Below are 72,089 nucleotides of genomic sequence, written 5' to 3'. Positions count from 1 at the left end.
AATGTAACTCCAGTACAACAATAATATGATAATAAAAAGTGTAAAAAACAGTTAAAAATAGCCAGGCACTGGTGGCTTACACCTGTAATCCCAATTCTTTGAGAGGCAGAGATCAGGAGGATTGTGGTTCGAGGTCAGCTGTACCAAATAGTTTGTGAGACCCTATCTCAAAAACACACAACACAAAAAAGGGCTTGGCGCAGTGGCTCAAGTATAAGAGCACCTGCTTCACAAGCACGAGGCCCTGAGTTCAAACTCTAGTATTGTCAAAAAAAACCCATTAAAAATAGAATTACTGTATAACTCAACAGTATACCCCCAGATGTACAACCAAAAGAATTGAAAGCAGGTATTCAAACAGAAATTTGCACATGAATGTTCATAGCAGCACTGCTCATAATAGCCAAAATGCGGAAAAAGTCAAATGTTCATCAATTTATGAGCAGACAAAAAACGTATTATATGATTCAATTTGTATTTATAAGAAATGACCAGAATAAGCAAATCTGTAGAGACAGAAAACAGATTAGAGTTTATCAGGGGCTGGAGTGGGAATGGGGGAATGAAGAGTGACTGCTTCATGAATATTTAGTTTCATGAATAGTGGTGATAGTGGTAAAACAAAAGTATATTGAAAGTCATTGAACTGTAAATTTTAAAATAGTTAAAAAGGTATATTTTGTGTTATTTGAGCTTTACCCCAATAAATATTCTATAATATATTGTTATGTCTGATTTGAATTAGTTATTAAAATAAGAAATAACCATTTCCCATGGTTATAGAAAATAATACTAGAAACCAATCCAATGCTTAGTTAATGGCTAAGAGATTCCTTTATTTCTTATTGAAAATGGAAATGAAGTTTGTTATTTGTAATTTATTGAATTTTTAGTAAAATTGAATGTGTAGAAACTTGTATATACTCTTTAACTTATAGTATAAATTGAGCCCTTTTCCTACTCTTCTGATTTCATTGACCAATTAAATTTAGTAAAGATGACATACAGTTACCAACTATTATTTTTCTAAGTACACAGTAAATTCAAAACTCTAGTCCACAATCACTATTTTATGTTTAAAATTATATTGTGGCTTTTATACTATCAGAATAAATGGACTATCTTTAAATGAAATTAATTTGTATGTGTGGAAAACTGACCACACTTTATCATTTTGATGTGGATAGCAGAGGTTATCATGAAAAGAATGGCTCCATGACCTTAACTTTGGAAGTATTTTGTTGTATTATATTAAAATATTTGCAATGACTACCTAATATTCCACTGTATGAATATAGCATAGTCACATAACTGATTATTCCTAAGACAAATTAATATAAGTGGACTTTCTAAGTTAAACATTATATAAAATGCTAAGATTTTAATATGCATTGACAATTGCTCTATAAAAATATTATCAATTTATATGTCTATTAGCAGTGTTCAAAATGCATAAGTCTTGGTATTCTAGCAAACAATATTTTCATAAGAATATAGTCAATTTGAAGGGAAAAAGTATTATTTTATGGCTTTTAAACTTACCCTTTGAGTGGGACACTGGTGATTCATGCCCATACTTGCAGGTACTTGGGAGACAGAGACCAAGAGGATTGTAGATCCAGGCCAGGCTGGGTAATATGTTCATGAGATCCTCATATCAATAGAAAAATCTAGGTATGATGGCTTGTGCTTGTCATCCCAGCTACAGTGGGAAGTGTAAATAGGAGGATCACAGTCCAGGCCAGCCTGGGCATAAATACAAGATCCTATCTCAAAAATAACCAGAGCAAAGAGGGCCTGCCCAGCAAGTGTGAGGCCTTGAGTCCAAACTTAGCCCCCTCTCCCAAAAAACCTCACCCAAACTGTTTAATTAAAATAATTCATGTACAATTTTCGACCATTAAATATTAAAAAGATAACAAAAACTCTAATAAAAGTATTTTTATTTTTCTAGGAAAACATATAATGTCAAACTTGTATAAACTTCTTGTTTTTAAATAATTACATATTCACAAGAAGTTGCAAAGATAGTTTAGGTAAGTTCTGTATATCTTTACCCCAGTTTTTCCTGATGGTTCCATCTTACCTAGTGATGATACAATATTGGATTAGGAAATTGACCCTGGCAAATGTTTTCTCCTTTATAATTTTCAAATTTTTGTAGTTTTATATTTTATATGTGAAGTTATGATGTTTTTTGAGTTAATTTTTGTAGCGTTCTGAGGCTCATTTTATGCCTGTGGATGTCTACTTTCTCTAGTACAATTTCTTGGGATGGAAACCTCCATTGTATTGCTTTCATACCTCTGTCAATAATCACTTGATTATATCTGTTCAGGCCTATTTCTGGGTTCTCTATAGCTTTTCATTGATCTCTGTATCTAACCTTGTGACACTTCGATACTGTCTTAGTTACTTGAGGTACATAATAAATATTGAAATCAGTACTCTGATTCCTCCAATTTCATTGTTCATTTTCAAAGTTGCTTAGCTATTGTATTTCTTTCATCTTTTGTGTAAATTTTAGAATCATTGTGGTCTGTCTACAAAAAAAAAGTTTGAAATATTTTTTGGTGATACTGAGGTATGAACTCAGGGCATCACATTTGCTAGGCAGGGGCTCCACTGCTTGAACCACTCCACCAGCCCTAACATTTGCATTTTGATAGGAATTTCATTACAGCTGTACGTATACTGTGGGAGAGCAGGAACTTTTATTATTTTGTCTTCTCTGAGAAAATATGTCTTTATATTGAGGCACTTTAAAAAGAAATGTTATCATTCGCTGGTAAATGGATAGAATTGGAGAACATCATTCTGAGTGAGGTTAGCCTGGCCCAAAAGACCAAAAATCATATGTTCTCCCTCATATGTGGACATTAGATCAAGGGCAAATACAACAATGGGATTGGACTTTGAGCACATGATAAAAGCGAGAGCACACAAGGAAGGGGTGATGATAGGTAAGACACCTAAAAAATTAGCTAGCATTTGTTGCCCTTAACGCAGAGAAACTAAAGCAGATACCTTAAAAGCAACTGAGGCCAATAGGAAAAGGGGACCAGGAACTAGAGAAAAGATTAGATCAAAAAGAATTAACCTAGAAGGTAACACACAAGCATAGGAAATTAATGTGAGTCAACTCCCTGTATAGCTATCCTTATCTCAACCAGCAAAAACCCTTGTTCCTTCCTATTATGGCTTATACTCTCTCTACAACAAAATTAGAGATAAGGGCAAAATAGTTTCTGCTGGGTATTGAGGGGGTAAGGGGGAGAGGGAGGGGGCGGAGTGGGTGGTAAGGGAGGGGGTGAGGGCAGGGGGGAGAAATGACCCAAGCCTTGTATGCACATATGAATAATAAAATAAAATAAAATAAAAGTTTTTCATTAACATTGATTAGTTTTCAGCATTGAGATTCAGTACAAACCTTGTAGATGTATTATTCTTAAGTATTTCTTTTGGGTGGTTACAAATGATATTGAATTTTTAAACTTGTTTCTATATGTTTATTACCATTGTGCAGAAGTCCAATTGATTTTTTATGTTGATCTTGTATCCAGTGAACTTGCTTAAATTAATTCTTAGAGGATTTTTGGCAGTAAATTCCTTGGGGGATTTTCTATGAAGATCATCATGCCATATACAATTAAGATATTACAGATATGCATGTCTTATATTTCTTTTTCTTACATCATCACACTGGCTACAACATCCACCACTATGTTAAAAATGTACAAAGGTGAAAAATGAGATCTAAAGTTCTTATCTTGTCCTCAAAAATTAGGTGGATAGCATTTAGCTTTTCACCATTACATATAGTGCTAAGTTTTTCATAAGCATTCTTTATCAAGTTGAGGAAATTCCACTCTGTGTTTAGTTTTCTAAGAAGTCAGGTTGTGAATAGATGTTTAATTTTGTGAAATATTCATTCTGTATCAGTTGATTTGATTATGCTATTCTTCTTTAGCTCATAATTTTAGATTACATGAAGAGTTTTGGATGTTAATTCAATATTACATTACTGGAAATAAAGCTACTTAGTAATGGCTTATACTTCTATTTATATATTGTCAAATTATATTGGCTAATATTTCAAGACTTTTAGAATCTACATTCACAGGGAATACTCATCTATAGTTTTCTTGTTTTGTACCATCTTTGTCTGGTTTTGGTATAAGAATAATAGTGACTTCATGAAATTAGTTGGGGATTATTTTCTTACCTGTTTTCTGAGACTGATTTTACAGGATTGATGTTGATTCTTTTTACTAGCATATATTCATTGTACAAAAGAGTTTCATTATGATATCTACACACATGGATATAATGTGCTTTGATCATGTTTGCCTCCTATCAATGTCTCCATTCTCCCTCCCCTCTCATAATCTCCCTCCCAAAACTGACCTCTTTTATAATTATGTCACATTATTCGTTGTAGGTCTAGATTTCACATACGAGAGAAAACATGTGACATTTTTCTTTGTAAGCTTGGCTTACCTCACTGAACATGATGATCTTCAATTCCATTCATTTTACTGCAAATGACACAATGGGCAAATAATACTCCACTGTGTATATGTCCCATACTTTCTTTATCCACTTATCAGTTATTGGGCACCTACCCTAATTCTATAGCTTTGCCTTGTGAACAGTGCTGTAGTAAACATGGGTGTGTAGGTGTCTCTATTGTATACTGACTACATTCGTTTGAATAGATGTCCAGGAGTGGTATAGCAGGATCATCTGGTTGTACTTTTAGTGTTTAGAGGAAATTCCATCCTAATTTTTATAGTGCCTGCAAAATTTTTTTCTTTCTTTCATTTTATCATTTTTACATTTATTTACATGTATATACATTATTTGGGTCACCTCCCCCTCCTTCTCCTCCTCCACCCCCCTCTCTGCTTCTGGGCAGAACCTGTTCCATCCTCTTGTTCTCCACTTTTGTTGAAGAGAAAGCATAAGAGATAATAAGAAAGACAGCTTTTTTGCTTGTTTGAGATAAAGATAGTTATACAGAGAGATTCCTAGCATTACTTCCATGCACATGTGTATTGCAACCCACATTGGTTCATCCCCTACCAGACCTCTTCAGTACTTCTTGGTCTCCTTCCCATAGTGGCCTCTGCCAGTTTAAGATTACTTCATTCACTCCTCTACAGTGAGCACATCAACCACATTCAAGGTTTAGGTTTCCTTCCCTATTCCTCCCATGTGCATTCTCCCCTTAGTGTGTGACCCATGTTCAATAATATTACTGCATTTGTTTTAGGTCTATAATCCACATATGAGGGAGAACATGCAATTTTTGGCCCTTCTGAGCCTGGCTAACTTCACTTAAGATGATGTTCTCCGGTTCCATCCATTTACTTGCAAATGAAAAAATTTCACTCATCTTTGTGGCTGAGTAAAATTCCATTGTGTACAAGTACCACATTTTCTTGATCCATTAGTCAGTTGTGGGGCATCTTGGCTGTTTCCATAACTTGGCTATTGTGAATAGTGCTGCAATAAACATGGGTGTGCAGGTGCCTTTGTAATAATTTGAGTCGCATTCCATCAGGTATATCCCTAGGAGTGGTATTGCAGGATCATATGGCAGATCAATGTTTAGTTTACTAAGAAGCCTCCATATTATTTTTTAAAGTGGTTGTACTAGCTTATATTCCCACCAGCAGTGTATGAGGCTCCCTTTTTCCCCATATCTTTGCCAACATTTGTTGTTGGTGGTGTTTTTGATGATAGCTATTCTGACAGGGGTGAGGTGGAATCTTAGTGTGGTTTTGATTTGCATTTCCTTTATGGCCAGGGATGGTGAGCATTTTTCATGTGTTTTTTGGCCATTTGGACTTCTTCCTTTGAATAAGTTCTGTTTAATTCAGTTGTCCACTTCTATAATGGTTCACTGATTTTGGCAGAGTTTAATTTTTTGAGCTCCCTGTATATTTTGGTTATCAGTCCTTTGCCTGTTGTATAGCTAGCAAATATTTTCTTCCACTCTGTGGGTGTGTCTGCAAAAATTTGTAAAAAATCTCCTATAAAACTATTTGGTCCCAAAGTTTTATTGAGTATATTTAAATAATTAATTCAATTTATTTCTTACTTACATGGCTATCAAAATTATTTTATCTCATTTTGGTTTAGCTGTGGTAATTTTAAATATTGTTCTATTTGTTCCAAGATACAAAATTCACACATGTAGAGGTGTCTGCAGTATTGGTTTATTTTTCTTATGATATCTGTATATCTGTTAGTGATATCCTCTATTTCATTTTAAATACTGATGATTAATGTCTTCTCTTTTTTAGTCTTTTTATAGTCTTCTTCAAGATCTGTCAATTGTATCAAATTCTGCAAAGAGCCAACTTTTTGCCTGATTTTTTCTACTGCTTTTTTTTTCTGCTTACTAGGGTTCATTTTGGTCTTATTTTCCTATTTCTTGAGGTGTCCCTGCAGATTTTTCTTTCTTTTTTTCTTTGAGACAGGGTCTCACTATGTAGTTGAGACTGGCCTTGAACTTGTGATCCTTCTGCTTCAGTTTCATGAGTGCTGGGATTACAGGCATGTACCACCACACCTAGGACTTGTAATTTTTTTTATGTTAGACTTTACCATTTGTGTAATATAAGGGTATTCTGCTATAGATGTCCATTTCTGCATGCTGTTATACAAAGTTCAATATATTTATTTAATTTTCATTCAGTTCAGCATATGTTTTGATTACTCCTTGAGAATTTTTCTTTCACCCAAAATTATTTGGAAGCATGTTATTTAGTTTCCAGGTGTTTAGAGATTTTCCTGATATTGTTCTGCTTTTGTTCTAATTTCACTCCATTGTTATCCAATAATACACCACATATGACTTCAAATATTTCATGCTTAATGAAGCTTGTTTTTGTTTAGCTCACAGTATGGTTTATCATGGAACAAATCCTTTGTGTACCAGAAGATAATGTGTATTCTACTATTGTTGGGGAGAGTAGTCTAATAATGTTAATTATAGCCTGTGAATGAGTGTAGTGTTTAGTGCTATAACTTTGCTGAAATTCTAATAACCAGTTATTTGCAGGGATATATAAGTATGCTACTATTTGAGATTGTTTCTGTTTCTTTTTCCACTCTATCAGTTATTGCTTCATGTAATTTTCAAATCAGCTGATTTAGTGCATATGCATTTACATTTATATAGTATATTGTATGTGGATTGGCTCCTTAACCACTGTATTATTACTTCTCTATCTCTAATTTCCTTTGCTCGGAAGTTTACTTTATTAAATATGCAAAGCCACTCCTTTCTTTTTTTATTTGCACAATTTATTGGTTTCTCCTTTGACCTATATCTCCCTGTTTTCCACCACTCACTCCCACCTAGTAACTACAGCTTTACTCTTTTTATCTATGAGTTCAACTTTTTATAATTCCATTTATAAGTGAGATTATGCACTATGTTTCTTTATGGGTCTGGCTTATTTCATTTAGCATGATGTCCTCTAGGTTCACTCATGTTGTTACAAAAGACATACTCTCCTTATAGGCTGAATAACACATAGACACGCACACATACATAATACAATTTCTTTATGCATTCATCAGCAATGCACATGTAAGGACTCAGATTTTTTCAATATCTTGACCACCATGCATAATGAACAGGGGAGTACAGATATCTCTATGAGATGCTAATTTCACTTCCTTTGAATCTATTCCTAGAAGAGGGATTGATATGGTAGTTTTACTTTTAACTTTTTAAGGCACTTCTGCATTGTTTTCCATAACAACTACATGAATATACATCCCCACAGTGTACAAAGATTCCCTTTTCTCCACATTCTCACAAACACTTATCTCTTGTATTTTTCATAATATTCATCATAACAGGTGTGAAGTGATACCTTATTGCAGTTTTAATTTGTATTTTCATGATTGTACATATTGACATTTTCCCATACTCCTGGTTGTTTCTATGTCTTCTTTATAAATATGTCTATTCAAGTCTTTTGCCTGTATTTAATTGCATTATTTGTGGCTTTGCTTTCAAATTGTATGAACTTGATATATTTTGGATATCAAACCATAATCAAATAAATGCTTCACAAATCTTCTCTATGCTGTATGCTGTCTCCTAACTCTGTTATTGCTTTCTTTATTGAGCAGAAACTTCTTAGTTTGATGTAATTCCATTTGTGTATTTTTAATTTTGTTGCCTGTGATTTTGGGGTCATGGACAGAAATCTTTGCCAAAAGCAATGTTAAGAAGTTTGCCATTTATTTTTTTCTAATACTTGTAAAGTTTCAGACTTTGCATTTAAATATTTAATCTATTCTAAGTTGATTTTTGTATAAGAGATGAGGTAAGAGTCTAATTTCATTCTTTTGGATGTGAGTGTAAATGTCTCAATATTTATTAAAGAGACTGCCCATTCCCCATTGTGTGTTCTTGGCACCTTTGTTGAATGTCAACAGACATTCAACAAAATTTATTTGGGGGTACTCTATTATACTCTATTGGTCCATATATATTATTTGTGCACTATCATGATGATTTGATTATATTATACCTTTGGAATAGACTTTGAGATAAAATACTGTGATTCCTTCAATTTTGTTATTGTTGCTTAAGATTGTTTTTGTGATTCCACATGAATTTTAGAATGCCTTTTCTATTTGTGTGAAAAAATGCAATTGAATTTTGATAAGTATTACATTAAATCTGCAGATCACTAAAAATATTGAAATTTTAGCAATATTAATCCATGCAACCATAAACATTATTTATCTTTCCATTCTCTTGAGTCTTCGAGATTTCTCATCAATGTTTCATAGTTTTCTGTATACAAATATTTTGCTGTTTTAGTTTAATCAATCCTTGATATGTTTCTTTCTCTCTTTTTTTTTGTTGGCAGTATTAGGGCTTGAACTCAGGGCCTCAGTCTTGCTAGGCAGATGTTCTACCACTTGAGTCACTTCACCAGCCCTTTTTTGTGTTAAGTATTTTTGAGATAGGGTCTTATGAACTATTTGCCTGGTTTGGTTTCCAGCCATGATCCTCCTGATCTCTGCCTCATGAGTAGGTAGGATTACAGGCATGAGCCACCAGCCCCCTGCCTCAGTATGTTTCTTTTCTTGCTCATGCAGATGGTATTGTTTTGATATTAGTATAGAGATATTAGCATAGAGATAATGTTGCTGGGTTTTGTGTGTTGATTTTGTATCCTGAAACTTTACAAAATTTATTAATTAGTTCTTAAAGTTTTTTGGTGTTTTATTCATGTCATCTGCAAACACAGATAATTTAACTTTCTATTTTCTAATTTCAATGTCTATACTTCTTTATGTTGCCTAATTTCCATGGCTTTCATCTTTGTCTGTTCCTGATACTAGTGGAAATACTTTCAAATTTTCACAATGTAGTACGATGTTAGCTGTGGCCTTGTGACATAACTTTTATTGTGTGGAGTATGTATCTTCTATACCTGATTTATGGTGAGAATTTTTAGTCATAAAAAGGATGATAAATTTTTTCAAATACTGTTTTCTAATCTGTTCAGATGAACATTTGGTTTTTATCTTTCTTTGTGTAAATGTAGTTTATTGATTTTTGTATGTTAAACCACTTTTGCATTCCAAAGTCTGACTTGATCATGTTACATGATCTGTTGAATTTGTTTTACTAGTAATTTGTTGACAACTTTTGCATCTATGTTCATTAGGAAAATTGGTCTGTATTCTCCTTTCTTATAGTGTCTTTATCTGGTTTTGGTATAGTCTTAAATGAATTAGGTACCATTCCCTCATCTTCACTTTTTTTGGGGATGAGTTTGAGAAGGAATTACAGCATTAATATTTTGAATACTTGGTAGAATTCAATAATGAAGCCATTCAGTCATGGGCTTTTCTTTCTTGGGAGGTTTTCAATTACTGAATCAATTTTATTACTCATTATTATTCTGTTCATATTTTCTAATTCATAATGATTTGACTTTGGCAAGGTATATATTTCGAGTATTTTATCCATTCCTTCTCAGTTACCTAATTTACTGTTTTTAATTGTTCAAAATAGTGTTCATGAGTCTTTGTATCAGTTATCTCCCCCCTTTCATTTTGGAGTCTTCTGTCTTTTTTTCTAGTGATTTGCCAATTTTGCCCTAACAGTCAGCTCTCTGTTTTATTGTTCTTTTCTATCATTTTCTACTCCTTTTTTTCACTCTTTTCTGTTCTAATACTTGTTATTTTATTCCTTCTCCTAATTTTTGGTTATGGCACTAGACACGGGCATGCTCATGCTGTGGGTGTTAGTGAGGATGGTTGAACACACGGGTATATGTGTGCACAGCTACAGGAACAGGAGATGTTAGGGTATATGTATGTGGCTGTAGGGGGGCAGATCCAGGGAAAAGAAGCATAGGAGTTGGGGGCAGCTGCTAGTGGCTTCATGAGCCCACCTCTAGCCATATGCCCTTGAACAACCCCAGAGCCTATCGTATGGGTCTAGAGACATTTGCATGCACACATGCCCTGGCTACACTAGATTCTTGTGCTGGGGAACCCATGGCAGTAATAGCCAGGGTGGTTCTGTAAAAAGAAGACAGAGGGGTGGTGACTCAGATGTAAAAATCTGTGGACCCCTCAAAAGTGAAATTTGCAGGGGATCTGCTCCAGTTGTTCTGGACATTGGTTTTCTCAGTAGTGAAAGCTACTCGTGTTCTTTGGAGAAGAACATTTTATAGTCTGTGTGGAAATTGCAAGTCCTCAGTGGGAAAGATTTCTGGATCCTGTGTAGATCAGGTCAATGAAAACCATAGTGGATCCCACTGCATGGCTTATTCTAGTAGTCCTCATCCTTCCTTATTTCCATATGTCTAAGCTATGCCAGTCTACCCAGCAATCTGGGTTGGATAAAACACAAGTAGGCTATTCTTGTGGTGTACAGTTTGGTTGTTCACTATGGTTTCCTTTTTGCCTGTGAGTTGGCCACATACCCCATGAAGTTCACTCTGTGCTGAACAGTGCTGTCTGTGGACTGAAATAATGCAAGCAAAATGGGATAGTGTTGTTATTTGTGGGTTTTTCTTCTATCATGTTGCTCTATTCTCTTAAGTAAATGCCTGAGATTTTCTAGAGTAATTTTCATTTGTGAATAGTTGTTAAATTTTGGTCATTATGAAGGGAATGAATCCTGGGAATTTCTACACCACCAGTTTGTTGATGTCGCCTCCTGATTTGGTGCTTTTCTCACTTAGCATAATGTTCTCTAGGTTTATTCATGCTATAGTATCTATCCGTATTTCATTCTTTTTCATTGCCTTATAGTATTCCTTTTTATGAGTATAACATATTCATGTATACATGCATCAGTTGATGAATGTTCAGATTATTCCAAATTTGGAATATTATGAGCTCTGTTGCTATAAATATTCATATAAAATAGTTCTCATATAGGTGTAGTTTTCATTATTCTTTAGTATATATTTAAGTTTTATTTGCTGGGTCCAATGGTAACTCTAGCTTTAATGGTTTTGAGGAACTGCCGGACTGTTATCCAAAGTAGCAGAACTATTTTATGTACTAATTAATAATCAGTGAGGGGTATAATTTCTCAAAAATCCTCATCATCACTTCTTATTGCTAGTGTTTTATTGTAGCCATTCTATAGTAGGTATAAAGTTGTATTGGGGGTTTGATTTACATTTCCTCAATTACTAGTCATGTTTACCATGTTCTAATTTCCTTATGGATCGTTTTTTGGCTTCCTTAGAGACATGTATGTACAAATTTTATGCCAATTCCTTTCACTATTGTGTTGTAAGTACTTTAAAAAACATTTTATGGATGCAAATCCCTTGTAAGATGAATGATATGGAAATATTTTTTCCCATTCTGAAGGTCATTTTTCATTTTCTTAGTGGTATCAGTTTAATATTGGTCTCCTTATAGAAAGACCTGGAAAATGTTGTCTTCAATTTTTTTTGAAAAGATTGTGAAAGATTTATGTTAATTCTTTAAAAACTTGGTAGATTATACAGGCAAAGATTGTATTTAATATTTTATTTATTTATTTACCTTTGGTGTTGAAGATTGAACCCAGGATCTAACATATACTAGGTAATTGGTCTACTGTTTGACTTCTGGCTTTCTAGGAAATTTTTCCTTTCATCTTTCAAATTTGTTGGCATAAAATTGATATTTTACTCCATTGTGATCCTTTTTATAAAAAAGTCTATAGTGATAACTGCTATTTCATTTATAATTTTAATAACTGAGTCTTCTTTTTTGTTCTTGATCAATCTAAAATTTTGTTCAAGTCTTTTCAATGAGCTGATTCTTGGTTTGGTTGTTTTACTGTTCTCTGCTTCATTTATTTCTGCTCCCATATTTATTCTTTACTTCATTGTGCTTAATTTGAATGTATTTGCTCTTCTTGATTTAGTTTCTTAAGGTAGAAAAGTTTATTGATTTCAAATTTTTCTTGTTTTTAATATAGGTGCCTATATCAATAAATTTCTCTCTAGGCAATAGTATATTGGTTACTTTTGTGTCACTATGACCAAAATACCTGAATGAACACCTTAAAGAAGGAAAGATCTGTTTAGCAACATGGTTTCAGAGACCTTACTACCCATGTGCTTGGACACAACCTTATGGCTGTGGTAGCTTGTAATGGAGGATCTTCTCACCTCACAGAAGAAAGGAAATAGAGAGAGGGATGCAGGAAGGGATCATGAACAAGAAACCCCAAAAGTCCTGCCCTCAATGACCTACTTCCTCCAGTTAGACCTTACTTCCTAAAGTTTCCAGAACCTCCCAAATAGTACCACCAACAAGGGTCTTAGGCTTTACCTCATGATCTTGTGGGGGACATTTCATATTCAAGCCATAAAAGCTAGCATATTCTGTCCAAAAAAGTTGCATATTGGGTTTCATTTTTATTCATCTGTATTTTTAATTTTTCTTGTAATTTATTCTTTAACTCATTAGTCATTCAGGAATGAGTTTTAAAATTTCCACATATTTTTAAATTTCTCAAATTTTGTACTTCCATTTTCTACCTTTATTAATCCATTTTGTTCTGAAGATGTTCCTTTTATGGTGTAAATCATCTGATATTTATCCAGGTTTATTCTTTGGTGTAACATGAGTTATATCTTGAAATATGCTTCATGTGAACTTGAGAAGAATGTGTATTCTGCTTTAGTTGTATGCAATGGTCTCACAAGACCTATAGATAAAGTCATTTTAATGTTGTTTAAATATTTTATATCCTTGATGCTCTTCTACCTTTATTGAAATTTGGGTATTGGCATGTTGACCTATTAACTTGGATTTTCCATTTGTTTGATTTTCCAAATTGTTTCATGCATGTCTGATACATGTATATCTGTTTACACGTATGTGAACAATTGTAATATATTTCTGATGGATTTTCTCATTTATCATTATGAGACATCTCTTTTATTTCAATTACTTCTTTCTATTTAAAGTCTATTTTCTGGGCTAGCTCAAGTGGTAGAGCACTTGTGTAGTAAGTGTGAGACCCTGTGTTTAACCCCCAGTATCACAAAAAAAAATAAAGTTTATTTTCTGATATCACTAGAATCAGTCTAGTTCTGTTATGTTTGCTATTTGGATTATTTATGTTTGATGGAATTATGAGATTTAGTACATCTTCCTGAGTGAATGTCTCCATTTCTGTATGTCTTAAGGCAATTTCCATATACTTTAAATGGTCATTTTAAAACATTTTTCTCAGTTAAATACTTGGGTTGTTTTGGGGGAGAAATTTCCACTGCACCTCTCACTCCACCATTCTATAAGATAGACCATCCTTCTTTATTTAACTTAATATTTACATGGTATATCTTTTTTTAATCCCTTAACTTCTAGTTGACCTATGTCATTACATTTGAAGAGATTTTCTTATAGATGGGATACAGTTGGACCATGTGCATTTAAAATTCCACTTTGTTAACCCCTGTGTTTTGAATTGGATAATTTAGGCCATTTTATATTATTCAATGGATTACTGATAGATCAGCACTTAGGTCTGCTGTCTTACTTTCCTATTGGTTCCCTCTGTTCCCTTTCTCTATTTTCTTTTCTCTGTCTCTCAGTGAGTTATTTCATCTCTTTTACAATTCCACTTTGATTTATCTATGGTGGTCTATGGGCATGAGTGTGAAATATTTTTCTAGTCTTATTGGTACCTGAGGAGCTGTTCATTTTTTTTCTGTTTTTCTTCTATTTGTATATTTTTTATTGTTCTATCTTTAGAATAACAAAAATCTTTCCTCTGCAACTCTCTTCTTCTGCTGAGGTCATCCATTGAGATTTGTATTTGTTTTAAATTTTCCTTTTTGATCTTTATTTAGTCTGTGTTTTCTGAGAATACTTTTTGCTGATAAAAGTATTAGTATTTATTTGTTTCAAGTATGCTTATAATTTCTCATTCAAATGTTTCATGATGGCCACTTTAAAATCATTGACACATAATGTTAACAATTATGTTCTCTTAGTATTGGTTTCTTTTTAGTCTTTTCTCATTCCTGCTGTAATTTTTCTAAATATTGATGACATTATTAGTTTTTATATTGAAATCTTGGCATTTTTAGCTAATATTTTATAAGAGGTTGAATCTCATTGAGAGCTTTTCTTTTTTATTTTTTATCTTTTTTTACTGTTGTACTGGGGCTACACTGTGACATTTACCAAAGTTCTTACAGCATATCACAGTTGAATTTACTCCCTCCATCATTCTCCTTTACCTTTCCTCACTCCATTCCTGGAACAGTTTCAACAGCCATCATCTTTCCATTTTCATGCATGAATACATAATATTTACACTATGTTCACCTTCCTACACCCTTTCCCTACATCCTCCCCCCTCCTACTTGTGCCAACCCCACAGGCAGGAGTTGTTTTGCTTCCTTTACTCCATTTTTGAAAAAGAAAGACATTTTTGTATGTTTAAGATAGCTATACAGGGGTTTTCATTGTGTGATATTTCCAGGTACATATGTATTATAACCTGAATTGGTCTATCCCCTCTATTCTTCTCTTTTCTACCTTAGTTCCCTTTCTTATGGTGATTTCAACAGGTTTGAAAATTCTATAGTCAGGGAGATCAAGCAAGATGGCAGATTGTTGACATCCCTAAACCCAAGCACTGACTAACTATCCTGAATAAGGAAGATCAGGGGATCCCAAAAGGCGTCCACAAGGTCCCATAACCAGGGAGAAGTAAAGCACTCTTTGAATCCACAAATAAAGAAGCAACAAACCATGGGAAGAATGACTTGCAGCTCAACACTCTTGATCCCCCTGCCCCTGAAGTCTCCACATGGCTCCATGATCCATTACTCAGCACTGGGCAGTAGGTCCTACTTCCTGACACACACAGGACCTCTGACCTTACACTCCCTCCTGCTACATGACCTGCTACTCTTCACCCTGAAATGCCTTGGAAACCTGGGACCCTGCATAAGCAGGACCCTGGGCTTGTACTGCTCCACAGGTAACAGAAAGTGCAAGCTAGCAGAAGGCTTTGTTCTCCTGTGATTGCAGCAGCTCTTGTGGTTCCTGGACACCGGGACCTGGTAAACAGGCCCCAGAACTCCTGCAGCCTGCAGGCTTGGATCCACCATGCCTGCAGCAACTGCCATGTTGTAACCTGCTACTCTGCAGGCAGCACCAGAAGGCCTGCTTCCCCAAGGTGCACAAAAACCCTGTACTTCACACTGTGCCTCCTTGCAAGAGAGTCCCATCTCTACTGTCTGAGAGTGGGAATCCCAGTTTCTTCACTAAGTGGCAATCTGCTACTCTGCAGGTGCTAGGAGTCTTGCTTCCCACAGTGCAGAGACCTAGAGCTCCCCATTGTGACTGTGGAAGAGTCCCCATGCCCCCAACAAAGACAAGGAACTCTAACTCCCAAGCTGTGGGGAGAAAAGATGTAATCTGCACCACAATCAAAACCCTGCAAGGGGTAACATTTCCAGCATACCCCTCTCTGAGGAAAACTGCTGGAGCTCCAGAAGAAAAAACTCAAAACCCCAACTACGGTGCACAAGGGATTAAAACCTTAACCAAAACCAATTCCAGATGCATAAATCTCAATGCAGAAGGAAACAGCAAGTTAACCAATCTCCCCAAAAAGCCAGTTCCATCACTAAGGATCCAAACACCTGTGCAGAAAAAGAAATATCAAATAATGAATTCCAGAAAACAATAGTAAAAATGATTAATGATCTCAAAGAAGAAACACAAAAGCTAATATTTGACGTCAAAGAGAATTTGAATAAACAATTAAATGAGTTCAAAGAGAACACAAACAGATGAATGAAATTAAGAAGACTATCCAAGATATGAACGAGGAAATCAATAAAGACAAAGAAAACCTGAAAAAATCTATCTGAAATAAACAACTAAATATCTCAAATAAAATTCTCAATTGAAAGCTTCATGAACAGAGTGGAGCAAGTTGAAAATAGTGTATCAGGAACAGAAGACAAAGTAGAACAATTAGACCAAACAGTAAAGATCATGAAAGAATGTGAAGAAAAAAACAAATTGAACATGCAAGATATGTGGGACATCATGAAAAGACCAAACCTATGAATCATGGGTGTAGAAGAAGGAGAGGAGATACAAACTAAAGGCATTCACAACCTATTCAATAGAATAATAGCTGAAAACTTCCTTAACCTTGAAAAAGAGAGAGTCACCCAGGTGCAGGAAGCTTACAGAACACCAAATAATCAAGACCAAAAAAGAAACACCCCCAGACACATCATAATGAAAACACTCAGCACACAGAACAAAGAAACAATTCTGAAATCTGCAAAAGAGAAAAGACAAGGTACTCATAAAGGCAAACCTATTAGAATAACAGCAGATTTCCCAACTTGAACACTAAATGCAAGAAAGTCATGGAAAGACATAATTCAGGCCCCCAAAGAAAGCAACTATCAAACCTAGACTAGTCTACACAGCAAAACTATCCTTCCTAATTGAAGGATAAATTAAAATCTTCCACAATAAGGAAAAGTTAAAGGAATCTGTGGCCACCAAGTCAGCACTACAGAAGATATTTAAAGGACATATCAAAGAAGAAACTAGAGTGAGACAGGAAGACTCAAGAAAGAATAAACCCTTTTGAACAAGCATACCAGTAAAAAGGAATAGGTAATACTAAACAACAGGGCAATAAAAATTACTGGACACAACGGGCACATCTCAATATTAACACTGAATATAAATGGCCTCAATGCAACAATCAAAAGACATAGAATAGCAAAGTGGGTTCAAAAAAAGACACAACCATATGTTGCTTATAAGAGACTCATCTCACTGAAAAAAATTAACACTGGCTAAGAGTCAAATGGTGGAAAAAAGTTTTCCAAGCAAACGAACCACATAAACAGGCAAGAGTAACAATATTCATATCTGACAATATAGATTTCAGACTAAAATCAATCAGAAGAGATATTGAAGGTCATTTCATATTAATTAAAGGAAAAATTCATCAAGAGGAAATATCAGTCCTTAATATATATCACCAAACAGAAGGGCACCCATCTACATTAAAAAAATACTCTAAGGGACCTAAGAGTATAGTTAGACCTTAACACAGTGATAGTGGGAGACCTGCATACCCCACTGTCACCAATAGTTAAGTCATTCAGACAAAAGATCAGCAAAGAAACTTCAGAGCTACTCCACACATTAGACCAAAGAGACATGGTTGATATCTATGGAGTAGATAAAAAATTGTGAAATACACAATTTTTTCTACTGCTCAAGATATCTATGGAGTATTTCATCCAACAACCCTGAAATACACAATTTTTTCTACAGCTCAAGATACATCATATTTGAGAACACAAAGCAAGTCTCAACAAATTCAAGAAACTTGAAATAACCCACTGCATCATATCAGATCAGAACAGAATAAAACTAAATCTCAACAACAAAAGAAATGTTCAAACATCTGGGAACTGAGCAACACACTGCTAAGAAAACAGTCGGTGACTGAAGAAATAAGGGAAAAAATGAAAAAGTGCTTAGAATCCAATGAAAATGAAAACACAACCTACCAGAATCTGTGGGAATCTAAGGGGAAATTTTATAGTTGTAAGTGCCTACATTAAAAAAAACCCTCTCAAATAAACAACCTAATGATACACATTAAGCTCCTAGAAAAACAAGAACAAACCAAACCCCAAACCAACAGATGGAGAGAAATAATAAAGATCAGGTCCAAGATTGGTGAGATTGATGCCAAAAAATACTATACAAAGAATCAATGAAATAAAAGGTTGGTTCTTTGGAAAGACTAAAAAAGACAGACAAACCACCCTTAGCTAACATGACAAAATGGAGGGGGTAAAAGACCCAAATTAATAAAATTGGAGATGAAAAAGGGAACATGACCACAAATACTAACAAACTTATCTTCAAGTAAACTGGAAAATGTAGAAGAAATGGATCAATTCCTAGATGCATATAACCACCAAAATTGAACCAAGAAGATGTTAAACACCTAAATAGTCCTATTACATGCAATGAAATTGAACCAGTAAGAGGTTCCCCACAAAAAGAGCCCAGGGCCGGGCACCAGCAGCTCATGCCTGTAATCCTAGCTACTCAGGAGGCAGGGATCAGGAGGATTGTGGTTCAATACCTGCCCAGGGAAATAGTTCATGAGACCCTATCCCAAAAATACCTAACACAAAAAGGGCTTGTAGAGTGGCTCAAACTGTAAACCCTGAGGTCAAGCACCAGTACCACAAAAAAAAAGAAAGAAAGAAAGGAAGAAAAGAGCCCAGGACCTTATGGATTCAAAACTGAGTTTTAACAAACCTTTAAAGAAGAACTAACACTAATACTCCTGAAACTTTTCCAGCAAATAGAAAGGGAAGGAACACTACCAAACTCAATCTATGAAGCCAGTATTACAATCATTCCAAAACCCAATAAAGACATAACCAGAAAAGAAACCAAAGAGACATGGTTGGTATCTATGGAGTAGATAAAAAATTGTGAAATACACAATTTTTTCTACAGCTCAACAAAATGCTGGTAAACAGAATTCAACAACACATCAAAAAGATCATACTCCATGACCAAGTCTGTTTCATTCCAGGGATGCAAGGATGGTTCAACATATGTAAATTCATAAATGTAATAAAGCATATAAGCAGAAGCAAAGACAAAAACCACATGATCCTCTCAATAGTGGCAGAAAAAGCCTTTGACAAAATCCAACACCCTTTCATGATAAAAGCTCTGAAGAAACTAAGAATAGAAGCAATGTTCCTCAGTATAATAAAGGCTATGTATGACAAACCTAGAGCCAACATCATACTAAATGGAGAACAACTGAAACTGTACCCATTAAAGTCAGGAATGAGACTGAGCTTTCTGCAGTTTTATTCAGTATAGATTTTGGAATTCTTAGCCAGAGCAGTAAGACAACAGCAAGAAATAAAAGAGATTCAAATAGGAAGAGAAGAAGTCAAATTACTCCTATGTGTAGATGGCATAATCCTATAGCTAAGAGACCCAAAGCACTCTATTAAAAAACTATTACAAATCATAAACTCTTTCAGAAAGTAGCAGGATATAAAATTAGCATACGGAAATCAGTAGCCTTCCTATATACCAACAATGCACAGACTGAGAAAGAAATCAGTGAAACAAGCCCACTTACAATAGCCTCAAAAACAATAAAGTAACTTGAAATAAATTTAATGAAAGAAACCAAAGACATTTTTAATGAAAACTATAAACCACTGAAGAGACAAATCAAAAAAGACATCAGAAGATGAAAAGACCTTTCATGCTTATGGACTGGTAGAATCAACATTGTGAAAGTGGTCATACTACCAAAAACAATCTACATGTTCAGCACCATCCTTATCAAAATTCCAATGACATTCTGTACAGAAATAGAAAGCCAATCATGAAATGCACATGGAAACACAAAAGACCTCGAATAGCCAAAGCAATTCTGAGCCAAAAGTCCAATGTGGGAGGCATCACAATACCCATCTACAAACTACACTATACAGCCATGACAATGAAAATAGTATGATACTGGCATAAACACAGACAGGAAGACCAATGGACCAGAATAGAAGATCCAGACACAAACCCACACATCTATAGCCAACTGATCTTCAACAAAGGAGCCCAAAACACACAATGGAGAAAAAACAGCCTTTTCAACAAATGCTGCTGGGGAAACTGGATATCCACATGTACAGGACTGAACTAAAATCAACTGTACCAAAATCAACTCAAAGCAGATCAAAGACTTTGATATAAAGTCTGAAACCCTGAAACAACTCAAAGAAGCAGTAGGAAATAACTTGGAACAGATAGGTATAGTGAATGACTTCTTATACAGAACACAAAATGCTCAGCATTTAAGAGAAACAATGAACAAACGTGACTGGATCAAATGAAAGAGCTTCTGGACAACAAAGAAAACAGTCACCAGACTCAAGAGACAGCTCACAGAATGGGAGAAAATCTTTGTCAACTATTAATATGATAAGGAACTTTTTTATATCCAGAATCTACAGGGAACTCAAAAAACTCAGTCCCCAAAGAATCAACACTCCAATGAAGAAATGGGCACATGAATTAAACAGGGAATTCTCAAAGGGAGAGGTACAAATGGCCAGTAAATACTTGAGGAAGTGTTCAACTTCCCTGTTTATTAAAAAGATGCAAATCAAAACAACACTTAGATTTCATTTCACCCCAGTTCGAATGGTCAGGATCAGGAATAATAATAACAATAATAAATGCTGGTGAAGATGTCGTGAAGCAGGAACCCTTACGCACTGTTGATGGGAATACAAATTAGTAGAACCACTAAGGAAAGCAGTGTGGAGATTCCTCAAAACTAAAAAATAGAACTGCCATATGATCCAGTGATACTGCTCCTGGGCATCACCCAAAAGAACATAAGACAGGATACAATAGAGACAACTGTACAGTGATGTTCATCGTGGCACTAGTCATAATAGCTAAGCTTTGGAAACAACCCAGGTGCTCTACAATGATGAATGGATCAAAAATTGTGGTACATAAACACAATGGAGTATTACTCAGTCATAAGGAATAATGACATGTGGTTTGAAGGTAAATGGATGCAATTGGAGGACATTATGTTAAGTGAAGTAAGCCAGGATCAGAAACACAAAAGCTGCATGTTTTTTTCATATATAGAAGATAGATCCAAAGATTAACATATAACAGAAACAAACATGGTCATATACAAACTCAGATATAGAACATGTTTGTAACAATGGAACTACTTTTAGGATCCCAGGGAAAGAGGGAAAGGAAAAGAAAACAATAGAGCATCAGTAATATCGCATAACATAATATGTGAAGGTAGAGAATATAAGGATGTGTATTGAAAGCTGTTGAAAAATGGGAGGTAGGAGGTAAATGGGTAATGAAGGGTGACTGAAGGGGTTGAACAGATCAAAGTAAAGTATACCCACAATGGGCATACATTGTGACAACCCTTTGAACATCAACTTAAATATTAATAACAAGAACCAGGACTGTAAAATAGGTACAGTGTGTGTGTTTGTTGGGGGTACTAGTGGGAGGGGGAGGGTGAAGGAAGGAGATTAAGGTGATGGTACATGGGAGATGGGCTTCATACACCTATATGAAACTGAACTAAGAAATCTCTTGCAATTGCTGTAAGTGGAGTAGGGAGGGGGTTAAGGGGGAGAGACCATGCATGAGGGCAATGTAAATAATGTACAATATAAGTTTAATTAGAATTGTCACTATGAATCCCCTCCTGGATAATGAATATATCCTAATAAAAATATCAAAAGATTCTAAATTCATTTTGTATAGAAAGTACATCAACCATATTCACCTTCTTAATTTTCTTATTTTACTGTCCCTCTCCCATTAGTGACTTCCACTTAGTGTGACCTGTTTTATTAAACATACAATGTAATTTTATTCACACACAAAGAAAGAATGAAATTTTGTCATTTGCAGGCAAATGGATGGAATTGGGAAACAACATCTTAAGTGAAGTTAGCCAAGTTCAGAAAGCCAAAGGCAGCATGTTTTCTTTCATATGTGAAATATAGGCCCAATAAAAATGCAAGCAATACTATGAAATTTCATTAAATATTCCTCATCTGACATCACTCCAGTGTTTGGATAAAGATGCTACATTATTACTGGTAGCTGCAATGGAGGTTTAGATTCCCCTCCTTTCACACTTGAGGATGATGTTAACCTTGTTTCTGCTTACATTTGACATCTATTGGCAATGTGAGAAGTGATGTCCTGTCCTCACTATCTTTGGCAAAAGTCTTAACTCTACTAATTCTTTTCTGATTCCACCATAGCCAAAAGGGTAAGTGTCCCTTGTTATTATTTGGTCCTGAGGGATAAGTCCAACTTCCACATGTAGTCTTCCCTGAAACTGAAGTTGAGTGGGAGATCATTACTGCCTAGTAGGGATAAAAGTCTTGACTTGTCTCTTCAGTGACATCACTCCACTGGTGTAGGGTGAAGGTGGGAGTCAAAGAAATTTCATGTGTTTCACCAGGACCAAGCCTGGTGAGGAAGAAAAACTAAGTTGTTTAATTCTGTTGAAAGAATTGGGGTTGGGAGTCATGTTTTTTTTTCTGCAACTTTTGTACTATATGTACAAATTTCTGCCTTGCTACGTGCCCCTTCCCTGGTCATTTTTTTTTGATAAAGGAGCGTTTTTTTTAAGGATTTTATATTAATATTTCCAGGTTGCTACTTTTCTAGCACCAAATCTGTAACATATGAACAAGATAAAAGGTCCAGAATATTCACTTCTTTATTATCATTATTATTCTTCAGGTCTTGGGGTCCTTACCAGTCTGTCTTCTTTACATTTTTTTCAGAAACTTCTCATGTTTTTTTAAATGCATAATGTCCAGGATTTTTTGTTTTAGTGAGCGGGAAGTAGAGGGAAAAACACTTCAACTTCATGGTTCCAGAAATATAAGTCACTCATCTAAATCTTTTAATTTTTGAGTACAAGGCAAACATTTTTTTCAAATGCCTGTCAACTATTATCATTTCCTCTCTCCTTTATTTCCTATGTATATTTTATATGTATTTTTCTCTTTAATAAAGATTTTAGATATAGAAAGATATTTTCACTCAGTTCAATAATTTATTGACATCAATTTTATACTTACTAGCTACATAAATATATATATATATATATGATTTTTTTTCAGTAGTAGGTTTTGAATTCTGGGCTTCCCGTTTGCTAAGCAGGTGCTCTACCCTTGAGCTACACCTACTGCACTAGTAATACATTTTTTTTATTGTGTTGGGGATTTATTCCAGGGGCTTTTACGTCCCAGACAAGCACTCTACTATTGGCTACATCCCCAGCCCTTATGTTTATTTTTCAATTAAAACTTTAAACTTTTTTATTAACTTAAAAGAATTTTTCATTAATGATACAACTCCAAAATTTATTGCAAATATCTTCCCCAGTGTTAGTCATTTTCTTATAATATTTTCTAATACACAGAAGTTTAAAACATTAAAAAAATTTTTATAAATACTTAATGTTTAATCTTTTTGTCCTTCATTGTTGTGCTGGGTAGGGGTATATTGTGGCACTTACAAGAGTTCTTATAATGTATTAAATATATCACACTTGAATTCACCCCTTCCACAGCTCCACAGCTCTCTCTTAACCACCCCCAATTCCTGGAATAATTTCAACAGATATCATTTTTGCATTTACATACATGTGTATATGTTTTTGCATCATATTCACCCTCCTATCCCCCTTTTCCTACAACCTCCGCACTCCCATTAATAACAACCCTACCCAGCAGTACCTGTTTGATCCTCCTGTTCTCCGATTTTGTGTAAGAAAAAAGAAGAAAGATAAATGAAAAACATGACATTTTAGCTTGTTTGAGATAAAGGTAGTTATACAAGGAGTTCTTTGTGGTATTTCCATGTATATATGTATTATAACCCCAATTGGTTCATCTCTAATTTTCTTCATTCTACATTAGTCTCTTTCTTATGGTGGATTCAGCTGACTTAAGATTTCTATTTTCATTCTTGTATAGAGGGTACATCAACCATATTCAACTTCTTAGTTTCCTTCTCTTACCCTAACCCTCCCATGCATGACCTTACCTTAATGTGACCAGTGTTTCACAATATTGCCGCATTTATAAGTATTCAACTCCATTAATCTTTTTTTATTTAAAGTTTCTGTGTTTCATGTCTTGCTCAATGAAGTTATGTTAATATCTACTTGATATTACTTCAACTGACATGAAACCTTAGCCTTAGGTAGTGCTAAATTATTTTTGTTTGTCACAAATAGCATTTTTCATAAACTGATGAATAGTACACAATGAATAAAATATACCTATTTTCAGTGTACAGTGCCATGAGTTAATGCTTAGTTTTTATACATCCTTTACTCTCTTCCTGTACTTCCTATCCTCCTCCCTTGATCTTGACTCATTTTCAAAATTGTTTGGAATAACAAAGGATCTCTTAAAATCTTGTACTGAGATTTTTCCTGCCCATATGCAGAGAAACTCAAAATACTTTTTAATGTTAACACCTGGTCATTAAGGCTCAGCAGGACCTTACCAGTTCATTAATTATAAGTGGCTCTGAGAGTTTCCAGGCTCAACACAGACTAGCATTCTTATTAGGAATTGGGGTTTGGTCCTTAACGTAGAAACATTCCTACCAAAACCAAGATCCTGACTAACAGTCATTTTCAATATCAGAATTGTACAGATATCAAAAACCAAGGTCTTGGAGAGGTCTGTAAAAAGTGCTGACATCTGTTTGGAAATTAAATGTGTGGAAACAGATCAAACCAAATTAAGTCCTGTCATAAGAACCCTAAATTATCACTTCCCTTCTGGACTTCCCCCTGGAGGAAACACTGACTAGATTTCTCTGAAAGACAAACAGTACGAACACATATCATCCTTTGCCCTCTTGTGAACAGATTCTGTGCTGAAGCCCTCATAAACTGTGGTCACAGGATTATAACCAATAGACTACATTTCAGGAACTTATTTTCTTTCTGCCATTTATTTTGGGGTACCCAGTGTCCCCTTTAGATTCCTGAAGCAATAGCCAGGTAGAAATGTGGAAATAGAAATGGTAAAATCATTTTTTTCTAATATAGAGTATGTTTCATTGTGGTCCATTGGTAGTCTTTCAGAGTGTATACTCCTTAGCAAAGAGTAAAAGATGTTCTCTCTTGGGTAGCTCAAGGCCACTGGGATACAGAGCATGGACTCTGACAAGGCCACAGAGAAAAATATTAACATGTTAGGGCAGATTAGCAGAGCTTAAAGAAGTCTTGAGATATTTTAGAAAACCCAAATTGAACTTGTGTCAAAATGCAAAAGAGGCTAATTTTGTCTTAACTTCCTCTCAGTATTAATTGTTAGCCACATTCTTCCTCAAGTGTGTTCATGTGCTATTTTTCCTCACATTTGAAACTTATCTTTTGTTTATGCAGAGGTATTAGTAACTTATTTATTCATTAATCATTAAGTGTTTACTTTGTACAAAGCACTGGGCTAGGTGCTAGGGATGCAGAGATGAATAAGGCAGATTCTCTACCCTCAAAGAACTCACAGATTACAACTCAAAATGTTACCCCAGGCAAAGTGAGTGGCATTTTAATTCAAATCAGTTTTCTGTTGAGGGGCTGTAATGTCAAACTTTTGTATTTTAGGCACTATGGGAAGTATGTGGAGTACCCTAAAATCAGTTTTCCAGATTTCAGCTAGCTTAAAAATAGGTTGTGTCAATGGCTTCTCCAGATCAGAAAGGTCACAGAACTTTAACAATACAATTAACTGGTAACAATACAATTAAATTATAAACTCTTTAATTCAGGGATTATATTTTATTCACTTTGAATACCCACCACCTACCAAAGTGATTAGGCTAAGGAAACACTGACTTTAGTAGTGGATAAATAGGATCCCTCAAACAAATATGCTTAAGGTTATTGAAAGACACCTGACAGTCTGCCCTCTGGAACAGTTTCCTTTCTCTTTTTTTATTGTTGTCCAGGCCTTAAATTTCACATTATTCTCTTCCCTATGTACAATGATATACAGTCTTTCACCAAGAAGCTAAAAGAGGCTGTGCAGCTAGTGTGTAACCAAATGGCTGGATGTGCCAAAGTGAATTTCTTTTTTTCATGTAGCTTATGAATATTAGTAAATTAGTTAACATGAAAATATTTCTCTATGCAAATTTCATGTTGATGATTATATAAGATATGAAAAATAAATAAAAGCTAAGTGTCCTTCCTGTGAGAGATGCAGAGTTACCTAGTGAAAAGCACAGAGACCCTGGTATGAAATCCTGCTTAAGTTACTTATGGTGTGTTACCTTGGACAAATTGTTTGAGGAAGTTTTTAAACCTTAGATTCCTCATCTGTAAAATGAAGATAATGATAATACTCATCTAAGTTTGATACATATACATAAAATTTTCATTTTTGAGTTAAATTTTAAGTATCATCAAAAACTCTGCAATTTTATTCTTTGCATTTATCCTCCACTTAAAAGTCTTTAGTACATAGTAGTTGTTCCATAAGTGTTTGTGGAATTAATTAAAAACTTTAAGTTCAGTGGTACTGGCACAAAAACAAACATGAAGACCAGTGGAACAGAATAGAGGACCAGGATATGAAGCCACACAACTATAACCAGCTTATCTTTGACAAAAGGGCTAAAAATATATGATGGAGAAAAGACAGCTTCTTCAACAAAAACTGCTGGGAAAACTGGTTATCAGTCTGTAAAAAACTGAAAGTAGATCCATGTTTATCACCCTATAACAATATTAACTCAAAATGGATCAAAGATCTTAATATCAGACCCCAAACTCTAAAGTTGGTACAGGAAAGAGTAGGAAATATTTTGGAACTAATAAGTACGGGCAAGGACTTTCTCAATGGAATCCCAGCAGCTAAGCAACTAAGAGATAGCATAGACAAATGGACTTCACAAAACTAAAAAGCTTTTGCTCAACAAAAGAAATGGTCTCTAAACTGAAGAGATCACCCACAGAGTGGGAGAAAATATTTGCCAGCTACACATCAGACAAAGGACTGATAACCAGAATATATAGGGAACTCAAAAAACTAAAGTCTCCCAAAATTAATGAACCAATAAAGAAATGGGCAAGTGAACTGAACAGAACTTTCTCAAAAGAAAAAATTCAAATGACCAAAAAACACATGAAAAAATGCTCACCATCTCTAGCAATTAAGGAAATGCAAATCAAAACCACACTAAGATTCCACTTCACCCCCATTAGAATAGTCATCATCAAAACCATCACTAACAACAGGTGTTGGCGAGGATGCGGGGAAAAAGGAACCCTCTTACACTGCTGGTGGGAATGCAAACTAGCAAAACCTCTCTGGAAAAAAACTTGGAGGCTTCTTAAAAATCTAAACATAGACCTGCTGTATGATCCAGCAACACCACTCTTGGGGATATATCCAAAGGAATGTGACACAGGTTACTCTGAAGGCACTCACACACCCATGTTTGTTGTAGCTCTTTTCACTATAGCCAAGTTATGGAAAGAGCCAAGATGCCCCACTATCAATTAATGGATTAAGAAAATGTGGTATTTATACACAATGGAATACTACTCAGCTATGAAGAAGAATGAAATCTTATAATTTGCAGGTAAATGGATGGAACTGGAGAACATCATCCTGAGCGAGGTTAGCTAGGCCCAGAAGACCAAAAATCATATGTTTTCCCTCATATGCAGACTTTAGCTCAAGGGCAAACACAACAAGGGGATTGGACTTTGATGACATGATGAGGTGAGAGCACACAAGGGAGGTATGAGGATAGGTAAGACACCCAAAAAACTAGGTAGCATTTGTTGCCATCAACACAGAGAAACTAAAGCAGATGCTTTAAATCGACTGAGGCCAATAGGAGAAGGGGACCAGGAACTAGAGAAAAGGTTAGTTCGGGAAGAATTAACTTAGAAGATAACACATGTATATAGGAAATCAATGCGAATCAACTCCCTGTATAGCTATCCTTATTTCAACTAGCAAAAACCCTTGTTCCTTCCTATTACTGCTTGTACTCTCTCTTCAACAAAATTAGTGATAAGGGCAAAATAGTTTCTGCCTGGTAGTGAGGTGTTGGGGGGGTAAGGGAAGGGGTGGGGGGAGTAAGGGAGGGGGTGGGGGGAAAGGGGGAGAAATGACCCAAACATTGTATGTACATATGAATATAATAAAAAAAGAAAAACAAAACAAAAACAACAACAACAACAAAAAACCTTTAAGTTCATTTGTTAAGAAATAAATTACTCTTGGACAATTTTCCAAGGAACAAAAAGAAAACAAATTAATAGTTTTTGCATTTTAATAAGAGTTACCACCCAGGCAATAATTAAATAAATTATCATTCTAAACTAAATTCTTAGGAGTCTAAATTAATTGTCTCTTACACATATGTTAAAGCTTCAGCATCTCATGGGATAATACAGTTTAGTTTTTAAAATGACTTTGAAGCAATTTAAAGATAAAATATTTTTTTTTCTGAGCCAATGCTATAAGTTTGAAAAACAAGTACAAGTGTCTTGAAGGCTCATCAGAAATTATAAAGAGTGTGAAAACAGGGTTCCCACAATTCAATTTCACAGAAATATGTGACAAGGTTTAAAGGAGATTAGCTTGTTCTGTTCTGGTTAAAACACCAAGAGATCTAGGTCAATTGTTTTTCATCAAACATTTCCATGAGTATAATGTAATGCCATAGATTTTTCTGCACAGTGACTCCCATTGTTTAATGGGAATCAATGTTATTTAAAGACAAATAAAAGAATTCCTAGTTACCTCTAAATAGGTGAACAATACTTAAAATTTTTAGACTATTTTACAGTGAGAGAAATTCACAAGGGCAGAGCAGCTTCAAATAAAGGTGTATCAAGGGACAATTCATACCTTAGAGAAAAGATGATCATTTTAGTAAGTCAGTTTGTGTGGCCCAATACATTCTTATGAACAAAGTAGCTTTAGGTTACTAAATAAATTATCCTTGAGCTCATTTTCCTTCTTTCTTCATTTAGTCTTTTTTTTTTTCTAATGATGTCTCTTATCATAGAAACAAAAATATGTTTAAAGGATCTTTGAGAACATACTGAGCCTCTGCTTGTAAGTACTGGCTGTTCAGTACTTGAATAAATAAATAATGCCCTGTTTCCTTTCATGATACCATCATCCAGCCAGTGACTAAGGCCCAAAATATAGAGTCTGTTGATTTGCTCTTCTCTCTCAGTCTCCCAAATAAGTTAGACACAAAATCCATTTGTTTTTTCCTTTGTAACATCTTTCACACCCATCCTTTCTTTTTGTACCCACTAATCCTATCTGATAGTCTGCAAAGACAAGATGGTGCTCTCTGGTTTTTATTCCCCTTTCATACACACAATGCCCAACTTAGTTTACTGTTAGCCAGTGGGTTATAGGAATTCAGGTATTCTGTCATCTCACAATGATAGCTTTTCTATGTCAAAAAATTACTTCTCTATGATGGGCTGTGAGACATTTTCAAAATTCAGTCAGTCTCATTCCATTCACCTTAAACTAAATTTCTGAGTATTGAGTTTTGGATAACTTGAAATTTTCTTTTAATTTGTTTAAAATGATGACTCTAGTTTGTTCCTTCTCTCTCATATGCTGTAAGGTTTATCTAACTGTCTAAGTATCTGTCTATCCATCTATCTATCATCTCTCTATCATCTAGCTAGCTACCTATCATTCCTATCATTTAGATATGCCTTCTAGTCTCTTCCTCATAAAGGAATTTGAGGGCAAAATAAGAGCTATACATTTAAAATATTAAGCAATAATAAAAAATTAACAATTTTCTTGTAATTTAAAGAGCTTTGTGAATTTAGTGAACCCATTCATGGAATCAAGATTAAGATCTCCTAATTGAGATGAAGAGAAGAAGATTTTGATAGGAACATAGAGCAAGAAATTTGAATCACTAAATTTAGCTCTGGTTATCCTAGAAACTAATGAGGGAAAAATATAAGCCTTGTTGGCTCCTTGGTCGCATTGTTAGGTATTGTATATGATCATCACACCTGTTTCCTAAAGCACCTAACTTTCTGACTACCTTCTTTTGATGGAATAACAAGTCAAATGTTTTTTAATAACCCAATTCACATCCTGATACTGAGTTGTTCTCAACCCCAATTTGCAGTTGCTCATGGCCTGCTTGTGACACTTCTCAAATTCTTATCAACTCATGCTTGCATTATTATAATACTCCTCACTATTTTCCTTGCCTTGGTGAGGCTCCCTACCTCACCTATCTAACTGTACACTATTTTCAGATTATTTGAAAAAATTATATATTTGATCAGAATGAGCTCTAGTTCACATGGCTCCTTCATAAAATTGGAAAAAAAAATGTTGTGTCTTCCAGTCTGACCTGGTCCTCTTGTTAAAAGATTTGTCTTTAGTGAATTAGAAAATTACACCTTGTACACAAGGTGAAACAGCACTGTGCTTGGCATTGCTTGGCTCAGATTTCAGATCCCATGCAGATTTCAGATGGTCAGTTTTGGATTGCATAACCATATATATGGCTCTGGCTTTTCTTACATTACTCTTCTAAATTAAACCTTTATTGGGTTCTCATGGCTTATAACAATATTGTGATTGCTTTCTTTTTCTTATATATTATAAAAAGACACAAAAGCTACATATCCAAAAGGAAAAAATCCAGAATAGAAGACATTCCCAGAGAGCCACTTAAAAATATTAGTTTCTATAACTATATTCAATAGTAAAGGTAATGTTTTGGGGAGAAATGTTTGGTTTCAAAGCTGTGCTTTTGTTGCATTTAATGATATTTTCAAACGAAAGTTTGCTACATGACTGTTAGTGAATCCTTCTAACGGGGACAATATCAACATCATGAAATCCTGAAAGTTTTTCTTTGGAATCATTACTACTCCTTCTGAGCAATTTTATCCATTTTCAGTCATTTAAATCATTTTTCACTATGTCTAAGGCCACACAAACAACATATTTCTAGCATGTTTTTAAGAGTTAAATATGTCAAAATTAGATAAGTATATGAAGAAACAACTCTTTACCTAAAAGAATGTCTTAAAGGGTACATTTAGTCATCTTTATGGAGACATTATTAAGCGCAGTCTTTTTGGTGACCTCAAATCATTCCAATTTGGTGACCCAATAAGTTTTTCCCTTTTCTCATGGAAGTTCCTATATCACTATCTTTTAATGCTTGAAACAGACAATATGGCAAAACATAGCAATGTGGCATAAACACTTCAATATGACCTGGAAATATTTACCTCACATAGACAAACTGAAAGTCATATTTGAGTCATACATATGCGTGCATATACATATAAAGAAAAAAAAGGAAGAAGAAAAATGATGATAAAGTAAGATGGGTGTGTACATACCAGGAAGCTCAGTGCATTTTTGACACATTCTCTTTCCAAGCACCATAGCAAGGACACATGACATTTTATGTCTTTAGATGGAAACTACAGTCATTTCATCCATGGGATCAGATGATATCTGGAAGTACAGTATCTTCTGAAAGTTTAACATACTGTGGAATATGTACCTGATAGCCTTCAGAGTACTACAAATGGATTTCCCTAAGAAGTAGATTCTTTGCACAGCAGCAACAGGAAGAAATCATGGTAAGGAACAAAATATGATGTATAGACAATGGGGAATCGATGTCTAAAGTGATGTTTATTGCTTTTTGTAAAAAATGATTAGGATTTTTAAACATATCACAATTCATTTATAAATGACACAGTAAAATTCTAACAGCTGGATTTTTGCACAGCCCACACTTTAAACTTTCAGAACAGACTGAGAAAACTATTATGGTAATATGTGGCAAATTAAAGTCAGATCCTCTGTTCCTAATTGAAGAAGTGTACAAATCATGGAAACTCTGAATTTATCAAAGCCAAAATGTGAATTTTCTTTGCCCACAATATCTTCTGAGGGGAATGCTTTCCTAAACAACTGAGTGATGCTGACGAACAGTTCCACCTCCCGTTAGAGGTAAACGATTTTGCTATTTTTCCTGTTTTGCTGAATAAACTACGTTACTTCCTCTTGTAGCTGTACAAGCCTGCAGTTCTCTACAGGATATCTGGGTAGAAAGGGTAAGGTTCTTGGCTTTCTCTTCATACATTCAAAAAGAGAAGAAAAAAGTCTGTGAAAAGAACAGGACGGTGTGAATTTCTGCTGCTTCCATTGAAAATGTAACTCTTGAGTCTGCTAATATCTTACTTTTGGGGGGGATATATTGTTATGGAGAATGGATATTGCAGTGAGATAATATCTATTTATAAGTTTAAGTTTAGTTCTCTGAAACTGCTGCATGCTTTCTGAAAGGAAATGTGGCTGTCAAGATAGAAAGCTCCTTTCTCTACAATTTAATATCATTGACAAAAACCATGGAGTCCAGACTTAACTTAAACACTGCTGTTAACAATTATATATTAAAATTAAGATTGTGGTTGATTAAATGCATTTCTGTTAGTGTGAGCCATAGGGAAAAATAAATTTACAACTTTAAATCCACGGTTTTTGTCAGCCAAATTTTAAGCAGCATTGAAATAGTAAATACATTTAAATGTCTAAATCTTTTCAAAAGATGAGACTCGACATGTTTTCTTGGACTGGAACATTTTCCACGCATGCATTCTCTGGTGGGACATGATGGTTTCAAATAGCACAAAAGGATTTTCATCAAGCCCTAGAAGCTAGCACAGCTGTTAAATCTCAATGGGACTGATTCTCAACTTACAATGAAAATTTCTTTGGATGTATTTTTAATTTGAGAACATGGGAAACATTTTAAGAAAGCGTTCCAAGTATTTTGCTGTCTTTTGTAGAAGGAATTTCTTTCATTTTCCTTATTTGAAGTAATAAAAGTAAGACTTTTTAAAGTCTGCTGATTTCATACTTGAAGTTTAACTCTTAAGTATGTAAGATTTTTTACAATATGTGAAATTATATATACATATATATAATTCTAGAAAGTTAGTGAAAGCCATACTAAGATGTCAATGAAGCCCATTCATACAACTGTCTTCTCATGATAGGTGAAAATCAGTGTATTTCATAAATACTGAATTCTCTCAATTGAAGTGTTGGAGATACTAAATTTCCTTTTAGTAAAAGATGCCTCAATGAAGTTTTTTTCTGTAAAATATTAGGGTAAAGACTCTTTTGTACTGCTAGGTTTTTTTTTCCAGAAACAAAATGAAACTAACAGCTGTAGACTGCATGAGCATGACTCACAGGATGGCACTATCTGCATATTACAGTTGCCAAGTGGCACCATAATGTTGGATATTGAAAGAAGCTCTGCTTAATCTCTCTAACCACAAGTATGGTTGGGGTTTTTCCTACATAGAAGTAGATCCAAAGCGACTGAGACTTGGGACTGTATATGAAACCCAGGCAGGCTAAGCAGCTGCGTTGCCCTGAGGACATCCAGAAGAACTGAGGTCAGCAGTACTCCTTGGACTGACCTGCCTCAGAAACTGAGTTTTGGTGGGGTTGTGAAAAACAGGACCTTTGAAGCAGACTTGAAAGCTCTGGATGGAGTTTTTCTTCCCAATCCTCTCTCCTTCCTCCACCCACCGGAGGGGTTACTGTGAAGGGTGGAGGTTTTTCAACCAGCTGCTGTAACTGGATGCAGGAAGGGGGAAATTAATCATCTATGTATTCCTAACAGCAAAATTTAGCCTAAAACTGGTGCTTAGTAAGAAATAGACTTTTGCTGAATTGTAGAGCCCTAGGGGGAGAGAGGGACTGCTGTTGGCTGACTGTGCTGATGTCTTGCTCTCTGCAGCTGTGAATGTGTGTGTCCTAGAAGGCTGAGAGATAATTCACTAGAGCATGAGATTTTTTTCCAGTTGGTCAAAATTACTGCTCAAGATTGGAAAAATAATTTGTAGGGGTATAAAATGATAACATACCACTAGAGTTAGATGTACAAATTGGCAGTTGCTTAAGCATATTATTTTGAGGTTAGGAAATGATCCCCTCAACCTGATGTATCTCCTGGTCCTGCCTGTGCTTCTGTCTCTTCCAAAAATGCCACTGTTAATCTATTCCTAGAGGGTACTTACAACTTTTGTAAATTCTTATTTCTTAAATGCAAATGTTCTTATTAGTGGTAAAAAGTTAAGATAGTGAAAATTTAGTGAATGAGTTTATGAACCAGATGTATCAACCAGCTGTTGGATTTTCACAAATGAGGAAAGTTCACATTTTGAAAGGTAGTAGATGACTGAAAAGATTATTGTTAGACTGAAAGAGGCACAGAATAGATAGGAAGGAGACAGCTCAAATGCAAGTACAGAGTTTATTCAGGAAGAAACCCTGCGGAGGGGAGTATCCAGCCACAGCCAGAACCCCACTGCCACTTACAGACTTGGAGTAGATACAGAGGAAGGGTTTGGAGGGGAAATTTTGCTAGGTGGGAACTTTTTCCAGAGTTACTGATTGCTAAGGGAAGCTAGAGGAAGTAAATGGTAATTAGGTAGATAGGTTGCTCAGCTCCAGACCCCATGAAGATGTGGCAGATTGTCATTTCCTTGAGGCTAGACATGGTCCTTCCAGTAGGTGGTGGGGTGTTTCCAGTAAACTGACTGCAAGGGATGAGGAGTCTGATCCTAACATGGCTTCTCTTTTGTTCATCCTAACAACTATAAGAGAGCAAAAAGGGAGGCTTTACAGAATGGTGTAAAGAGAAATTTTCTGACTTCACACATCCTCCCTACTTATTAACCAGGAGTGTATTTATAATGTATATGTTGAATATATCCAACCTATGAGCATATATATGAACAACTCAGTAAGTGAGCAATGCCAATCATGGGGTCAACTTTTTTTTTTTAATGTTTGGAGGAATTAATTTTACCTTCTCAACTTAATTTCAAATGTGTTGCATAATTTGCTATGGTAATTTCTATGGATTCATCTATTTTGTGATTTAATTATTTTATTCTTAAAATTTATTTTAATTTGACAAATAACTGTGCATATTTCTGGGACACAATTTGATATTTTTATCTATGTATAAATTATAGGAAGATTCAATAAGGCCAGTTAACATATCTATAACCTCATCAACTTATCTCTTTTGTGGTAAGAATATTAACAATCCATTCTTTGAACAATTTTTGGATATACATTTTCATTAATTATGGTTACCATGCAGTGAAACTGATCATTGAAATGTTTCCTCCAGTGTAACTTTGTACTCTTTGGTCAATATTTTCATTTTTTCCATATCCCCTACCTCTATTCTCTGCTTCTGCAAAGTTATTGTTTTTGATTCCACATATAACTGAGTTTATATATTATATAGCATTTGTTTTTCTGTACCTGGCTTAGTTCATTTAGCATAATGCCCTCAAGTTCCACCCATGTTGCTGTAAATGTCATAATTTGCTTCTTCTTAAATGTTATATAGTATTTCATTCTCTCCGTCCATCCATTGATGGGTACTTAGGTTGCTTCCATATCTTGATTACTATAAACCATCATGGAATGAACACAAGAGTGCAGATATCTTTTTACCTATTGATTTCAATTCCTTTGGACGTATACCCAGAATTGGAATTGCTGGATCATATGGTATTTATACTTTTAGTTTTTTGAGGAAATTTCATACTATTTTCCAAAATGGCTATACTAATTTGCATTCCCGACAATAATGTTCAAGAATTCTCTTATCTGGTTAGCCTGTCTTTGTTGGTTTTAGATTGAAGCTATGCTGATGCATTTCTATGGGTAAGTCAGAGAGCTCAGAGGTGGCCTGGACTTAAAGAACTTCTTGAATATCTCACTTGAGAGTTGGCTCTGATGGGAGATTCAGTTCAATGACTGCAAAATGACCACGGTTTTCCAGAAAGGCTTCTTAAGATTTTGTAATTGAACTTGCCAAAGCCAGAGAGTGATATTTATGCCAAAAAAAATCAGAAACTTATTTTTAAGTTGTGGATCACACTAATGACAATGAATAACACAGTAAGTCAGGATTTGTGAGGTCGAATAATGATTCTTACAAAGCATGCCACATATGAAAAACCTGAGATAATTTTGCTTTACTAGATCTCAGCAGAAAGTCTTTTTAAATAAAACCTTTTTTATTTATAAATATTTTTGGTCTCACAAGAAATTTCAAATCTACTATAGAATCCTCATGTACTCTTCACACAGTTTTCTCTTACAGATAAGATCTTACAAAACTGTAGTATGTTATCAAAATCAGGAAATTGAAATTGATATGATAGTATTAACTAGTCTACAGACCTTATTTAGATCTCTCCAGTTTTTACATGCATTCAAATGTGTGTATGCCTGAGCATATAGTTCAAAAAAATTTTATCACACTCATGTATTTGTGTAACAAACTCCACAATCAAGATTTGGGCCTTTTTCTTTACCACAAAAAATTCATTTGTGCTATACCTTTACCTCAGAACTTGCTCCCATCTCTAACACCTTTGACATGCTTTCCACTTCTGTAACTTTTTTCACTTTGAGTATGTTATAATATGAATCAAACAGTATACACCCTTTCAGATTGGCCTTTTTCCCTTAGTGTAATGTACTTGAGACCTATACATGTTGTTGCATATATCAATAGTTGGTTGATTTTTATTACTGAATATTATGCCAACATAAAGATGTACCACAGGTTGTTTATTTGTTTATCCACTGAAGGGGTTTAGGTTGTTTCCATTTTTTTCTGGCTATTACAAATAAAACTGTGATTAACACTTATGTACAAGTCTTTTTGTGGCAATATGTTTTTTATTTTTCTTTGTTTGTTATCCACCTGGAAGTGGAATATTTAGTCATTGTAGTAAATGCACTTTTACTTTTGTCAAAAGCTGCTGAACAGTTTTCCAGGGTAGTTTTATGATTACCATTCCTAACAGAAACAACAAATGAGAGATCCAAATGTTCTGACTCCTAGTCAGCATTTGTTGTTCTCAATATATATTTTTATTTTAGACATTCTAGTAAGTATGTCATAGTATCTCATTGTGGTTTTAATTTATATTTCTGAATGGTAACAATGTTGAATGTTTTTTATGGGTCATTTGCCTTTCACAGCTTCATTTTAGTGAAATATCTTTTCATATCCTTTGGTCATTTTCTATTTACCTTGTTTTTTTTAATGTTGAGCTTTAAGAGTTTTTTTTTTTGGACATACTTTAAGTTCAAATCCTTTGTGGATATCTGCTTATAAACATTTTCTCCAAGTCTATAGATTGTCTTTTAATTAAGCCTGTGGCCTTTCATACAGCAAAGTTTTGAATTTTTATGAACTTCAATTTATTCATTTTTTAATGGATGATTCTTTTGGTATCGTGTCTCAGAAAATTTACTAAATCCTAGATGTATTATACATTTTGACTTTAGTTTTAGGTAAGTTGTGAGGTCAAGGTCAACATTAGGGTATTTTTTGTTTTACTATGGCTGTACAATTATCAGGATATCATTTATTGAAAGACTAGCTTTTCTTCATTGAGTTTTGAACCATTGTAAAAAAATCAGTGCAGTGTTCTTGTATAGGTCTAATTCTTTATCCTATACTCAGATTCCTTAATATATTTATCTAATCTTCCTCTAATACCATACTACCTTGATTACTGTAGCCATATAAAAACTCATAATATTACACACAATGATTCGTATGACTGTGTTTTTGGTTTTCATAATTTTTAAAAACTATTTTAGTTCCTTGCTTCTCCACATAAATTTTCTTTTCTTTTTAATTTTTTATTCATTTTTTTCACATGTGCATACATTGTTTGGGCCATTTCTCCTCACTGCCCTCACTTCCAGGCAGAACCTGCTCTGCCCTTATCTCTAATTTTGTTGAAGAGAAGACATAAGCAGTAATAAGAAAGACAGTGTTTTTGCTAGTTGAGATAAGGACAGCTATACAAAGAGATTCCTAGCATTGCTTCCATGCACAAGTGTGTTACAACCCAAGTTGATTCATCTCTACCTGACCTTTTCATTAGCTCTTGATCCCCTTCCCATATTGACCTCTGTTGCTTTAAGGTTTCTGTATTAGCTCCTCTCAGTGGGGACATCAAACACTTTCATGTTTTGGGTTTTCTACCTATCCCCATTCCTCCCGTATGTGCTCTCCCCTTAACATATGACCCAAGTCCTACAACATTGCTGTATTTGCCCTAGATTTAAAGTCCTCATATGAGAAAAAACATATGATTTTTGGTCTTCTGAGCCTGACTAACCTCACTCAGAACGATTCACATAAATTTTCAAATAAACTTGTCTATATCCTACAAAAGATCTCCTGGGATTTTAAGAAGAATGGTACTAAACCTATTTATCAATTTTGGAAAAATTTACTTCTATACTTTGTTGAATTCCACAGTCAATTAACTCATTATGTCTAAGTTTTCAATTTCTCATCAACATTTTTATAGTTTTCAGCATACAATCCCTATACATGTTTGATACATTTATGTCCAAGGATTTATTGTTAACTATTGTAAATGGTATTGTGGTTTCAATTGTAGTTTCCACATGCTCCTTGTTATTAAGGAGAAATAAAATTGGGTTCTTTGTGTTGATGCTGCATTCTGCAGCCTTGCTAAACTCATTTATTATTTCTAAAAGATTTTTGGTAGATTCCTTGGCATTTTACATGTTTAGTTATTGTCTAGAAAGAGGAACAGTTAAAGTTTTCCCTTTTTGATTTACACTTTCTTTTCCTTGCCTTATTGTACTGGCAAGAACTTCCAGAAGTGTCTTGAATAAAACAGTGAGAGTGGACATCTTTAACTTGTTGCTGAATTTAGAGGGAAAGTCTTAGTCATTCACCATTATGTGAACTAAGTATACAATTTTAGGGACTGGGTGTGATGGTTCATCCATGTAATCCCAGCTACTTAGGAAGTAGAAATTGGGAGGATTGTAGTTTGAGGCCAGCCACGGAAAAAGTTAGTGAGAACCCCCTCCATCTTATTGCATAAGCCAGGAAAGGTGGTGTGCATCTTTTTTTTTTCCAACCACATTTACTAGTTCACATAAATACTTGAAAACAAATAAATCTGTTTTCCATTTATGTATCCTCAGCATAATTTATCATAGGTTTTAATAAACAAACTATTGTAAATATCTATAAGAGGAAAATAGATTTTAAAATATGAAAGAGGTTAATAAATAGTCAATTAGGTTAACCACTGGAAGGACCACCTATTTTCAAGATGAAGCCACTGATTTGCAAATTTTATTAAAATAAATTCCATCTACAAAACAAAATAATTTATAATTTGATTTCAACTTTTTTGACAGCAGCCCAGAAGTGGCATCTCTGGATCATATGGCAGTTTTATTTTGGATATTTAAAGAATCTCCATGTTTCCTTCCATAGTGGTTGTACTAACTTGCATTCCCACTGGCAGTGTATAAGAAGTATTCCTATTTTGCCACATCCCCGCCAGCAGTTGTTGCTGTTACTACCTTTGATTATGGCCATCTAAGTATTGGCATGATTTGCATCTCTTTTATAACCAGGGAAGTTGAACACTTCTTCATGTATTTACTCTCCATTGGCATCTCTTCCTTTGAGAATTCTCTGTTTAATTCATGTGCCCATTTCTTCATTGGGGTATTGATTCTTTGGGGGTTGAGTTTTTTGGGTTCCCTGTAGATTCTGGACATAAGTAACTTCCTTATCAGATGAATAGCTGGCAAAGACTTTCCTCCCGTTATGTGAGCTGTCTCTTGAGTCTGGTAACTGTTTCCTTTGCTGTGCAGAAGCTCTTTAGTTTTTTTTAATTTATTTTATTCATATGCACATACAATGTTTGGGTAATTTCTCCTCCTTTCCCCCGCCCCCTCCCTCTCCCCCTTACCCCCTCGCTACCAGGCAGAAATTATTTTGCCCTTATCTCTAATTTTGTTGAAGAGAGAGTATATGCAATAATAGGAAAGACCAAGGGTTTTTGCTAGTTGAGATAAGGATAGCTATACAGGGAGTTTACTCATATTGCTTTCCTGTACATATGTGTTACATTCTAAATTAATTCTTCTCGAACAAACCTTTTCTCTAGTTCCTGGTCCCCTTCTCCTATTAGCCTCTGTTGCTTTAAAGTTTCTGCATTAGTTCCTTTGCATTGAGGACATCAAATGTTATCTTGTTGGTTTTTATTGGGTTTCTTGCCTATCCTCATACCTACCTTGTGTGCTCTCACCTCATCATGTGATCAACGTCCATCCCCTTGTTGTGTTTTCCCTTGATCTAAAGTCTGCATATAATAAAAGTCTTCCATGATAAGCAGAAACTAAAACAATATGTGACCACAAAGCCACCATTACAAAAGATTCTGCAAGGGATCCTGCACACAGAAAGTGACACCCAACTTAACCATGAAAAGGCAGGCAGCACCAAACCACAGGATAAGAAAAAGCAAGACAGTAGAGAGTAACATCAAGTTAGGTACACACAATCAAACCTTCAAACAACTAAGATAACTAAATGGCAGGAATCACCACATACCTATCAGTACTAACACTTAATGTTAATGGACTTAATTCACCCATCAAAAGACACCGTTTGACAAAATGGATTAAAAAAGAAGATCCAACAATTTGTTGCTTACAGGAGACTCATCTCACTGACAGAAATAAGCATATGCTTAGGATGAAAGGCTGGAAGAAGATTTACCAAGCCAATGGCCCCCGAAAACAAGCAGGAGTAGCAATACTTATCTCTGACAAAGTAGACTTCAAACCTACATTGATCAAACGAGATAAAGAAGGACATTCCATACTAATAAAAGGGGAAATAGACCAAAAGGAAATAATAATCATCAATCTGTACGCACCCAATGTCAACGCACCCAATTTCATCAAACATACCCTGAAAGACCTAAAAGCATATATAAACGCCAACACAGTGTTTGTGGGAGACTTTAACACTCCATTATCATCAATAGATAGGTCATCCAAACAAAAATTCAATAAAGAAATCCAAGATCTAAAATATGCAATAGATCAAGTGGACCTAGTAGATGTCTACAGAACATTTCATCCAACCTCTACACAATATACATTCTTCTCAGCAGCCCATGGAACCTTCTCCAAAATAGATCATATCCTAGGGCACAAAGCAAGCCTCAGCAAATATAAGAAAATAGAAATAATACCATGCATACTATCTGACCACAATGCAGTAAAAGTAGAACTCAACAACAAAAGTAAAGACAAAAAACATGCAAACAGCTGGAAATTGAATAACTCATTACTTAATGAACAATGGATCATCGATGCAATAAAAGAGGAAATTAAAAAGTTCCTAGAAGTCAATGAAAATGAAAACACAACCTACCAGAACCTATGGGACACAGCTAAGGCAGTCTTGAGAGGAAAGTTTATAGCCATGAGTGCATATATTAAAAAGATTGAAAGATCCCAAATCAATGACCTAATGATACATCTCAAACTCCTAGAAAAACAAGAACAAGCAAATCCCAAAACAAATAGAAGGAGAGAAATAATAAAAATAAGAGCTGAAATCAACGAAATAGAAACCAAAAAAACCATACAAAGAATTAATGAAACAAAAAGTTGGTTCTTTGAAAAAATAAACAAGATTGATAGACCCCTGGCAAACCTGACTAAAATGAGGAGAGAAAAAACCCAAATTAGTAGAATCAGGAATGCAAAAGGGGAGATAACAACAAACACCATGGAAGTCCAGGAAATCATCAGAGACTACTTTGAGAACCTATATTCAAATAAATTTGAAAATCTAAAAGAAATGGACAGATTTCTAGATACATATGATCATCCAAAACTGAACCAAGAGGAAATTAATCACCTGAATAGACCTATAACACAAAATGAAATTGAAGCAGCAATCAAGAGTCTCCCCAAAAAGAAAAGTCCAGGACCTGATGGATTCTCTGCTGAATTCTATCAGACCTTTAAAGAAGAACTGATACCAACCCTCCTTAAACTGTTCCATGAAATAGAAAGGGAAGGAAAACTGCCAAACACATTTTATGAAGCCACTATTACACTTATCCCAAAACCAGGCAAAGACACCTCCAAAAAGGAGAACTATAGGCCAATCTCCTTAATGAACATTGATGCAAAAATCCTCAACAAAATAATGGCAAATCGAATTCAGCAACACATCAAAAAGATTATTCACCACGACCAGGTAGGCTTCATCCCAGGGATGCAGGGGTGGTTCAACATACGAAAATCAATAAACGTAATAAACCACATTAACAGAAGCAAAGACAAAAACCACTTGTTCATCTCAATAGATGCAGAAAAAGCCTTTGATAAGATCCAACATCATTTCATGATAAAAGCTCTAAGAAAACTAGGAATAGAAGGAAAGTTCCTCAACATTATAAAAGCTATATATGACAAACCTACAGCCAGCATTATACTTAACGGAGAAAAATTAAAACCATTCCCTCTAAAATCAGGAACCAGACAAGGATGCCCACTATCTCCACTCCTATTCAACATAGTACTGGAATTCCTAGCCAGAGCAATTAGGCAAGAAGAAGGAATAAAAGGAATACAAATAGGTAAAGAAACTGTCAAAATATCCCTATTTGCAGACGACATGATCCTATACCTTAAAGACCCAAAAAACTCTACTCAGAAGCTTCTAGACATCATCAATAGCTATAGCAAGGTAGCAGGATATAAAATCAACATAGAAAAATCATTAGCATTTCTATACACTAACAATGAGCAAACGGAAAAAGAATGTATGAAAACAATTCCATTTACAATAGCCTCAAAAAAAATCAAATACCTAGGTGTAAACCTAACAAAAGATGTGAAAGACCTCTACAAGGAAAACTATACACTTCTGAAGAAAGAGATTGAGGAAGACTATAGAAAGTGGAGAGATCTCCCATGCTCATGGATTGGTAGAATCAACATAGTAAAAATGTCTATACTCCCAAAAGTAATCTACATGTTTAATGCAATTCCCATCAAAATTCCAATGACATTCATCAAAGAGATTGAAAAATCTACTGTTAAATTTATATGGAAACACAAGAGGCCACGAATAGCCAAGGCAATACTCAGTCAAAAGAACAATGCAGGAGGTATCACAATACCTGACTTCAAACTATATTACAAAGCAATAATAATAAAAACAGCATGGTACTGGCACAAAAACAGACATGAAGACCAGTGGAACAGAATAGAGGATCCAGATATGAAGCCACACAACTATAAGCAACTTATCTTTGACAAAGGAGCTAAAAATATACGATGGAGAAATAGCAGCCTCTTCAACAAAAACTGCTGGGAAAACTGGTTAGCAGTCTGCAAAAAACTGAAACTAGATCCATGTATATCACCCTATACCAAGATTAACTCAAAATGGATCAAGGATCTGAATATCAGACCCCAAACTCTTAAGTTGATACAAGAAAGAGTAGAAAATACTCTGGAGTTAGTAGGTATAGGTAAGAACTTTCTCAATGAAACCCCAGCAGCACAGCAACTAAGAGATAGCATAGATAAATGGGACCTCATAAAACTAAAAAGCTTCTGTTCATCAAAAGAAATGGTCTCTAAACTGAAGAGAACACCCACAGAGTGGGAGAAAATATTTGCCAACTATACATCAGACAAAGGACTGATAACCAGAATATACAGGGAACTTAAAAAACTAAATTCTCCCAAAACTAATGAACCAATAAAGAAATGGGCAGGTGAACTAAACAGAACTTTCTCAAAAGAAGAAATTCAAATGGCCAGAAAACACATGAAAAAATGCTCACCATCTCTAGCAATAAAGGAAATGCAAATTAAAACCACACTAAGATTCCACCTCACCCCTGTTAGAATAGCCATCATCAGCAACACCACCAACAACAGGTGTTGGCGAGGATGCGGGGAAAAAGGAACCCTCTTACACTGTTGGTGGGAATGTAGACTAGTACAACCACTCTGGAAAAAAATTTGGAGGCTACTTAAAAAGCTGGACATTGATCTACCATTTGATCCAGCAATACCACTCTTGGGGATATACCCAAAAGACTGTTACTCCAGAGGCACCTGCACATCCATGTTTATTGCAGCACTATTCACAATAACCAAGTTATGGAAACAGCCAAGATGCCCCAGCACTGACGAATGGATTAAGAAAATGTGGTATCTATACACAATGGAATTTTATGCAGCCATGAAGAAGAACGAAATGTTATCATTCGCTGGTAAATGGATGGAATTGGAGAACATCATTCTGAGTGAGGTTAGCCTGGCTCAAAAGATCAAAAATCGTATGTTCTCCCTCATATGTGGACATTAGATCAAGGGCAAACACAACAAGGGGATTGGTCTATGAGCACATGATAAAAGCGAGAGCACACAAGGAAGGGGTGAGGATAGGTAAGACACCTAAAAAACTAGCTAGCATTTGTTGCCCTTAATGCAGAGAAACTAAAGCAGATACCTTAAAGCAACTGAGGCCAATAGGAAAAGGGGACCAGGAACTAGAGAAAAGGTTAGATTAAAAAGAATTAACCTAGAAGGTAACACCCACGCACAGGAAATCAATGTGAGTCAATGCCCTGTATAGCTATCCTTATCTCAACCAGCAAAACCCCTTGTTCCTTCCTATTATTGCTTATACTCTCTCTACAACAAAATTAGAGATAAGGGCAAAATAGTTTCTGCTGGGTATTGAGGGGGGGAGTGGGAGGGGGTGGAGTGGGTGGTAAGGGAGGGGGTGGGGTCAGGGGGGAGAAATAAACCAAGCCTTGTATGCACATATGAATAATAAAAGAAAAATGAAAAAAAAAAAATAAAGTCTGCATATGAGGGAAAACATGCGATTTTGGGTCTTCTGGGCCTGGCTAACCTCTCTCAGGATGATGTTCTCCAGTTCCATCCATTTACCTGCAAATGATAAGATTTCATTCTTCTTCATGGCTGAGTAGTATTTCATTGTGTATAAATACCACATTTTCTTAATCCATTAATTGATAGTGGGGCATCTTGGCTCTTTCCATAACTTGGCTATAGTGAATAGTGCTGCAATAAACATGGGTATGCAAGTGCCTTCGGAGTAACCTGTGTCACATTCCTTTGGATATATCCCCAAGAGTGGTATTGCTGGATCATATGGCAGATCTATGTTTAGATTTTTAAGAAGCTTCCAAATTTTTTTCCAGAGTGGTTGTACCAGCTTGCATTCCCACCAGCAGTGTATAAGGGTTCCTTTATTCCCCGCATCCTCGCCAACACCTGTTGTTGGTGTTTTTGATGATGGCTATTCTGACAGGGATAAGGTGGAATCTCAGTGTGGTTTTGATTATCATTTCCTTTATGGCCAGAGATGGTGGGCATTTTTTCATGTGTTTTTTGGTCATTTGAATTTCTTCTTTTGAGAAAGTGCTGTTTAGTTCATTTGCCCGTTTCCTTATTGGTTCATTAATTTTGGGAGACTTTAGTTTTTTAAGTTCCTTATATATTCTGGTTATCAGTCCTTTGTCTGATGTGTAGCTGGCAAATATTTTCTCCCACTCTGTGGGTGATCTCTTCAGTTTAGAGACCATTTCTTTTGTTGAGCAAAGCTTTTTAGTTTTATGAAGTCCCATTTGTCTATGCTATCACTTAGTTGCTGAGCTGCTGGGGTTCCCTTGAGAACGTCCTTGCCTATACCTATTACTTCCAGAGTGTTTCCTGTTCTTTCCTGTACCAGCTTCAGAGTTTTGGGTCTGATATTAAGGTCCTTGATCCATTTTGAGTTAATACTGTTATAGGGTGATAAACATGGATCTGGTTTCAGTTTTTTGCAGACGGACAACCACTTTTCCCAGCAACATTTGTTGAAGAGGCTGTCTTTTCTCCATCATATATTTTAGGCACCTTTGTCAAAAATAAGTTGGGTATAGTTGTGTGGATTCATATCTGGGTCCTCTATTCTGTTCCACTGGTCTTCATGTCTGTTTTTGTGCCAATACCATGCTATTTTTGTTGCTGTTGTCTTGTAATATAGTTTGAAGTCAGGTATTGTGATACCTCCAGCATTGTCCTTTTTGCTGAGTATTGCCTTAGTTTGATGCAGTCCGATTTGGTCATTGTTTCTCTTAGATGCTGAACCTTTTGTATTTTGTTTAGGATTTTGTTCCCTCTACCTATCTGTTCCATTGTATTTCCTACTGCTTCTTGGAATTGTTTCAGGCCTTATATCAAGGTCTTTGATCCACTTTGAGTTGATTTTGGTATAGGGTGAAAGACAGGGATCTAGTTTTAGTCTTCTACATGTGATATCCATTTTCCCCAGCAGCATTTGTTGAAGAGGCTGTCTTTTCTCCACTGTATGTTTTGGGCTCCTTTGTTGAAGATCAGTTGGCTATAGATGTGTGGGTTTGTGTCTGGATCTTCTATTCTGGTCCATTGGTCTTCCTGTCTGTGTTTATGCCAGTATCATACTATTTTCATTGTCATGGCTGTATAGTGTAGTTTGTAGATGGGTATTGTGATGCCTCCCGCATTGGACTTTTGGCTCAGAATTGCTTTGGCTATTCGAGGTCTTTTGTGTTTCCATGTGCATTTCATGATTGGCTTTCTATTTCTGTACAGAATGTCATTGGAATTTTGATAAGGATGGTGCTGAACATGTAGATTGTTTTTGGTAGTATGACCACTTTCACAATGTTGATTCTACCAGTCCATAAGCATGAAAGGTCTTTTCATCTTCTGATGTCTTTTTTGATTTGTCTCTTCAGTGGTTTATAGTTTTCATTAAAAATGTCTTTGGTTTCTTTCATTAAATTTATTTCAAGTTACTTTATTGTTTTTGAGGCTATTGTAAGTGGGCTTGTTTCACTGATTTCTTTCTCAGTCTGTGCATTGTTGGTATATAGGAAGGCTACTGATTTCCGTATGCTAATTTTATATCCTGCTACTTTCTGAAAGAGTTTATGATTTGTAATAGTTTTTTAATAGAGTGCTTTGGGTCTCTTAGCTATAGGATTATGCCATCTACACATAGGAGTAATTTGACTTCTTCTCTTCCTATTTGAATCTCTTTTATTTCTTGCTGTTGTCTTACTGCTCTGGCTAAGAATTCCAAAATCTATACTGAATAAAACTGCAGAAAGCTCAGTCTCATTCCTGACTTTAATGGGTACAGTTTCAGTTGTTCTCCATTTAGTATGATGTTGGCTCTAGGTTTGTCATACATAGCCTTTATTATACTGAGGAACATTGCTTCTATTCTTAGTTTCTTCAGAGCTTTTATCATGAAAGGGTGTTGGATCTTGTCAAAGGCTTTTTCTGCCACTATTGAGAGGATCATGTGGTTTTTGTCTTTGCTTCTGCTTATATGCTTTATTACATTTATGCATTTACATATGTTGAACCATCCTTGCATCCCTGGAATGAAACAGACTTGGTCATGGAGTATGATGTTTTTGATGTGTTGTTGAATTCTGTTTACCAGCATTTTGTTGAGAATCTCTGCATCTATATTCATTAAAGATATTGATCTCTTTTCTGGTTATGTCTTTATTGGGTTTTGGAATGATTGTAATACTAGCTTCATAGATTGAGTTTGTTACTTCAATTATAATATGTCCTGTCTTCCCTGTATTTTTGCCTGTATTTCAGACCACAGCTCTGTGACTGCTTCATGAACACTTATGCATACCCTCAAGTGAGACCCCATGTCAAAAGGAATACCATTTGCCATGCTTTCCTTGGTGGAAGAAAAGATATCAGTAGTTCCTTGTAGCTATTATCATTCAAAACTCCAAATGCCCTGATGACAGCTGATTATCTCTTGACTGCCATCTTTCTGAAATAGTCAAGGGACTATTAAAAACACTCAACTTGTAAAAAAACAATCACTTTCCCAACAGATAAAAGACATCTCTGAAAAATCCATACTTGACGGTATACTTGCAGGTTGAGACCAAATATTTTTCCACTAAGGAATAAGAACAAAATATTCATTATCACCATGTCTTTCAGCATTATATTATAGCTTGGAGCCAGTGCAGTTAAATAAGAAAGAAGTGAAAAATTTAATTATGAAAAAGGTGCTAGGTTTTGTCATTTTTGCAGCTATTAAGATGATTAGGTAGCTTTTGGATTTTGTTTTGTTAGTATTTTGTATTACATTAATTAATGTTCAGATATTGAAACAATATTAGTCAATGTGTATAGTCATTTTTATTGTTCTGAAGTAAGTTGTCTAGTTTTTTAATGAGAATTTTTACATTTGTATTTATAGGGTCATTGCTCTGCCACTTTCTTTTTCTGTTGTATCTTTGGCAGTCTTCGGTATTAGAGTAACTTTGTCTTGCTCCTAGAATGAATAGGGAAATATTCCATTCTATCCTGTTTTCAGAAGAGTTTGTGAAAGATTGGTGTTACTGCTTTAAAAGTTTAGTGTAACTCATTAATGAAGTCATCTGGGCCTAGACTTTTCACTGTGGGCTGTTTTTTGATTAACTTGGTGTCTTTTCTTGTGGTAGGTCCTTCAGTAGTATTTTTTGTGTTATTATATACATTTATAAACCAATTTCTGGCATGTTATTGTTCATAACATTCCTTATAATTGTTCTTATTTTACTAGATCAGTAATGGTGTCCTCTCTTTCAGTCCTGATTTTAGCATATTGTGTTTTATCCCATTTTTTGGTGGTTCTAGCTAAAGTTTTATCAGTCTTGTCTATTTTTCCAAATAATTAATTTTGGTTTCATTGATATTCTTTATTATTTCCCCATTATGCTCTGGCTTTTATTAATTTTTCCTCTGTTTGCTTTGATTTTAGTTTCTTTTCTGTTTGTAGTTTCCTAAAACAGAAGTTTAGGTCACTGAGTTGAAAACTTTTTTTAATACATCTTTTAATCTATAAATTTCTCTCTTAGCTACTTTAGTTGTGTCCAATAAGCCTGACGTGTTGTATTTACTTGCATTCATATGAAAGTATTTTATAGTTTCTTTGGTCCATTTGTTATTTAAAAGTATGTTTTCAAATTTCCTCATATGTGAATTTTTAAGATTTCACTCTCTTATTTATATTTAACTTTATTCAATTGTGGTCAAAGAGAAAGAGACCAAGAGATTGATTGTGATATCAATCCTTTAAAGGATTTAAAATTTATCAAGGCTTGTTTAGTAGCTTAATATTTTGTTTATTTTGAAAATTTTTCCATGTGAACTTGAGATCATATATTCTGATATTGTTGAGTGGAGTGTTATATCATTTTCTGCTACATTTTGTTGATTCATAGTATTGCATAAGTCTTATTTATTTTCTGCCACATTGTTCTGTTACCAGTCATCTGACTGGAGTCTTTTGGTTCAACCTTGATAGATATTATGGGTAGTCAAGGCAAAGGTCTTCCAATGTTGGTGATTCCAGTCCCTTGGGTGACCAAGGCCTAGGGTTTGGACTGACAGACCCAGAGATTTACAGGTCCATACCCTGTGAGCTGGGGCCTATTGCTCCATGATTTATAATCCAGGGACTTAGGCTTATTACTCTTGGCTTTAACCACCAGTGGCCCCAGGACTTGGCAGCTATTACAAACCTTTGTTTATAGTGCAGCAAGCAGCACAGACAGTTGCTGCTAGTGTTATAGCTCTCAAATAAACCTTGGGTGCTCAGTCTTACAATAAGTGTTATAGCACTTGAGATTAGAATGTCAGTACTCTTGGCTCTTGACAGACAGCTGGTGTTATAGCTCAAGAGCCTGAGTCCCTTGACCCTTAACAGCTCCCAGGAACTCTTCCAGCAACCAGGGGTCTACAGTTTTTCTCTTTTGGCATTTCTTAATCTTTTATCTTTCTTTAGCCTCAGCTGTCTGTTCTTTTACCCTTTCCATACTTCTGCTGTCCCTCCATGACTCTGCCATTCCTGATCCCCATTATATTTGCCCCAGTCACTCTTTGGAACTCTACAACAGCACTCTTAACTTTTTAGAAATTTTTTGTCTGTACTGGGGCTTGAATATAGGTCCTAATGCTTGCCTTTTATCCTCCATTTGTGTTTTCATTTATGTTACATAGACATTTCCTTGTGTACTGTTTCATTTTTTTTCTTTTGCTTTAGTATTTGAGTTATTTTCTTGGTAGTTTACCTCTGAATTTCCACTGATGCCTTACCATAAAACAATTTATTTTGGGATAATAACAGTATAACTTCAATGGACAAAACTGGAAGTAGAGAGGATTAATAGATGAAAAAGAAGAGATGATGGCTGCCAGAATTAAAAATAATGGCGAAGGTACAAGTGGTAAAGTAAGATAAAGTAAAATAAAATGGCCTCTAATCCTACCTTCTTGGGAGCTTGAGTTTGGGAGGATTACAATTTGAGGACTGCAGGGGCAGAAAGCTCATGAGACCTCATTTAAACCAATAGATGGACACTATGTTGTCATCCTAAACTATGTGGAAAGCTGAGATCAGGAGGATTGAGGTAAGCATAGGAAAATGTTTGCGAGTTCTCATCTCAATGGAGAAAAGATAGGTTTGGTGGCCCACACCTTTCATCCCAGCAAACATGGAAAACATAAAATAGGAAGATCATGGTCCAGGTCAGCCAGGGCAAAAAGTAAGACCCTATCTCCAAAATAACCAGAGCAAAAGGTTTGGAGGCATGGCTCAAGCAATAGAGTGCTTACCTCACATGTGCAAAACCCTAATTTCAAACCCCAGTTCTGTAAAAAAAAAAAAAAAAAAAAAGAAAGAAAGAAAAAGAAAATACAAAAACAACCCCCAAATTTCCCAAAACAAAAACAAGAAGAGAGAAGTGGTAGGAATTCATGATTGTGTATGAAGGTAATTGTAGGTTTGTATGTTAAAGTTACCTTATATTGCTTGAACTGAGTTTATGGCAGAGTGATCACCTAATATCACCCAACCTCACACACTTTTGAGTCTAAACTGTTTCAGAGGCAATAAGAAAATATGCTTGTCAAGGAGTTAGTAGTCAAGGTCAATACTCTAGACACAATATCAAATAGTATACTAGTAGGAACATTCATTGGGTTCCAATCCTGTTTCTTCACAAACTAGAAGTATAATCAGTTTAATCATGGATAAATATTTGACCATTTTCAGTGACCAAATGGACAATTATAGGACTGTCATGAAGATTAGGTGATATAAGGTATCTGGCACATTACAAATGCTCAGTACATTTAATTGCCATTAAATAATGAATCCATGTTGTATAAGTTGCTGGATACTTCAAAAAAATCCAGAGAAAATTGAAGTCAATAAAGACTAGAGAAGTCAGAAGTAGCTTCCTGGTGTAGAAGAAAATTAAGCTGGACTTTGAAATGTATTTATATTTCATCTTTTATGTCTCAGAAGGATTACACAAAACAAATTAGAATAATAGCAACACTTGTGACATTACTATGTACCAAGTACACATATTGCATAAATTAACTTAACTCTTTGAATGTATTAAACAATAGTAAACAGTGTTCAGTTGAAGAAATTGTGGATCCGATAAATCAGGGAAAACAACTCCTAAGCAAAGAGATTTGTTTTTAAACTCAAGTCTATTTGACTCTAGAGTCTGTAGTTGGAATGACTTTAGCGTATTGACTGTCAAAAACAAAAATAAATCCAGAAAACTGAATTAAAAACATACTGGCATCAGATGAAAAAGAATTTTAAATAGGTGGTTGTAGTAGAAAGTTTATATGCTTCCCAAATTTCTGGGGGAAAATAAAATCAGAACTGTTTTTCTCTTTAAAAATGAAAATTAGTCATAAACTAACAAACCAACTCAATTGTGAAGATTTCAGAAAAGCTTCAGACAAATGCATTTTTTTTGCCTTGATTGAACTTACTCTATTCAAGTTTCTGACACTCAAGAATTAATTTTGAGACAACGTAGTTTTTTTTTTTAATATATGCTTTGTCTTACAGTAGTTCTGAATGTTTGGAAACATTTTTATTTAAGTGCAAAAGCCACAAAACAATGGCTATTCTGAACATTAATATTTTTAATTGAATTAGTTGGGCTTGAATAATTTATAAATAAGTTCATTAAGCTTTCCTCAAAGATCCATTATGGTAAAAATATATCTATTAAAAGATTAATTTTCTGTTATGCCATCAAGAGACCTGTTACACTTTTCCAGATGCAGAAGTTTTCATTTTTTTAAACACAGAATCCTGAGAGTGTGTTTTCTAAAACCTAAACACAATGCAATTATTATTGTTTTTGTTTCGATTTACTAGGATGTTTTTTCCACATGGACAACACAGGAGAAATAAACACATGTAGATAAACAGGTCAGATTACACTACACAGTGATGAAAGTTAGACCAAAGATTTGTTTGGAAATTTATTCATGTCCAAAACAGAAAAGAAAATTAATTTTTAAATTGATTCAAAACATTTGTAAAGAAATAATACACTAGTTTCTCAGGTAAAATACTATTTTTTCTGGCATAAACAGTGTGTTGGAGCAGAAATTTTCAAAGAATGGTCCCTTAATCATATTGGCAATTATTATAAATGCAAATTATCTGGCTCCAACCCAGATCTACTGAATCAAAAATTGTGAGTACACTGTTCTAGATGATTCTGGGGCATGCTTAAATTTGAGAACTACTATGTTAAGGTGGGCAATGGTAAACTCTATTTGGGTTGATTTGGCACAAGGCAGAGGATTTTTTGAAGCTCAGTCTTAAATAATGAGTCATAAATTCTGGAGGTCTATTGTACAGCATAGTGTATAGTTTTTTTCAAAGAGAAAATATATCTTTTAATAATTGCTACATTACATATGTGATTAATACCAATAAATTATAGGAAACAAAGCTTGCACCTGTTCCTATTATAAATATGAATTAAAGAGTTACTATAATAGACTGAGAATTCAAAGCATAATTAAGACACTGAGCCAATTTGTTTGCCTTTTTAAATTTTTATTTTTTATTTTATCATTTCTACATTTACTTACATTGTTTGGGCCACCTCCCCCCTTCCCCCCACCCCCATTTCTAGGCAGAACTTGCTCTGCCCTCTTGTTCTAGAAAGCATAAGAGATACTAAGAAAGACATATGGTTTTTGCTAATTTGAGATAAACATAGCTATATAGAGAGATTTCTAGCATTGGTTCCATGCACTTGTGTATTGCAATCCACATTGGTTCACCTCTACCAGGCCTCTTCACTACTTTCTGGTCTCCTTCCCATAATGGCCTCTGTCAGTTTAAGATTACTTTATTTGCTCCTCTACTGTGAGCACATCAGCCACATTCAAATTTTAGGTTTCCTCTCCTTTCCCTATTTCTCCCATGGTCATACTCCCCTTAGTGTGTGACCCATGTCCAATAATATTACTGCATTTGTTTTGGGTCTTTAATCTGCATATAAGGGAGAACATGTGAATTTTGGCCTTCTGAGCCTGGCTAACTTCGATTAGGATTATATTCTCTAGTTCCATCCATTTACTTGTAAATGAAAAAATTTCATTTTTCTTTGTGGCTGAGTAAAATTCCATTGTGTATGGATACCACATTTTCTTAATCTATTCATCAATAGTGGGGCATCTCGGCTGTTTCCATAACCTGGCTATTGTGAATAGCGCTACAATAAACATGGGTGTGCACGTGTCTCTGGAGTAACCTGTGTTGCATTCCTTTGGGTATGTTCCCAAGAGTGGTATTGCTGGATCACATGGCAGGTCTATGTTTAGATTTTTAAGGAGCATCCATAATTTTTTCAAAGTGGTTGTACTAGATTACATTCCTACCAGCAGTGTATGATGGTTCCTTTCTCCCCCTAGCACCCTCGCCAACATTTGTTGTTGATGGTGTTTTTGATGATAACCATTCTAACAGAAGTGAGGTGGAATCTTAGTGTGGTTTTGATTTACATTTCCTTTATGGCCAGGGATGGTGAGCATTTTTTCATGTGTTTTTTTGGCCATTTGGATTTCTTCCTTAAAAAAAGTTCTGTTTACTTCAGATGTCTACTTACTTATTGGTTCATTGATTTTTGGGGAGTTTAGTTTTTTGAGTTCCCTGTATATTCTCCTTATCAGTCCTTTATCTGATGTATAGCCAGAAAATATTTTCTCCCACTCTGTGGGTTGTTTCTTCAATTTAGAGACCATTTCTTTTGTTGTGCAGAAGTCTTTTAATTTCATGTACTTCCATTTGTCCATCTTTTCTCTTAGTTGATGGGCTGCTGGAGTTCTACTGAGGAAGTCCTTGCACATGCCTATTGTTTCCAGAGTATTCCCTGCTCTTTCATGTACCAACTGCAAGGTTTTGGGTCTGATGTAAAGGTCCTTAATCCATTTTGAGTTGATACTACCACAGGGTGATAGGCATGGATCTAGTTTTAGTTTTCTGCGGGCAGATAGCCACTTTTCCCAGTAACATTTGTTAAAGATGCTGTCTATTCTCCATCATATATTTTTGATGCCTTTGTGAAAAATAATGTGGGCAAAGCTGTGTGGATTCATATCTGGGTCCTCTATTCTGTTCCATTGGTCTTCATACCTGTTTTTGTGCCAGCACCATGCTGTTTTTATTGCTATGGCTGTGTAGTATAGTTTGAAATTGAGTGTTGTGATACCTCCAGCACTGCTCTTTTTGCTGAGTATTGCCTTGGCTATTCGCAGTCTTTTGTGTTTCCAAATGAACTTTAGGTTAGACTTTTTAATCTCTGTGATGAATGTCATTTGGATTTTGATGGGAATTGCATTGAACATGTAGATGCTTTTGGTAGTATAGCCATTTTTACCATGTTGATTCTGCCAATCCATGAGCATGGGAGATCTTTCAGTCTTCTGTAGTCTTCCTCAGTGTCTTTCTTCAGTGGTTTGCAGTTCTTTTTGTGGAGGTCATTCACATCCTTTGTTAAGTTTACTCCTAGATATTTGATTTTTTTGAGGCTATTATAAATCGAATTGTTTTTCCTGTTTTCTTTCTCAATTCCTTCATTGTTGGTGTATAGAAAGGCTACTAATTTTGTAAGTTGACTTTATACCCTGCTACTTTACTGAAGCTATTTATGGTGTCTAGAAATTTTTGAGTGGCGTTTTCTGGGTCTTTGAGATATAGGACCATGTCGTCTGCAATTAGGGATATTTTGACTATTTATTTACTTATTTGTATCCTTTTATTTCTTCTTCTTGCCTTATTGCTCTTGCTAGGAACTCCAGGACTATGTTTAATAGCAGTGGGAGAGTGGGCACCCTTGTCTTGTTCCTGAGCTTAGGGGAAATGGTTTCAGTTTTTTCCCCCATTAAGTATGATGTTGGCTAGAGGTTTGTCATATATAGCCTTTATAATGTTGAGGTACATTCCTTCTATTCCTAGTTTTCTTAGGCTTTTATCATGAAGTGGTGTTGAATCCTATCAAAGGTTTTTTCTGAATCTATTGAGATGATCATGTGGCTTTTCTCTTTGCTTCTATTAAAGTGCTGTATTACATTTATTGAGTTTTGAATGTTGAACCATCCCTGCATCCCTGGGATGAAGCCGACTTGGTCATGGTGAATGATCTTTCTGACATATTGTTGGATTCAGTTTGCCATTATTTTATTGTGGATTTTTGCATCAATGTTCATTAAGGAGATTAACCTGTAGTTCTCCTTTTTGGATGTGTCTTTGTCTGATTTTGGGAGGAGTGTAATACTGGTTTTATACAATGAGTTAGGCAGTGTTCCTTCTCTTTGTATTTCGTAGAAAAGTTTAAGGAGTGTGGGTATTAGTAGTTCTTTGAAGGTCTGGTAGAATTCATCTGAGAATCCATGAGAGTCTCTTCTTTTGGGAGACTCTTTATTGCTGCTTCAATTTCATTACATGTTATAGATCTGTCTAGGTTTCCCTAGATTTCCTTGGTGTTTGTTTTTATCTCCCCTTTTTAATTTCTGATTTTATTGATTTGGGTCTTTTCCCTCCTCATTTTAGTCATATTTGCCAGGGACTTGCCAATCTTGTTTATTTTCTCAAAAATCAGCTCTTTGTTTCATTGAATCTTTGTATGTTCTTTTTGGTCTCTATTTCATTGATTTCAGCCATTATGTTTATTATTTCTCTCCTGCTTCTTTTGGGTTTTGCTTGTTATTGTTTTTCTAGGAGTTTGAGTTGTAGCATAAAGTCATTTATTTGAGTTCTTTCTGTCCTTTTAATATATGCACAAGTGGTGTTTTCATTTTCATTAGCTTCCAGGAACATTTTGATTCCTACTCATTTCTTCTATGACCCACTGATCGTGGAGCAATGTGTTATTCAGCCTCCAATTATTTCCATATTTTCTGCTGTTGTTTTTGTTTTTGAGTTCTAGTTTTAATGCATTGTGATCAGATAGAATGCAAGGGGTTATTTATATTTTTCACATTTGCTGAAACTTGCTTTGTGCCCTAAGATATGATCAATTTTTGAGAAAGTTCCACAGGCTGCTCAGAAGAATGTGTATTGTGTTGCTGGATGAAATATTCTGTAGATATTAGTCAGGTCCATTTGATTTATGGTGTCATTTAGTTCTAAGATTTCTTTTTTGATTTTTGTTTGGAGAACCTGTCCGTTGGTGACAGGGGTGTATTAAAGTCTCCCATGACCAGTGTATTGGAGTCTATGTGCTTTTAAGTGTTTTAGCATATGTTTGATTAAATTGGGTACATATAAGTTGATAATTGTTACTTTCTTTTGATGTATTGCACCTTTTATTAGTATGAAGTGTCCTTTATGTCATTTGACTAATGTAAGTTTGAAGTCTGTTTTGTCTGATATAAGTATTGCTACTCCTGCCTGTTTTCAGGGGCCATTGGCTGAGTAAATCTTTTTCCAGCCTTTCAGCCTAAGCCAGTGTTTATTTCTGTCAATAAGATGGGTCTCTTGTATAGAATACATTGTTGGATGTTCCTTTTTAATCCAGTTTACCAAACTGTGTTTTTTGATGGGGAGTTGAGTCCATTGACATTCAGTGTTAGTATTCATAGGTATGTAGTGATTCTTGTCATTTAGTTGTTTTTGTTGTGTAAGGATTTAATTGTGTGCAGTTGAATCAATTCTACTCTTTGATTACTTGTCTTTTCTTCTCCTGTGGTTTGATTCTTCCCATCCTTCCATGGTCTTGTTTGCTTTCATCTTCTGTGTGCAGAATTACTTGTAGAATCTTTTTTAGTGGTGGCTTGGTGGTCATATATTGTTTTAGCTTTTGTTTATCATGGAAGATTTTTACTGCTTCATCAATTTGTAATGATAATTTTGCTGGGTAGAGTATCCTAGGGCTGAAGTTATTTTCATTCGGTGCCTGAAATACCACACTCCATGCCCTTCTTGCTTTTAAGGTTTTTGTTGAGAATTGTTCTTTATTTTGATGGGTTTACCTTTATATGTTATTTTTTTTCTCTCTTATAGCCTTCAATATTCTTTCTCTATTCTCTGTGCTTGTTATTTTAATGATATTATGCTGTGGGAAGGTTCTGTTTGGTCAAGTGTGTTTGATGTCCTGGAGGCTTCCTGCACCTGAATGGGCAAAACTTTCTCAAGATTTGGGGAGTTTTCTATTATTATTTTATTGAATATGTTGCATATCCCTTTGGTTTGTACCGCTTCACCATTTTCAATGCCCATGCTTCTCAGGTTTCGTCTTTTGTTGGAGTTGCTGAGTTCTTGCATGTTCTTTTCACAGCTCTTGAGTTGTTTAAGATTTCTTCAGTTTTTTTCTTTAATTTCTATTTTATCTTTGAGTTCTGAGGTTCTATCTTCCACTTTTCTAGTCTGCTGGAGTGGCCTTCCATTGTTTTTTGTTTGACTAAAAGAACTTTTTATTTCTCAGATTTCTGTTTGATTCTTTCTTCTGAATTTTCCATATCTTTGTTCAATTCCTCTTCTATAATTTGTGTTGTCCTCTTTAATTCATGTGTCTCTCTTTTTGTTGTGTCCTTTGTTTCACTTTGATGTTTCTTGAAGTCCTCTCTAAATTCCTATATTTGTTTCTGTGTCTCCTCATGTTCTTTATATTTGGTGTCTTGAAATTTCTTGAGTGCATCTTGTACATTCTGGTTAACCATGTCTAGTATCTTCTCTAAGAATTTCTCAGAGATTTCTCCCAAGTTTTCCCCTTTGAGGGTTTTTATGTGGGTGCCACTGGGCTCCTTAGTGGAATTTATAATTGCTTTATTGAAGTCAGGAACTGGGTATCCATTTTCTTTATTTCCCACTGAATCCTGTGTTGAATTATTTTTTTGAGGTGAATGGTTTCCATCCCTTCTTCTTCTTACAACTTGGTGCTGTGCAACTATATTTTTGGTAGGGTAGTTGGTGGATTTGATTTCTTTTTTGTGTTGTTACTGACTTGGTTCTTAGCTAGGTTGATGTGTTCTTTCTGTTCCTGGCCTGGAGTTGTAATTTAGCAATCAGAAATTCATAGGTTCAATGCCAGACCAGTTGTTTACATGTTATATAGAAAACACCTTAATGATAATATCTATGAACAGTCAGAGTGGGGGCTAATGGTTATTAAGCTCATTATAGGTTTTGGAGAATTGGTAAAGGTGGCACTAAAAGGGGGGTGGAAAAAGGGATGGGAGTGTTGGGGAAGAAGTATGAGGGCTACTGGGTTTTGTGGTCCTTTTGTGTGTTTGGGTATGTTTGTGTTGTAGTGGAGTGTGTTTTTATCAGGAATTGCAGGGGGCTGTGTTGGTGTACAGTTGGTCAGTAGTCTAGTCAGCAACTGGTGAGTGTGTATGAGGGAATGGTAGTGTGTTGACAGGTTGGGGGAGGATAGGAGAAGGAGGTGAAGACGGGAAAGAAAGTGTGGACAAGAAGGGGCAGAAAAAGTAGTTGGGAGAGAGAACAATGGATTGTAGTACACGAGAAGGAGGGAAAGTGAAGAGGGTAAGAATAGGGATAAGAGAATAATGATGGTGGAGTTAATAATACAGAAATAAAAAGAAAAAGAAAAAAAGAAACAATAAAAAACACCACATTCAGGAATCACAAAAAGTTCAGTCTTTTGGTAAACGTTCTGGAGTTATTTCATAGGTTTCCAGTGCTGGCATTGGTGTATAAGTGGAAGCTCTTTTGTGGTCTTACCAAGTAACTGGCTTGAGAGTGATATTTGGTCCTTCTCTCCACAAGATTATTTGGAAGTGTAAGGTGAGGTAAGACTGCCAGTTCATGCATGGTGGTTGGAGCTCTTATTTCCACCAGGTGGAAGTTGTGTTGCCCATCAGTTGCAGCTCTATTTGGTCAGCTCCTCCCCCAGGAAGGTGGGGCAATTCATTTTTGAATGCTGTCCTCTATCCCATAGATCAGCTCCAGGAACCACCTCCTGGTGTATTTTGGGAGATTGGCCTGTCATCCCGCCCTTGCCCTCAGCCTTTGTGCTTTTCCTGATCTCTGCTGAGTGCTGACAGAGCTCTGGGTGGTTGGTTTGTTGCTCCAGTCCCTCTTCAGCCTTTATGTTTCTCCCGATCTCGATCTCTGCTGGGTGCTAGAGGCTCCTCTGGGAGTTTGGCTTGTTGCCTCTCTCCTGCTCTCAGCCTTTGCTGCTTTGCTGAGAGTTTGGTGCTGAGAGTTCAGCTCCTGGTCCCACCCCTATTTTCCAGGGCAGGTTCAGCGTTCCACCCCAACCTCTGCTGTCAGTGTTAGATTACAGTTTGCTGTTTATGTTTTTCAGTTTTGTTGAGGGGTTTCAGTTTGCCCAGTGGCTACATTGGATTATTTTCCTGGGGTGGTGGGGTGTGTAAGGCAGTCTTGTGTTTTGCATGATGCTCACCTGTTCCTTCTGCAGTTTCATGCAAGCAGCTTTGGAGCAACTGGCTGGGAAAAATGGTGCTGATTTTTTCAGTGTTGCGTGGCATAGGGAGGCTTTCCATGGGCTAGGGGTCCAGGATTTTTCAGAGTTTTATTCTGTTGGGAGAAGAAATTAAAGGAAAAGATAAGCGGCCAGGTTTTTTTTTCTTTTTCCCAGAGCCAGAGGCTGGACATCTCTTTCTCGCTGTGCTGGGCTGAATTTTTGTGGTTGTTAGGTGCAATTAAAGGTTGATTTAAGGGCTAGTCTTTGAATTTTGTCAGCACCTAATATTATGGTGGTTATTATTTTGGCTAGAAGCAATCAGAATTGCTCAAGTGTTGCTCCAATGTCTCAAGTGGGTGTCTGGTGTCACAGAGCTTAGGAGTTCTCATTCCCTACATTAGCTGCCATTTTGGATCTCCCATACTGTATAATTAATAACAATGTATACTATATTGGAGAATTGGTAGGAAAATATATTTTAAATGTTCTCATAACAAAAATTATAAGCATATGAGGTGATGGATATGCAATTAACTTGATTCAAACATTTCACAATGTCTATGTGTATGCACATACCATTTGTCATTTAAAAATAACTTGGGGTGGAGGTGTAGCTCAAGAGATAGAGTGCCTCCATGAAGCCTCAAGTTGAAACCCTAATATTACCAAGTATTTTTAAAAGAATCACAATTTGCTACATCATACTTTTTCACCAGCTAGACAGAAATTGATAAATTTGTAACTCCAATACATTGAGACTGTGATGTTGTGGGAAAGGGCACCAATTTTGGAGTTTCTGTAGTTTGTTTTCCTGGAGGACAATTTGGCATTACCTATCAATAGCCTAGGTATTCTTAAAAGTTATTCATGAGGAGTTTTTCAAATATACAAGAGTATGTGTACAAGAATGTTTACCTTTTTTTACTAATGTTTCTAATGGAAAACAAATGGGAAACTACCATAATAGATTTTAAAGTGTGTATTTAAATAATTAATGTTTTAAATAATTATTTAGATGTAATGACATAGAAGGCTATTTACAGTAATTATTATTGAATGATTAAAAGTATTTTTACAAAAGGGTATGTGTACGCACATCAAATTTGGTTAACATACTTATACATGTATTGATTTAAAAATCTATATGCATAGAAAAAGATGTCTGGAAGATATGCACCAAAATGTTAGCAACACAAATTCTGGCTTTTTATAAATATGTGTATAAAACCAGACTATATGAAGACTCATATTAAAATATATTTTATATTAATAAAATTTGTTTTGTTTTTGTTTACCTCGTTTTCTAATGTGGAAATCTATTCCTTATTTGAAAAAATAATGAAAGTTTAAAAAGCATAAGCTAAGATTTTTAAGGATACATCTTATACAGTCTTATCATTGGGGACTTACTATTTGTATTTTAGAAAATTTTGAAGGAACTAGTCCCTCTTGCTGTAACAGCTTACTGTTAAGGTTAGTGGTCTAAATACTGGCATTAGCTCATTTTTAAACATTTGTATTATTTTAGATAATACTAGAAATATAGTTCTCATCTGAGAAGTTCCTGGAAAAGCAGAAATTGCTCTATAGTGGGAGACAAGAGATTCTGGCTCAGCTGTTGTCCCTAATTTCCTGTATGAACTTCGAAATTTTAGTCTCCTCTTTTTCTGGTCTTGGTTTCTTCATATAAAAAGTAACTGAATCAGATCTTGATGGCTTTTAATAGCTCTAATATTTTAGCAATATATAATGCACCTAGAAGCCAACCAATCTTTAGAGAACTATATGAAGAAGTATGGAGGCTTAGGGAAGAAAACACAAACTGTCTAAAATACTCTGTAGAGGTTTCTGAAGTTACCTACACAGGATGCTAATTGGTGCATCCCGCCCTTAATTTCTCTTTTAATGAGATTTTAAAATAAATTCTGTTAACTATCAAGATGTTTGAACTTTGGTATGGTTCTGACACCTGGTGGTCACGTAAAACATCACAGCTAAATTCTAATCCCCCAGACACTCATCTGCTCCCATTTCTTCCTCATTGAGACCATTTTTCTACCCCAGATTCATTTGTTTATAACACAATATTCACCCAACAAGCACTCAGTTGACCCTAAAATATTCAAGACACTTAACTAGACCTTTACTTTTGAGAAAAAGAAGTAAGAAAATGAGTATCTGACATGTAGAAAATTGCTGTTTATGACAAGGAAATAGACCCCCTAGAAAGGAGAGTAACCACATCATGCTTGATGTGTTAAGTACATTCTCACTACAGAAAAAGACCAGAAATATGGATACTCTGAGGACAGAGAAGTGACTTGTGGTTGGGAGAGGTCAAGAAAGGTTTCATGGAGGGAGTAAGCCTTGCCTTTTTGGGAGGCCTCTGTTTTCCCAAGTGTAAAACAGCCGTACTATCTCATTGTTTCATAGGACTGTTATTAGAGATTTATTCAGAGGTATATAAAGTACTTAGCATAGCACCAGGTCAAAAGTAGGCATTCAGTGATTGTTAATTATTTTTATAATAAGACTAAAGATGATCATGAATATTAATTATGCTTTAACTTTACTTCAAGACTAGTTTTGGTTCATGCTTGCATGTCTTTTTAAAAAATTAGGCTGGATATACAAAACATGATATTAATTATTTTAGCTAGTACAATGGGTAAATAAACCACAAAAAGGTGATAGTTTTGGCTCTCTTTACAGTTTACTAGACCATTTCACCAATTCAGCAATATAGTTAACTCAGTGAAAAAAAATCATTCAAAGTAGTGTTTGCCTGAATGACCTGATTGACTGCAGTGAACTGTCTGTTCAGTAAATACAGTCTATCTGGGAGTTCCATGAAGTCACTGCAAAGGCATAAAATAGGTTGTTTGACATTATATGGTCTGTGAATAGGTTAATTGCATTATGACATTTCTAACTGGTTGTGTTTAAGGTTGAGTATATAGTGTCTTAGACCCTATGTGCTTTTCAAACTCATATTTCAAGAGCATTGCAAAATTCATATTTACATTTGCATTTAAGTACTAGGTACTTAATGTTAAGGCTGTCTCATTTTTCTTTAAATTCCATAAAATTTATACCAAACTAACTGCCTTTATAAGCAATAAAAATACAATGAAATGTTAAAATCTTACTTATCCTTTTATTTCTACAATCAAATGTGTAAATCATATTTCCTAAAAATTATCAAATATCTGGTTGTTAAACTTTCCTTTTCAAGGGTTTATTTTGCCCTTGTAAAAGTTGTACTGTAGTGGTTTTGGGCCAAAAGCAATAAAGTTCTGACATAAAAACAAAACAAGAACAAGGACCATGTCATATTAGGAATGTGTTTCTAACCAAGATAAGGAAGATTTGAAAGAAGACATGATTGCTATCTTCAGATATTTGGAGACCTTTCATGTATAACAGGGAGTAGACTATTTTTTGGTATTGGCAGGCATAGCTAGAATGAAATGAGGGAAAGATTTTAACTCACTAGAGGGAAGAGCATTCTAAAAATTAAGATAATTAAAATGCTAACCATTGATATGAATAGCATTTCACTATAGTTGCCCAAACAGCCTAAGGAAATATAGCCTCTTGTTGCATCTAAAACCAGATACCCTCTAGTCTTTCACATATTCTGGTACTTGCTTGAGATGGTTACAAGGATAGTTTCAAAACTTGTGAATGTCTAGCTGCCATAATATTGTTAATAAACACACGTTTAGTCACATAAGCTCCTGAAAAGTGCTATAACTTATATGTTAAGACCAGTTTCTATCTCAGCCAAATTTTGAAGAGAGAAAAAGGTTACCTGAGTTTCACTATCTTTTTCAAGCCACCATCCTCCCAAGGCCTGATATCCTGCCAGCCTTTATCCAGACCCCTATCCCATATGTCATTTATGAAGTCTCACAGACTCAACACAGCAGCCATCAAGTCATTAATAAGGTAGCAAATGAAAATGAATTAAGCTTTCTTTTACCATGGTTGATTTTTTGGGAACTCAGTTAAATCTCAAACTTTGGATATTCAGGTGGAAACAAGTATAAAAATGAAACAAGGAACCTCAAAGGGTGATGGAATATATGTCTTAAAATTTTCAATGAGATCTTGCCTGTTCATTAATGCTACAGGTCTGATTGTTCCCTATTAAGGGTAAAACCTGACTGAAGTTATTGCTAAACTGTTGATCTTTTTGATTCCTGAAAATATCTTCCTTCGTGCTGTTATCTTTTTGTAGATTCACACACTATTTTTCTGTTTACGTAGCTTAAAACCTTTTGAATTTAGAAAAAAATCACACTTGAATACTGTTACGGTAGGTAAAAACATATTTATATATTAAACATAGATGGACATGCCCTTGACTATTTTTACTATATTTTTTGCAGAAATCATCACTCTAATGCTTTTCCTAAGGAATGAACATAAATGCACAAGATGGGAAGTAACAGCACAAACAGTACAAGAGCAAAGTGCACTGATCTTCAAATGCCTTTTCAGTATTCCCTCTACGCAACCACCTATATCCTCATATTCATCCCCGGTCTTCTGGCCAACAGTATAGCCTTGTGGGTTCTGTGCCGCTTCATCAGCAAGAAAAACAAAGCCATCATTTTCATGATCAACCTCTCTGTTGCTGACCTTGCTCATGTACTGTCCTTACCCCTCCGAATTTACTATTACATCAACCATCACTGGCCTTTTCAGAGGACCCTGTGCCTGCTGTGTTTCTACCTGAAGTATCTCAACATGTATGCCAGCATTTGCTTCCTGACATGCATCAGCCTTCAGAGGTGCCTCTTTCTCCTCAAGCCATTCAGGGCCAGAAACTGGAAGCGTAGGTATGATGTGGGCATCAGTGTGGCCATCTGGGTCATTGTGGGGACTGCCTGTTTGCCACTTCCCATTTTGAGAAGTCCTGGATTAGCCAACCACACTGAATCCTGCTTTGCAGATTTAGGGCTTTACCATATTAGCATGGCTTCCTCCATTGGCATGGTAACTGCCGCTGAACTTGGAGGGTTTGTATTGCCTGTTGTAATTATTACTTATTGCACATGGAAGACAAGAAAATCTTTACAGGAATTTCAAGCCACCCCTCAAAATACAAAAGAAAGAAAAAAAGCTTTGAAGATGGTCCTGATGTGTGCAGTGGTGTTCATTGTGTGTTTCACTCCTTACCATCTCAACTTCCCATTCTTTATGATGGTGAAGCAACATGTCTTTTCGAACTGCTCCTTAATTAAGAGCACTCTGTGTTTCCACATTATTTCCCTGTGTCTTGCAAATCTGAATTGTTGTCTTGATCCAGTTGTGTATTATTTTATGACTGCAGAATTTCGTGACCAATTTTCAGAACATGGCGGCTTAGTTCTTCAGTCATGTGTGAGGTGCAAGGACAGTGCTTTGGATATTCATCAGGAGGAGGAGGATCTTCAAACTATCTCTTTTGAATGTTTGCATGACTCCAATACAATGTAACCAAACAAGTAGCTAGAATAACCTATATGCTCTATCAGTTTAGCTGTGTCATTTTGAAGACTTTTTAAAAAATGATGTAGTTGAGAGACTTAAAGAAACATGATTCCCTTTGCTACATCATTAAAATGATCCTTCTGAAGGAATTGTCCATTCATATATTGTCCATCCTCATGGAAGCATATTTTTCTATAGACATTGAGAGAAAATATCCTTCATATATAAAGTAATGAGCAAGAGAGTGAATTTCTCATCATTGGGTCCAATTTTTTCACCTTCACCTGAGAGAAACAAATTGTAAGTTGAAAACTAGTGACCACAAGTGAATTATCCAAACACTGATAAGAATGCGTCAGAACAATATGATTCTAACTTTATTTAGGAAATATATACTACTTGAGCAAATTCTATTAAAAAGAGGAAATTCTTTTTGCTTTAAACTTAGGAATCATCAATAGTACAAGGGGGTTTCATGTGAAAATTCCATATATGCATGCAATGTTTTTTGGGATAGTTTAAAAAGGAAATTCTTTTAAAAATTCATATGAATTGTAGGAATTAATATATTTATATCTTGATATTCTTTGAGAATTTCCTTTGTTCTTCTTGGAGAAACAAACAATTCAGATGAACTTCAAATATCTCCAAAGAATCATGGGATTTACCTACCACACATATTCTTTAAGTACAAAATAAAATTGTGTTCTAACATATTTCACAAACTTGAGGTCAAAGGCTTAAAATGAAGACTCTTTGCTTGAATGTTTCTGTATGTGATGTGATGCATGTTTTTATATACTGGCACTAATTTAGAAAGTGTTTTTGCTATATTTGTTCATTAAAGTCAATTGTGCCATGCTCTGCTTAAATAGACTGCTTCATATACAACCTCAGATACAACTTCACTTTGATGCCTTTAAATCAATGAGTTAATGAACATTTTTCATAAATGAAGATGTATCAGTGAATTGAATCCTATTATAAGTGCAAAATGAAACTTTTTATATAAAAATATCTGTGGTTAAATAATTCTGTAATACAAACTACTCCCACTGGAAAATTTGGAACTTAAAATTTTGGTATATCGAGTTTCATTAAAATGGCATTTTCAAAAGCAATGGTAGTTTTATAAAATTATAAAGAACTATCATCTTGTCTTTACATGATTGCAAATTCACAAAATGTTTTATTTGTGTGATATTTTGTAGTAATGATTGCTAATCCAAACAAAAGCACATAATATTTACCACAGGGGAGAAGACAAGGTGAATCTAGGATTTTCTAAAATCTAGGAATCTGTATTTTAGACACTTGTATTCTGAAGAAATGATAGTGTAGCTTTTTAATTACCTGGATATTTAAAGCATTATGAGAGATGCATCTCTAAAATATATTTTTCTTTTCTGCTTAAGCAGTTTGTGCTAACCAGGGTAGCATGGTGTATGAAAAAAGCACTAACCCAGATTCAGAAGATCAGGATCATAATTTCAGGTCTACCAATGATAAGTTATGTGACCTTAGGCAAGATACGTCTCTCTGGGTTTTTGCTTTATTATCTATATATAAGAGGGATGGACTAGATGGGAACCTAAGGGGCATATTTTTTAAGAAGTGGTTTCTAAACACTAAAGTACTTTACAAATGTTTGCTGTTGTTAGTACTATTATTGTTGTTGTTGTTACTTAAGAACTGCTAACATTTAATATACTCTTTCAAGATGACTAATGGTCATCATTATAAACTGTTATTGTACCATATGGATTGCTTCTCTCAGGGTTTCATGTACACATGAAACCTATGTGTACATACATTAAAATAATACCAGTAATTTGTATTCTTTTTAGCTATACATACAGTGCTTATATCTTTACCTTTTCAAGCTGTCAGTTCTCATTTCTTGCCACTGCCAATAGGCCTGTTTTAACTAGTCCACATCATTTTGATTAATTCTTTTTAATTTCTGTGGTTTTGAAAGCACATGAATCAAACTAATTAGTGCAAAGATTTAACAACAAAAATGAGTAAAAGTCTGATTATTTAATTTTATTGAATAAGATATCTCTTGAAAATGGAAAATCTCCTATGGAACAAAGTATGTGAGTTTTAGTTTATTGATTTTATGACATCTATGTTAGTAATTCAAGGCTATTTTGCCTCCTCCCTGGCTCTGTCAACTGTGTTTAGATAGGTGAGTTTGCCAAATATTTGAATTCTTAATTGATTTCTGAGATATGATTAGTTTTTTTGACACCTATAATTTCTTGGAATAGAAATATTGTCATATATATGTTTATAATTAACTTTCTAAAATCACAGCTCATTTCATTAAGAAACAATATATTCAAAACAATTTAATCACTCTTAGTGAGGTTATTTTATATTTGCCATTATTCTGTTAAGAAAACATGTGCTCATTCTGGCCACTATTTCCTTCCTCTTTAGAGCACTTAGTAGAAATTCCCCTATGCATTTAATGCTCTATTTGAGAAACATTAATCAATTTTTGGAAATTGGCCTGCTGTTATCATGAATAATGAACATTTTCCATTAGGTTTGGTGAAGCACACAAAGCAGATTGGCTTCCCCATTTTGTTAAAGTTATCAGAATTCTCCAGAAATCTCCAATTTACTCTTACACCTATATGCAGTTACCTTGATCCACTATTTCCGGGGCTAGACAAATAGCCAAACCCAACTCTACTCCTTTTTCTTCAAAATATAGGTGGGAAGTATTTTTAAGAATGATATGATTGGGTATACAGCTATAATTGATTGTTACTAATTAGTGTTAGATTCTGTTCCCCTCCCTACCCTTTCTTACTTGTGTAATCTTAAACAAGATACTTTATCACTCTGAAGCTGTTTTCTCATCTGCAATGTGGTAATAATATTTGCCCTCTCTGCTTGACAAGACTTGTGAAGCTCCAATAAGAAAGGTAGATAAGAATTATTTTAAAACTGTAATGACTATTTAAACATAAGACATAGGGAGAGGTAGTACAAAGAATGAAATCAGGGAAGGGAGATAAAATTCCCTTCTCAATTTGTAATGACACATAGGATGTTAATAAATATTTTAGACAATCTATTAGCATCATAGAAAACATGAAGTTTTGAAGTAGTGTTCAGGGTCAGCACAGCACTAGATGAGGACATTTAAGGTAACAGAAAGAACCATTTACCAAGGGCACTACCATAGTTAACTTGAGTTCAGTCTCCCAGAAGAGAAAGTTATGGTTAGGGTCAAAGATTTCTGATGAAATAAAATACCAGACCCTTAGGGAAAAAACTCATATCCAATAGTCATTTTCTTCCATGGATAAATTATGTAGATGGAAAACAAGGTCTCCAGAACTTTGGGAAGGAATAGATTTGAGATAAATCTAGAGGAACTTAGTACTGTAAAGGGGAGAGATGAAGGCAGGAATAGGATGTGTACCAATATTATTTGAACATTGATATATTTGCTGAGGAACTTTTAAATGTTCAAAGTACTTCATTTGATATAATTCCTACAATTCCTGGACTAGTAATAATTAAATATGCATGAATTTGAAACATGCAAAAACTCAAAGTCTCTTGAAATTCATTGAACATGCCCACTTCTGGCTTTGTTCAAACTATTTTCATGTCGCAAATGTCTTTATCCTATTTTCTGCTTAATCGGGCTTACAAATCACTTAAAATTCAGGTTAAATCCTACTTGCTGTAAAACCATATCACTTTTCCTAGAAAGTAAGTCTTTTAAAAGTGTCCACTTTTTATTTCACTCTCTGATAGATTGAATTTAAGCCTAATTTCTTAGAGGTAACACTTCGGCAGTTAGTTTCCACCACTAGATTAATTAAGGTCTGTATATTTCTTTCTGTGAGGGAGACTATCATTTTAAGAATTAACTAGACAGTCTATTGATATGTGCTGAAAGTATTATTAACCTAGTTCTCTTGGTTGGATAGCTAAAATACTAATGCCTATAGAGTTGACATCAATAAATATTACAAGATTTATATACTCACTCTTTTTGCCTTTACTGGCCATGGCAACCACTAGAAGCTTGGAGCCTGAAAAGGTATTATTAAAATCAATATTTGCCATTAGAGTCATTGTTTCTTGGCAGATTAGTTGAATTTGTCAAATACAAATAAGGCCAAGGTCTGTTTGGCCCCTAGTTTACTAAGTAACCATATCACATTAGACTCTGACTTTCTTAATTCTACAAAATGTGTTTATAAATTGTGCTTTAAATATGTTTCAGGAACATTTTTGCTTTGATGTTGTGATTTGTAACAACAATCAAAGGATTGTCTATGCCTTCCAGTCTCAGTAGGGAAGTGGAGGTGTGAAAAAGTGGGTGTAGAATAAAGACAATATCTCATAAGATCAATAACTTTCTTCCTTTCTCATCTATGCTCCCAGTTATTTTATTTATTTCTAGTGAATCCAATAAAGTGATGATAAAACCAGATCTGTGTGAATTTCATCCAAGTTGTTAACAGTATCACCTTTTTGTATTCCTTCTTACAACTGCAAACCTGCCCTTGTTCTTGCATTCACTCCAGCACCAGTTCTACCTTGCAATTCTAATGTCATTCTTTTTTGGGCCATTCTTAAATAGTAGCTGCCTGGCTAGACTTTAATTGAACTTCAGTGTTTTTGTCTCATCTGGGAATCAACAAGAAAGTTACTGTCCTAAAAACAATCTAAGCCCCAACATTTGTGAGACTGTTAATCGAAAAGCCATTAGGGGAGGGAAGAAGTCACAAAAAGGCCACATATAGCTTAGTACCAGGATGGGAGTAGGCATATAAGGAAAATTAACACTTGTTGTTAGTTATTTGTATGCTACCATATAGGCTGGTTGCATATTCCTCATACTGTACTGTACTTAATTACCTTCTATTTCCCTATCTCAGCACAATTCCTTTGGTGCCCTCCAACAATGGCAAGAATACCCAGAACCCTTTGCATGACATTTAGTCTAACTGCAAACTTCATCCCACTCTGCCTCCATCCATTTCTCTACTGTAGCTAAATCAGTTCTTTCACTTGTCAGATATTTCCTGGGCTTTTTCCATTTTTATATCTCCTTATTCCACTTTTCAGAATATACTTTGTACTCCTCAGGCTATTTTAATCGTTGTATCTTCTGCTTTAGATCCTACCTGACTTCAGAATATATCCCTATTCCCATCACACTCCATGACGACTCTTTCATTTGTGCTCCTATAGAACCAAATGGCTGAGTAACAGCTATCAAATTAAAAATACCTGAATTAGAATCTAAATTAAAAAGGACATTTAGAAAATATGTCTACATAAGACGAGGTTAATGCAGAGGGGAATACAGTTTGAAATGACCAGTAAGTATTGGGGCTTCCTTAGAAAATCTGACCTGATTTTGTGTTTTCGGTATCAAGAAAATGCTTTATATGTACTTTATTAAGTAAAGGAGCAGCACCCAGTGGGTATGGGGAGAGCCATCACTCCCCATACTATTTCTTGATGTAAGTCACTGGCAAATTCTATTTCAGGAGAGAAAACAGAAAGAACCATACTGCCACCAAAGTCATATAGTAAGTTGATATCATCCTGTTTTCTTTCCATTACTTTATGCTGCCTTTTGAGTTATTTGTTTAAATTCACATGTATGGTATTTTTATTTTATTACCTAAAGTCTGACTTACCCAGAGGCAAGGCCTAGAGCAGTCATATTTATTTCTATTTCTTACTACATAGTTTAGCACAGAACTTGTACACCAAGAAACAATCTATAAATATCTGCTGATTTACTGATTAATAGATTCATTTTGTGGACGCTCAAGTAGTTCATGTATTTCCTTTATACTTACTCATCTTCTATTAGTTTAAATCAGAATAATGGCCAAGACAGCAAAATGGAGTGATTGACAATACATCTACACCAGCATTGTAAAGCATAAGGTGCCTGTTACTCTTTTTGAAACCTTGGGAAAGTCATAGTGCCCCTCTGGGCCTGGTTTTCTTATTTTTTAAGTCATGCTGGTATAACACATCCTTTCTAAGTTCTTTTTCAATTCTAACACATTAGTGCAAGAAAACTTCATGTGAGCAAGCTATGACACAGTAATTGCTATTTTAACAAGACACAGACTCCAGAATTCACATTATGTCAGTTTTAGCTAAATGAACAATAAAATGAGGAATTAAAACTCACTCTGTCAAACAGGTCAGTTATACATTATTTCTGTTACATTTGTGTTCTGACAGTAAAACAGTATTTATTTTTACCCTTTCTTAGCAATGCAATCCCAAAGAAGGAGGTTGTGGGAATTAAGGTTAGAAAACCCTCAGCTTAAATGTCAGCTTTATGATTAACTATGTGGTATAGGTGAGTTACTTGACTTCTCAAAGAATTGATTTCCTCACTGGTAATTAAAGCTAAAAGTTTTTACTTTGCAACATTGTCATGAGGATAAAGAGAAAAAATGATATGTGAAAAGTCTTACTACAACATATGGTAGCTATTAGATATGTATGACACATCTAATGATGACCATCTGTGTCTAGTGTAATTGGTATTACTAAGGATCATGTTTTCCATTGTATCTATTTTATGATTCTAATACTATATTACATATGTAAATGAAATTGAAATTTTGGAGATGGAAATAGTGAAAAAACATGAAAAAATTTCCCCATGATGTTCTTCCAC

General features: G+C 35.1%; 1 protein-coding gene across 4 annotated transcripts; it reads left to right on the top strand.

Moving 5' to 3' along the window:
• Positions 1-31,604: 31,604 nt before the first annotated feature.
• Positions 31,605-70,106, top strand: LOC109678627 (putative P2Y purinoceptor 10). Of its 4 annotated transcripts, none has more exons than XM_074062802.1 (2): positions 31,605-31,789; positions 64,309-70,106. In XM_074062802.1, the coding sequence occupies exon 2, from the start codon at positions 64,349-64,351 to the stop codon at positions 65,399-65,401; it is 1,053 nt and encodes a 350-aa protein (XP_073918903.1). In that variant the 5' UTR covers positions 31,605-31,789; positions 64,309-64,348; the 3' UTR covers positions 65,402-70,106. The 4 variants fall into 4 exon arrangements, with proteins under 4 accessions (XP_073918903.1, XP_073918902.1, XP_073918900.1 ...); XM_074062801.1 differs by lacking the exon at positions 31,605-31,789 and adding an exon at positions 31,956-32,165; XM_074062799.1 differs by lacking the exon at positions 31,605-31,789 and adding an exon at positions 32,209-32,269.
• The last annotated feature ends 1,983 nt before the right edge of the window (positions 70,107-72,089 follow it).

Source organism: Castor canadensis, chromosome X, assembly GCF_047511655.1.
Source record: "Castor canadensis chromosome X, mCasCan1.hap1v2, whole genome shotgun sequence".
In the NCBI taxonomy this organism is placed as follows: Eukaryota; Metazoa; Chordata; class Mammalia; order Rodentia; family Castoridae; genus Castor; species Castor canadensis.
The sequence above is the reverse complement of the archived record's forward strand: the minus strand, read 5'-3'. Positions and strand labels throughout refer to the sequence as shown.

Coding starts and splice junctions, on each gene's coding strand:
- LOC109678627 (XM_074062802.1), top strand. CDS start 64,349: ATGCACAAGATGGGAAGTAACAGCACAAACAGTACAAGAGCAAAGTGC.